Source organism: Solanum pennellii, chromosome 1 (assembly GCF_001406875.1).
Source record: "Solanum pennellii chromosome 1, SPENNV200".
NCBI classification, from domain to species: Eukaryota; Viridiplantae; Streptophyta; class Magnoliopsida; order Solanales; family Solanaceae; genus Solanum; species Solanum pennellii.
Genome location: NC_028637.1, coordinates 85,795,546 through 85,858,630, shown reverse-complemented (window position 1 = coordinate 85,858,630; position 63,085 = coordinate 85,795,546). Strand labels below are relative to the sequence as shown.

Here is a 63,085-nt window from a genome sequence, read left to right as displayed (position 1 = left end):
TTTCTCAATATATATATATATATATATATATATATTACTACAACAAAAATGATCATTAGCGGCAATTATTAATTGCCGCCGAATATGTATTCTTAGCGGCAATTGTCACTCTTTGTATAGATCCCTAAAGCCTTTAGCGACATTGATTATAATGGCACTTAATTAATGACGGTAAAGACTTTTTAACACTCTTTATTAATGTCAATATTTAATGCCGCTAAAAATTATTTTTATTGTAGTGTATATAGCTAGCTCAACGAATTTTTATCGAATTTAATTAAAAAAAAGGCATTTTATTATTTGTGATAGTAACTATATAAAGGTAGTTCAATCGATGGTCAAGTAGTTCATCTATAGAAAGTTAGATCTGTATGTACAATTTTTCTATAATTTTAGTTTTTATGTCTTTAAAATCCTTAATATCAGTGCAATGCTTATAGGAGCTTTGCGTTTAACCTATGCTCTCTTATATATGTCACACAATAAGTGTTGCAATTATGTTGTTTCCCTTTTGTTACTTGGTTGTTAGTGGCATCATGACAATTGCATTTGCTAGAATCTAAATAATGTTATTACTAGTTAACTTTATCAAAGAAACAAAAATTATACAGAGAATATAATAAAACTTTATTTGTGTGTAAGCTTGCATCAAGTTCTAATATTTTCATTTTTTTTATATTATTAAAAAAAAAACTATGTATATGCATACAATTTACCTGAAAATTGAGTTTAGTTAAACTTGATTTCACAAGTAAAGATTTTTAAGCATAATTTTACTACATAAGCGAATTATTGTCTTGAAACATCATTTAGTAACTTTAACCATGTTTTTAAAGCTTGAGAAATGATTGATGCACCTCTATTTATGAGATGGTGATTTTTAGAAAATTTCAACTAATACCTAGCTAGCGCGCTGTCGGTGACGTGTCACATGAGGATGACATGAAAGTGAAACTAAATACACATATCATCCCTAAGAGATACAATTTTAGTATCTCTAATATTCAAGGCAATGAGGATGTGTGCAAGATTGGCCATGATGGATTTTAGGAGAGATAGAGATAGACCGAAGAAGTATTGCATTTGGAGAGGTGATTAAACTAGACTGTACATAATGCAACTTCAACTTTCCAAGTTCCCAATTATTTTTTTCCAGTAGTAGACATAGCATCTATCTCGAAGTTGTCCTATCATACAACTTTTGTTATTCTTCGTTATTTATATTGGGCTTCAGTTATCACATTAGTTGATTATGGTTGTTGCTCCTTTTTGAAATATTATGTTATGTTTTACTTATTACTTTATATACCTCATTACTTTTGTTGCTTTGTTGCTCATTACTTGAGTTAAGGGTCTTTCAGAAATAGTGTCTCTACCTCATCGATCGAGATAGTGATAAGAATTGTGTATACTCTACCCTCCCAAATTAATTTTTAGGACTATATTGGTTTGTTGTTGTTGTTTCAACTAATAAGTCGTGATTGAAATTATGTAAGCCTTTTAAAAAAATGTAGTATTCGAGAAATGAATTGGTGACCCTAATGAATTGCTCTTAGACCGTTTCGCACAACCTTAAATACGCCTCGTATAGCCTTAAATCTGTCCCACCTCACATCTGCCCCGCCCCATTGACATCTCTACTTTTGGGGGCGGCCTTGCAATTCAAAAGGAAAAATAGTCTTTGAGAATTGGTAAACCCCATGAATTTCTCTTGGATCTATGATTCACCTAATAAATCAGCATGATGGATTTGAAATTACCTTAAAATATGACACACAAAATTTTTATTTGACCATGAGTTAGCTTGATTTATTTATATCGCCTATGAGTTGGCAAGAATTAACTTGACTTGTATCTATTAAATGTCATCATCAACCATAGTAAACAAATATTGATTATTTCTCTTTAAGTGTGGCTTTGCGGTATATTATTGCTCATAGGACTCATTATTTTATTGTTCGATTAAAATTTTCAATTGTATTCGATTTACCTATGGTTTCTTGGAGGTTATGTAGATAGAGATACTATATCATAAATTATTATATATAGTTCTTATAGACTTATTAATTAGGACACACTGACACCGCTATGTATAGTTGAATTTGTATTATTTATATATCATCTTTATTATTATTTCATTTAATTAAGTTGTCTTAACTTATATATTTGTAATAACTATTACAATAAGTGATAGGACAATTTTGTAAACTATCATATAATATTTATAAAAACTATATTTATAAAAAATAAAACAAATTTACATATACAAAAAAATTTTTTTTTTTTTATGAATTACAGAATACCTTTAATATCTAAAACTTCTAGACTCTGGTCAATAAAAGTTTTCTGTGTCTTGTTTAATATTAGTAAATGTCATCATTTATAAAGAATAAGGTAAAAAAAAAAGTTTGGTAGCCTCCTTTTGTTTTTATAAAGTCAATATAATTTTGGAATTATATGGTTTTGGAGAAATCAAGATTCATGGATCATGAGACTATTCTTTTTAGTTAAATTATTTATTCTTTTTTTTAAAAAAAAAAGTGCAAAAGGGTGTCGGTAACTTATTATTTATTTATTTTTCATTTTTTATAATAAAAATAAAGTGAAATAAAACTGATTATTAATTAAGGTAATGTTGGAAAATAACTTTATCCATTTTTCACGGCAGGATCCATTATTGACTGATTATTTAGATTTTGCAAGGCTGTAATTATTATACTTTCTATTGGTTTCCACCCATGTCCAATATCCATTTTGTGGTTCTTAAAAGTGAAAATTTTCAAATGTGAATTTGGATCAGTTTACTATTTTTATCGTTAATTTATATGACATTTTTTATTAGTTCATTAGAAAATAACACGCGTCAATTATAATTATTTAATTATAAATTTTTTTCTAATAAGAAACTTTATAGCTATAGTAAATTTAAAAGCATATCCAAAATCACAAGATACATATAAATTGTATAGCATGTTTAACACCATAAATTCATAAAAATTATACACAATATTGTAACATGTTTAATATTATAATTCAAGTCTTGTTTTCGTATTAAACTCTGCATTGAATCTAATTATTTAACAAAAATTAAAATAAAAGTGCTAATATATATGTATGTAACTCTAAACGAGAAAAAGAAAGGATAATGAAAAGAAAAAAAAATGAAGTAAATTATACTTTTGACTGGATATATTTTTCAACTTATTTTTGACTCTTTTCGTTTGGTTCACGTTCAATTTACGTTAAAATTATAATATAGAGATAATTTATGCAGTAAATAATACTTTTGAAATGTTTATTATACTGTGAATTATAATGGATAAAATTATAGATGGAAATTAATAACTTAATTAAAAGGGTGTTTATCACTTTATATATTTTATCTCAATATTATTGATATAATAGATACAAGTGCTAGTCCAATATCTATTATTTTTTGTCTCACTTTATGTGATATAGATAAAATTTTGAGAGTCAATTAAATTTCGATATAATTTTAAAATATTTTAAATTGTTAATTGTTGTAAATTTTAATACTTTTTACGTAATTTTTAAATAATTTATGTCACTTCCCTTGTCCCAATATATGTAGCACAAATAGAATTTTAATTATTAATATGTTGTTAAGAATTGAGATTTATAATACTTTGTACGTAGTTTTCAAATTAAAATAATAAATATTACTTCTTTTGTCTCATTTTATGTGACAAAAATAGATTAATTTTATAAATTAATCGTTTTTTTTACAAGCAATCTATTTTTTGTGTAAATTTTAAGTTGTCAATTAGCATGATTTATAGTATTTTTAAACACAATTTTTGGATGTATAAGAAAATTTTAAAATAAGACAAACAATTAATTCGAAAAAATAAAATAAAAAAAAACATATATGTAAGTGTGAAACCACATTGGTGAAGCATGCATGTCGATTTATATCTTCGTTACTTTGAAATGATTATTATTGTTTGTGATGAGATTTGATCCGATGGAGAATTCATGTGTTTTGACATTGCAACTCATGCATAAGGACATTGAAAATTGAGAAAGTAAAAAAAGGTAAATACCTATAAAGGATTACTTTGAATATTCACATGATGTAGGATTTGTTCTACATAGGGTAGTACTATATATTTAAAAGTGACTTTGCTACTCTTTATCTTAATTTTGAGTGTGATGTTGAAGTATATGTACTTGATTTATATATATTGTTGTTGACATTAGCTTAATAATGAGTAGTGCATGTGATAATTATCGAATCGGAGCACTTTAACATGATCCTTGTCATCGTTTAGAAATTGGATCAAACAACAATGATGTTGTGTATATGTTTCTTACTCATTCTTGTTTTTTTTTTTGGTCACTTCTATTGTGCATGTTTTGAGTTAAGAACGAGCAATTGATATTTGCAGTGGATCAATCATTTCCGTAAGGTTGTGAGGTAGTTATTTGGTCGATTTTGTTAGAAAAATACTTAACTATTGATATTAGATTGGAATTATAACGTAGTAAAAAGCTTATCACAAAAATTGTGTTGTGGCAAACTATTGCCTTAAAAGCGATTTTGGCTCGACTTCGGTGTAAATAGCTACAGCCTCGCTGCCCAAGGTTCCACAGTTACTCTCAAACACGTGCACTCGTGGCTAAGAGTTTGGAGGTTGCTCAAACCAATTGCCCAAAAAATATTCTAAGGATAAGAAGAGGGAGGAAAATGTTTTTCTCTTCTTTTTATTTATATTGGTAGTGTATTTAATATGTTCCCCAAAGCCTCTTCTTATATAGGATTGCAAGAGAGGGAGTTGAAAAATATAAGAGTTTAATTTTCAGAAACGTACTGCCAAAGTTAATGACATTAAAGGTCATTACATCACTTTGGTTTTTGGAAGGATGTATCTTCTCATTTGAAACGTAATTTGCATTTGTCTTGTTGCATTACATTTATTTAATAAAGTTAGAGTAATTAACTCAATATTAATTAACTCAACAATCCCCCACTAATGCAAAGACAAATTAAAGGGTAAGAACAAATTTTGAACAAAAGGAAGGAACATGTACTTAAGTGTCAATATCTTTCAATTTGAATTGACATGTAGTGTTATGAGGCAACAACTTATTATCCACAAAGTGAAGTACTCTTGAACTGAGCGGATATGAATTGAGACCCTCATAACACATACCATATCCTTAAATTTTAAGTAACCTTCGCGATACAAACAAAGTACTTTTATGGTCATGCACACACACCTTGGGTCTTATGAGTGCTCTAGAAAGACGACCCAAGTCTTTCATAAAAGGCGACCACACCTTTACACTCACGTTGATGACTCCATCAACTCTATCTCGAATAGACCACCTTACGGCTATAGAATCATTAAGAGCAAAATAAGCTCAACCTTATAAAACACTGCCTCATGCAACAGGGATGAAAAATATGGTGTATATTGAGGCCCAACAAGTCCACCACATTACCTCAATCAATGGGCTTTAGCCCTATCACCCTCGACGTTTCAAGGATTATTTTCCTTGTCAAACCCTTGGTCATAGGATCCGCCAAATTTCTTTCGGACCTTACATATTCCAAGGAAATAACACTCTGTTTCAACAACTGTTTAACTGCACCATGTTTGATGCGAATGTGTCTCTTTTTTCCATTGTACACACTATTTTTAGCGATTCCAATTATTGCCTGTGAGTCACAATGAAGAGAAACTGGTGAAGTTTGTCTTTCCTACAAAGGTATATCTGCCAAAAGATTTCTCAGCCACTCAGCTTCTTGTGCTGCCAACTCGAGAGCAATGAATTCTTATTCCGTGGTAGAATGTGCTATACAAGTCTGTTTGGAAGACTTCCACGAAATAGCACCTGCCCCCCAAAGTAAACACATAGCCACTGGTGGAGCTAACTTCATCATTGTCAGTTACCCAGTTTGCATCACAAAAACCTTTTAAAATAGCAGGAAATTTGTTAAAATGCAAACACTAATTCATAGTACCTCTCAAATACCGTACCAACCGATGAAGAGCATTCCAGTGTTCACTACTGGGATTATGAGTATATCTACTCAATCTACTAACAACATAAGCTATATCAGGCCGAGTATAATTCATGAGAAACATTATACTCTCAATTATTTTAGCATATTCAGTTTGAGAAATACTAGATTCTTTATTCTTCTTCAAGTGTATGCTAGGATCATAAGGAGTTCTAACTGGAACTATATCAAAACATCAAACTTTTTCAACATCTTTTCAATGTAATGAGACTGATACAAAGAGAAACCATTAGGACTTCTTTTGATTTTAACTCCCAAAATCACATCAACTTCACCAAGGTCTTTCTTTTCAATTAGAAGACAAAAAATTCTTAGTCTCATTAATAACATTCACATTAGGACCAAAGATTAACATGTCATCTACATATAAACCTATAATTACACAATCTGAACCTATCATCTTAGAATAAACACATGTATCAGATGAATTTACAACAAAGTCATTATCCACCAATGTGATATTAAATTTTTCATACCATTACTTAGGTGTTTGTTTTAGTCCATACAAGGACTTTCTCAGTTTACATACTTTATCCTCTTGTCCTGAAACCACAAAACCCTCAGGTTGAGTCATATAGATCTCTTCCTCAAAATCACCATTTAGAAATGTCGTTTAAACATCCATTTGATGTACCACTAAATCATGAATAGCGGCTAAAGTAATAAGAGTTCTAATGGTCGCTATTTTAGTCACAGGAGAATAAGTATCAAAGTAATCAACGCCTTTCTTTTGGTTAAAACCCCTAATCACAAGTCTAGCCTTATATTTATCAATTGTACCATCAGGTCTCAATTTTTTCTTAAATATCCACTTGCTACTTATAGGCTTACAACCTTCAGGTAAATCATACAAGTCCCAAGTGTGATTAGAAACTATAGAGTCTAATTCGCTTTTAATAGCCTCTTTCCAAAATATAACATCTATTGATCTCATTGCTTCATCATAAGTCTTAGGATCTTCTTCTATTAAATAGATAGACACTAATTCGTCATTGAAAATATTAATATCAAAATTTTCAGTTAAGAAAGTAGTGATAAAATCAGAACCAAAACTTGTCCCAATTCTACGTCTCTTACTCCTTCTAAGTTCATTTTCATGCTCATTAGAAATAACTCTAGAAGAAGGTACAACATGAGAATTAATAGACATAGACGTAGAAGAATTATTTTGCACTAGATTCACAAATAGAATGATCATTTAGAGACATAAATCTATATGCAACACTATTTTGAGCATAACCAATAAAGACAAAATCAAAAGTCTTAGAACCAACATTTACTCGTTTAAAATCAGGTATACCAACCTTAGCCAAACACCCGCACACTTTCAGAAATTTCAAGTTAGGAGCAAACCTTTTCCACAACTCATATGAGGTCTTGTCTAACTTCTTATGCAGGGCTCTATTAAGAATATAACATGCAGACAAGATTGCTTCTCCCAACATATTGTCAGAGAGACCAGAGCTTAAAAGCATAGAGTTCATCATTTCTTTAAGGGTACTATTTTTCCGATCGGCTACACCATTTTGTTGGGGAGTATATGGAGCACTAACCTCATGTATAATACCATTTTTCTCACAAAAGTCTTCTAGAGTTTTACTACTATATTCACCACCCCTATCAGATCTAAACCTCTTGATTTTCCTGTCTAATTGATTTTTCACTTCTGTTTTGAATTTCAATAATATGCTTTCAGCCTCATCTTTAAACTTAAGAAGATATACCTTAGTGTATCTAGAAAAGTCATCAACAAAAGTAATGTAATACTTTTTTCCACCTTTGCTAACAGTGTTCTTGAAATCTGTTAAATCTGAATGTATTAGTTCAAGTAATTCAGTCTTTCTACTAATAACAGATTTTAAAGGTTTCTTGGCATGCTTTGCTTCTACACACACATCATATTTAGAAAAATCATCAGTTTTTATCATAGGAATTAAATTTCACTTTTCTGAGTTTTTTAATAGAAGCAGTATTGACATGACCTAGTCTACCATGCCACAAATTGATAGACTCAACAATATAAGCATAATTTGAAATACTTTCATTATTGACAATCTCTTGAACAATGTTCAGTACAAATAATCCTCCACTAAGATATCCCTTCCAACAAAGTCTCCTCCGCGAGAAATAATTATTTTATCAGCTTCAAAAACAAGCTTAAGGCCTACTTTGTTGAGAAGTGCTCCGAAAATTAAGTTTCTACGGAGGGAGGGAACATACAAAACATTCTTCAAGGATAATGTCTTTCCAGAAGTTAATTTAAGTAAAGCTTTTCCTTTACCCATCACTACAGCAGTAATGGAGTTACCCATATATACACACTCTTCATCAGTAGACTCCTCAAAGTCATGGAATAACTCTTTATTTGCCACCAGATATGCCTCAACGACTACAGCAGCAATCACTTCATTACCCTCAGCAAAATTGGCTTGGACATCACTTTGTCCTTCCTTCTTTGAGTCTTGCCCTTTTCTTTGATAGCACCTGGCAGCTCTGTGACCAACTTTTTCACAAACAAAACAAGAGCCCTTAAATTTTTGAATTTGACTCTCCAGCTTGTTGAATTAATTTTTCTTCTTCATAAGTTCCTTTTTCGGGACTTTCTTTTGTTTGCCTTTGAACCTGTCTTTCAGAACAGTACCAGAAGATTCAACAAGATTATCTTTAGAGAATTAAGAGAAAGTTCTTCCATCTTATCTTTGAGAGAGTTCGCCTCTTCAGTCCTCGGATTAATAAGTTTTCGGAGGGTTAAATTCTTTTTCTTATGTTTTAATTGATTTCTATAATCACTCCAAGATGGTGAAAATTTTTCAAGCAGAACATTAGCCTGAAATATCTCACATATCTTCATGTCCTCGTTGAGAACATCAGCAGTCAAGTTCTCATATTCGTGAACTTGTTTCATTATTGGCTTATTATCAATGATTTAAAATTTAATCCATTGACTGACAACATATTTTTTCTTTCCTGCATCATCAGCACCATATTTCTTTTCCAAACTATCTCATATTTCTTTGGCAGATTTATAGGTAACAAATAAATCAAATAAAGGATTAGTCATGTGATTTAATAAATGTCCTCTCACAGTTTAGTAATCCTTTTCAAACTTCTTTTTAACAACATCGCCAATAGTGATAACATTGCTAGAATCAGTAGTAGTGTTAGAACCATTTATAGAAGGTTCTTTAAATAAAATATAATCAACTTCTAATTGTTCAAAGAAAATTAAAAGTTTTTGTGACCATCGCTTAAAATTATTTCCATCCAAAGGCTCAAGTTTTGACAAATCATTAAAAGTTTTTTTCAAAAAAATAGTCATTATCAATATTGTATGTTAGAAAACCGCTTTCAAGTTGTTAGAAAAAATACTAAAATATGGGAAGAGAGGTAGAAGCTGTCGGGAATCATCTTCATCTTCTCTTAAGCAACATCACTGATACTGCAACTAGATTATGTCAAGTGGCATAGAAAGAATAGTATTAGTAAACACAATACATATCATCGATTTATTCAAATTCACCAAAAAATATCAGAAAAATAATCAAATAAATATGAAACTTAGAGATACACTTATAACCCCGATGTCCTCACCCACAACCCTTAGTGTCACATAATGCTACCTTTGAACTCATCGGAACCTCTATATCAAGACACACAACCTCAATTCGCTGCCAACTTCACCATCTAGGTCATTTCACCCTCAGACCATATCATAACCTAACCATTATGTTATATAAAGACATTATAAATTACTCAGTCTACCAATACTAGTCTTTTTCTATTTTTTGTTCATTCCTAAATACAAGTCCACCACTAAATTTATTAACTGGTATGCTACTCTCTTAAAGCTACCATGCCAACACCCTAGTCCCTAACTTACCTAGTGAACCACCTACAATGGCTTTTACTAAAACAATTTGATCAACAACCATATTGGACATGTCAACCACAACAACAACCCACAAATGATCTCATCACACATTTCTAGTAACCCTGACCACCCAAGGATTGATCCCCAAGACATCAACTTCGTTGTTTAACTTGTACTCTCGATATTTTACAAGAACCTCTTTAACACCTAAGCACAAATTTTGGTTGCTCATGGATTAATATGAAACAATTACATTACAAAGGAGTAACCCGGTTCACTCATGAAAACACAAACAAACAATCACTTATATCAAGTGTGGTACCAAGTCAAACATTGGTAACAAGTACTACGTCGTATCTAAGTCAACCATATATATATCATGTACTATGTGTGGTATTTGAGTCAATGAAATATGTATCAAGTGTGGTACTCAAATCGAACAAGACATATTTTGTACCAAGCAAGGTATTCGAGTATTTTGTTAGTATATATCAAGCATGGTGCCTGAGCCAACCGACAATCACACATCACATTCGCGTTGAATATAATCACACTTCCATACCTAAATAAACACATTTATTACATGAGATTGACATTAAGTTAACTTTTAAATTTTCACCTTTTTTCATCTCCCTAGCCCAACATTAAGTAGGTAACACTAATGAATCATTTAACAACCACCAATAACATAAACAGGATAACAAAACCACGATCACCTACTCCAAATGATTTTTCCTAGACAGTCTTTTCACTTAGTACTTGACTACCCACATATTACCACCCTTAGGATAATACCCAGAAATAATTACAAGGTCAATATCAACAATAAAATACCCTAAAATCTTAAACAATCATAATCACACGTTCTGTTGAAAGACTCCATTAATGGAAGCAAGAAGCAGAACTAAGAAAGTTGTAGAGAGAAAATGGAAATCATGTGAACCCTCACTTATAAAAAATTATTTATATATATCCTTTACATTTTTTTGTAAACGTATATATATATATATATATATATAGAGTTACATATCTAACTACTCTAAAAGATTCCATCTAACTAACTAACAATTCTGCTGATGTGTACAATTAGTTAGTCATGGCATATAGGTTCTCAACACTCCCCCTCAAGCTGAGAATCGGAAAATATTTAGCTTGCCAACCAAAGCTTCATGTTGAGGTTTACACAACCCTTTACTGAGTAAATCTGCTTCCTGATATTTGGTCCCTATATGCTGAGTCTGAATCAGTCCCATTAAGATTTTCTCCCTTACAAAGTGACAGGCCATATCAAAGTGCTTAGTTCTTTCACGGAAAGTTGGATGAACTACTATTTGAATGGTAGCTTTACTATCACAGAACAGTTTCACAGGCATTCTGATTTCTATTCCCAACTCTTTGAACAACCTTTTTAACCAAACTATTTCAGCAACTATGGTGGCCATACTTCTAAACTCTGATTCAGCAGAACTACTTGATACAGTGCTTTGCTTATTTTATTTCTAGGAAATCACAGCATCTTCAAACTTTATTATGTATCCAATAACTGCTTTTCTAGTCTCTACACAAACCCCCAGTCAAAGTCACAAAAACTACAAGTTTAGACTCCTTTTTATTTGGCATAAACAGCCCAAGCCCTGTTGTTCCTTTTACATATCTTACCACTCTTAATGCTGCTTCCATGTGGGATTGTTTTGGTGCATCCATATATTGACTCAGAACTTGCACCACAAATGATATATCAGGTCTGGTCATAGTCGAATATAACAGCCTCCCTATTAACCTTTGATACTTACTATAGTCCTTAAGTAGTTTGTCTTCAGGATTGCTTTTAATGCATGTGCACTCATTAAACACATTAGAAGTCAAATTGTGATTAAATTCTAATGGAGTAGCCATAGGTTTGCACCCTGCTAGTCCTAGTTCAGAAACAAGTCCTAGTGCATACTTTCTTTGATTCATGAGAATACCATCAGCAGTCCTGGAAAACTCTATACCAAGAAAATACTTCAAATTTTCTAAGATCTTTCATCTTGAATCTATTTTGCATATCTTTCCTGGTTTGTTGGATAAGACTAAGACTGCTTCCAGTGATCAAAAGATCATCAACGTATACAAGAATAAAATAAGCTCTTGTCCTACTTTTTTTTGTGAACAATGAATAGTCATAATGAGATTGACAAAAACCCATCTTAATCAGTGCTTCAATCAGTTTCAAGTTCCACTGTCTTGGAGCTTGTTTTAGACCATATAAGGATTTTTGAAGTTTGAAAACCATATGTTACTCCACCTAGTTGGCAAACCCATCAGCAACTTGCATGTAAACTTCTTCAAAAAGATCACCTCGAAAAAACGCATTGTGCACATCCATTGGAAACAAGAGCCAACCATATGAAGCAAAAAGAGCTACCACAGACCTTACTGTGACCATTTTTGCCACAGGTGAAAAGGTCTCAAAATAATACAATCCTTGTTGTTGATTGTACCCTTTCGCAACCAGCCTGGCTTTGTACCTCTCAACCTCACCTGAGGCTTTATATTTGATTTTAAAAACCTGCTTACACCCAATAGTTACTTTACAAGGAGGAAGACGCAAATAGACAAAGTACAATTATCCTCAAGGGCAGTAATCCCAGCCTTCATGGCATCCACCCAATGAGAATCCTTACATGTCTCTACATAAGAATTAGGTTCAAATAATGCAGAAAAAGCAGCAAGGGAAGCTCTGTATGAAGGAGACAATCTATAGTATGAAACATAGTGAGATATAGGATATAGACAAGCATACTTGGCACTGGGAGTAATATAATTGTCTAACCAAACAAGAGGCTTTGTGACTCTTGTAGACCTTCTTAGTGCAGTATCTAGGACACATTCACTAACTTGGCTTTGTTCATGAGGACCAGAAGTAATTGTAGGAACATCTAATGCAATAGAAGAAGACTGATGGACAGAATCATCAGTAATAGTAAGAACTGGAAAAGAAGCAGTAGGAGAGGACTTGAGATCTTTGAAAGAAAATACATCTTCCTTAAAAATTGTATCTCTGTTGACAAAGAAAGTTTTGAGACTCAAATCATACAATATATATCCTTTTTGAGATGAAGAATATCTCATATGTACAGCAGGAACAACTCTAGGAGCAAATTTATCTAGATGTCTTGGATTAGTAGCATAGCATAGAGAGCCAAACACTCTCATATGGTGAAGTGTAGGAGGTTGACCATAAAGTTTTTCAAAGGGAGAGAAACCTTGTAAAACCACAGTACCTGTGTTTTCGCTCAACAACACACCGAAACCCCAAAATTTCAAAGGAACAGATGCATGAAACCTCAATGATTGAGCCATGTCAAGAATAGACCTGTGTTTTCGCTCAACAACACCATTCTGTTGAGGAGAGTAAACACAAGAACTTTGCTGTAATATTCCATACTCCTTGAACATATCAGCTACTTGAGAAATTAATAAATTCTGAACCATTATCTGACCTCACACATTCTATACTTACCCCAAACTGAGTTTTTATCATACACACAAAATTCTTCAATATAACAGTGGAATCAGCCTTATTGTGCATTAAAAAAATCCAAGTGTATCTGGATAAATCATCTACCAAAGTTAGGAAATACCTCTTGCCATCATAATTTTGAACTCTGTAAGAACCCTATACATCAGCATGTACAATATCAAATATAGACTCAGATGTAGACAAACTATGAAGAAATGGTAACATTGGTTGTTTAGCAAGTGGACATACAATACAACTAAAATCTTTCAAAGAGATATTATGAGTACACTTTATTCTATTAAGAACTTTCATAGGGGCATGTCCCAGTCTCTTATGCCAAAGTCCAGTCGAACATACACTTGTAAACAAAGAGAAAGTAAAACTAGTGGAACTATAGGCATTATGAAGATTGCTATTTTGACTATTACATAAGAAAGAGCATGCAGCAGTAGATACTGATCTTGGTTTGATGTCTGAAGTAAGCAAATATAGACCTTGATCTTCTTTACCAATCCTCAGGACCCTCCCATTGAAAAGATCTTGAAATACACAAAAGTCAGGGAAAAATACCACAGCGCAGTTGAGTTGCTTTGTCAATTGTGATACTGACAAAAGATTGTATTTGAACTCTGGAATAAACAGAACATCATCTACTACTTTATCCTTGAGAACTAATGATGTACCAATATGACTTATTAAAGCTTGACCACCAGTAGGTAAGTTAACTTTGTTTTGAATTTTACTACCAGAACTTGTACACTTAGTCAATAAATCTAGATGATCAAACATGTGATTTGATGCGCCAGTATCAATAATCCAATTACAACTACTCATAGAAAACATGAAGGTTGTGAGTGTACCTGATGTGCAAGTAGTAGCAACATTGGCTACATTATCCACGTCTTTGCCCTTGTTAAGCATCTGAAGAATTTGGGAATATTATTCAGGGGTGAACAATGACTGGCTATGTACACCTGAAGCATTACCCATGTTACCAGAAGATTCAGATGAACCAGTATTAGGAATCTGAGTTCCACCATCAGCATCAACATTATGAGCTTAAGAAGATGGTCCTCCTCCTTTCCTCTTGGGATAACCATGCAGTTTATAACATGTTTCTCTAGTATGACCTCTGATATGACAAAAATCACATCAAACAATAGATCTTCCATTATTTTGACCAGGCCTTCCATCAACATACCTCTGCCTGAGTCCTCCATTATTACCATTACCAGAAGAGAAACTCTAACTACTTCCTAGTCCAGTTGAGTGGCCATTATTACTACCAGCATAAGATTGCATTCTATTGCTCATAAGAGCAGTTTCTGATGATGTGTCATTAGAGGAAGAACCCATGCCACCACCATTTAGTCTTTGACTTTCCACATTCAATATCATTGCATAAGCCTGATTCACATTTGGCACCGGAACTGTCATTAACACTTGAGACTTAGTATGTGCATAAGACTCATTTAATCCCATTAGGAACTGTCATAATTTTTGTAATTGAAAATGTTCACTAAATTGTTTAGACTCAGGGAAAGAACAAGATGCAGGAGGAATGAGAGTCTCGAGTACATCCCATAGCTCTCTTAACCGAGAGAAATAGCTAGATATAGACATAGTCCCTTGGCACAGAGTAACAATCTCTTTGTGCTGATAAAAGTATCTAGAGGCATTAATCTTATCAAACCTTTCACGCAGATCTTCCCAAACACTGTAAGCATCTGACCCGTAGATTACAGTGCTAACTAAGTCCTTAGACGCAGAATTCATGATCAGACCAAGACCAATTGCATTACATCTTTCCCACAGATCATGCATAGGCGCAGGATATTTATCCTTTATACATGTTCCTAGTAGAAAACGTAGCTTATTCTTTCTAAGTAAAACCAGTTTCAAGAACTTGCTTCATAGAGAATAATTTTCAGAACCTGCAAGTTGGATCGAGATAAGAGATGAACCTTGAGTATATGATGGATGAATGTAAAGGGGATTATTGTGATCTACTGTTTGTACTACAGCTGGTTGATTCTTAGTAACCTCTGCGATTCCATTCATGATGAACCCACACTTCAAGATACATAAACCACCCAAGATCCACACATCAAGTAATGAGCAAGATTGAGATCTGTGATGACCTTATCAATATATACACTTGAAAGTTCCTAAAGCTCTGATACCATGTTGAAAGACTCCATTAATGGAAGCAAGAAGCATAATTATGAAAGTTGTAGAGAGAAAATAGAAAACATGTGAACCCTCTCTTATCAAAAAGTATTTCTATATATCCTTTACATCTCTTTGTAACGTATATATATAGTTACATATCTAACTACTCTAAAAGATTTCATCTAACTAACTAACAATTCTGCTGATGTGTACAATTAGTTAGTTATGGCATATAGGTTCTCAACACGTTTGTTCGCCCAGTATCTATGTCAAAGGCCAATGCATGCAATCTTCTGACAATATATACAAGGTATTATGCAATTAAATACAAGTCTAACTATTCTGTTAAGCCTAGTCTAAAATTTTTAACTCTTCAATTTGGTAATTTTGTTACCTAATTTCTTTTACAAATAGTTCTCCCTTAATGATTGAAAGGGTTGTTACAATAGATATAAATTTATCCATCATTCATCCAGGAATGATCTAACATAAAAAGGGAGATAAATCAAGAAAAGGTTAGTATCTGAATCCTCAAGAAGGTGATGGTACTTGTTCAGCATGTCCTTCTCGATTTCTCAAATAGCTTCTTTAACTAGACAATGCTTCAATTGAACTTTGATAGACATTGTATGTCTTCAACATGGATATGTGGAAAAGTAAATGGATCCAGATAAATTGGACGAAAATGCTAATTTATAAGCTATCCACCCCACACTATCAAGAAGCTCCAAATGGATTAATACACCGAGGACTAAGTTCACCCTTTTTATCAAATCTCATCACACCTTACATTGGTGACACTTTCAATACAACATGTTCACCAACCTAAAATATCATGTACTTTACCTAGTGATCTGTATACTCTTTTCACAGCTTGGTTTGGATAACCCCCACCTTTTCCTGGGCTTTCCTTACCAAGTCGACGCCTAGGGGATTCGCATATCCTACCTTAAACCATCATATGGGAAATCTATATCCCCTCTCCAAAAGTGTCTGGAATGGTGTCATGTCTATGTTGGACTGATAATTGTTGTTGTATGATAAATTCACACAACAATAACAATTAATCCCAATAACCCTAATTGAATAGTACTTCCACAAAGTCTTAGGAAGACCCAGTACAAAGTTCATGGCTAACCTTTACTAGTCCACTCAGGTATAGGCATCCCTGGAGTAATAATATTGTCCTCTAATGCTCATATTTTACTTGCTGACAATTTCTGACACTTAAACACATATTTCGCCATGTCCCTCTTCATCCCACGCCACCAACAAATTTGTCTCAAGTTCTGGTACATTTTGCTTATACCTAGATAACTCGAGTACTACAAACCATGGATTTCTTCCAACACATTCTACATAATTATCGACTTGTATGACAAAAATCTTCCCCCCAAAATAGAACAACCCACATGCATTGAGTGTGGTGTTAGGGGCCTCCCTAGACACCACCTTGTTCCGCAGCTCGTTCAATTGCTCATCTTGAAATTGTTTGGCTTTGATTTCTTCCGTAAGTTTTCATAATATCATTTTATCCCCATCTTACCTGAATTTCATTTTCCCATGGTTCTTAATCAATCTTGACTTGACTGAAATTGGAATTTTCACACAGTCGCAATCTATTTTGTCCGTTTACCGGTGGTAAATACATGCACGCAATTTGACACAACCTTTTTAGTTTAAATCTTAAGCATTTTATCACTAACCTATCATATATAACCAAGTTACAATCGTACCTTAACCACCACTTCACAATAATACAGTCAAATTATACATCATACATTTGCGCTTATTCAGACAATACCACACACTAATCATAATCATCAAGCTTTGTCACCAAATCAAATCATATTCATTACATTTATTTGTAGCATAGGTTAATAGTACCTGATAATCCATGTATTTACATGACCTTTAAGGCTAGGTAAACATTGGAACCTACGGTTCCAACTTTCATTACTTTGCCCTTTTAGTCGTGACTACGACATCCAATTTACTTTGTTTGAGATAACAATTAGAATCTAGAGATATCAAATGCACTTAATCCATATCACAAGTGATAGGTTGTAAAAAAGTAGCGAAGAAGTGATACAACTTTCTAGAATGCTTAATATCTCCATGTAGATTGAATGAAGAAGTCAACAAACCAATTCTCAAGATTGCATTTGTCATTTCCTCTTGTACTAAAAGACTGGTAATTCAGGCTTTGATACCAAAATTGTAGTGACTCAAACCATTGGACCATTCGAGAGCCCTACACCCAATACGAAATAAGTAATGTGGAAGTGAACAATTATAAGCCAATCACCCTCCTTTAGATATATAAATACTCTTGAACTCGATTAAAACTAAGGTACTTTAGAGAAATATAAGAACCATTCAAAAAACTATTCTAATTAAGTACAAGAGCTTCCAAGAGAATACACAATTTAAAAATAATAAGATACAACTTCTACTATAACAGAAGAGAGCTAGAAAATGTCGAGATCATCTTCGTATTCATTTAAGAAAATCACTGATTCTACACTGAGATTATCATAAGTGGCATAAAAAAGAGCAGTATAAGTACAAACAACATGTACTAGTAACATTATCATTCGATCTGAATCCACCACATAATTTCATGCAAATAATCAAGGAAATATGAAACACGGATATACACTTATAACCCTGATTTTCTCACTCACCACCCCTATAATTACTTTTATGATCAAGTAATTCTACCTTTGAACTCATACCCTCTATCTCAAGACACCTCACCTCATTTCGCTACCAACTCCACCATTTAGGTCATTCCACCCTAAATTAGATCATATTATAACCCTTCTACCACATAAAGAATTTTTTAGACCACTTATTCTACCAACACCAGACTTTCTCTATTGTTTCCATTCTTAAATCCAAGTTTACCACTAAGTATGTTGAGCTGTTAGTACTCTCCCTGAAGCTATCATGCCAACACCTTGACCCTTGACCAACTTAGTTAACCACATACAATAAATCTTACTAAAACACATTGACTTGACAACCACATAAGATGTGCCAAACCCACAAATGATCTCAACACATTTTTCAAGTAACCAAGACTGCCCAAGAATCCCTAAAACATCACTTGCTATGTTTAATCTATACTCCGGTCTTTTACAAGAACCTCTTCAACACCTAAGAACAATTCCCTGTCATCATGGACCAACATGTAGGTATCACTTTATGAAGGAGTGATAGTTCACCCACGGAACCCACACATAAACAATCACATTATACCAGGCATGGTATCCGAGTCAACTATTAGTAACTTGTCTCAGCGTGGTATCCCAGTCAATCATATCGATATCACATATCAGGTAAGGTATCCAAGTCAATTAAATACATACATTGTGTGATACCCAAGCCAACTAAGAGATATTATGTGTCATACATGATATCCGAGTCAATTATTAGCAGGCATTAGGTGTGGTACCAGAGCTAATTGACAATCACACATCACAAGCACAATGAATAAAATTACACTTGCACACCCAAGTTAACACATCCATTGCATGAAATTGACACAAGCTAACCTTTCAATTTTCACCCGTTTTATCTCCCAAGCAAGCATTAAACATGTAATACTAATGAGTAAAGTATACTATATCTTCGATCTAGATATTATTTTCATTCTGAATACACGAGTTCTCATGAGACATAACTATAGTAGCAGTTAGATAATACAAACAAATGTAAATGCTTCTAGAAAATATCTACTCAGCTAAAATGATTACAAAACTATTGAATTCATAAGGAATCTGAGGAAAAACTTGCACAAACAAAGATCTTGTAACATATCACAATTCTAGATAGTGAGTAAGAAGATAAGAACTAGAAATAGAAGTAACAAAAAAATCTGGAAATTTGTTTAAGTTAGAAAAAAAGTTGAGTTTTGGTCAACTTCAAACGGCCATAACTTCTATCTCAGAATAAGTTAGATATACTACCAGATATAGTTGGAAAGCTCTGTGGATAATCATTCCAACACCACCAAGTTTGCGCGATTCCGAGTCGTATGAGTGAGTTATAACCTTTGGAAGTTGGGCTGTTGGAATAAGGAAAGTCTGAAAGCCGAATTTTAGAAGGGTAGTTTGGTCTTTTTTAACCCAACTTAATTAAGACAAAAAGGACAAATATACCCTCAAACTATCGTAAATGGTATTCAGATACCCTCCGTCATACTTTTGGGACATTGGTGCCCTTGTCGTCCATAAACTAGAGCATATATGTCATTCACTCTAATGGAAGACTAAATAGGGACATGTGGCACAATCTTATCCATCGATAACTATCAAGTCGGTGGATAAGATTATGACACGTGTACATCCACTAGTATAAAGGGTATATATGCTCTAGTTTTTGGACAGAAGGGGCACCAATGTCCCAAAAGTATGTCGGAGGGTATTTGCATACCATTTACGATAGTTCGGGGGTATATCTGTCCTTTATCTCCTTAATTAATTCATTTTTAGGAGTTTAATTGGGTTAAAGTAAGATTTTAGTCGGTTTGGAAAAGTGTATTTCACGCTAGGGCTTGGAGAGAAGAGAAAAGAGGAGAAAAGGGAAGAAAGTTCAAGATTCGTCAAGAACGTTCAAGAATCGCTTGTGGATTTTGTCAAGGGGTGATCCCTATGAGGTATGTGAGCTTCCGTAGTATTGAGTTCATTAATCCACACACCAATCATGATTTATTCAGCGTAATTTTATTCTTGAAATTTAAGGATTTAAGTTCTTGATAAGTGTTCTTGAAGTTTCCTCATCGATTAAGTTTTGATGTAAGATTCTACTTGGGTAAAATTAAAACGGTCATATCTCTTAGAATATAAGGAGTTACGTGAGTCATAACCTATCCAATGAAAGGTAATTTAATCTACTTTCTAACACCACCTATTTTGCATCAATCCAATTTCTAAGTAAAATGTTACGACTATTTTAGTAACCTATATAGTTTTGTTACGAATTAGCCGACGGGAAAACATGAAAAATGGTTATTTTTGTTTTCTTACCTGCAAGAAAATCCTAAACGAATTCCTTGACTAATAAAAGGTTCAAAACAATCATATTTTCATCTTTACTAATGAATATCATAATTCTTGGCCATAGAGATTTCAAGAAAGTAATTCAAGAATCTCAAGAATGGTTTCTTGATCATTTACCTTCAAACTAGGGTTTTCAAGGATTCTATTCAAGTTCTTATACAAGATTCTTCAAGAACTTTGTTCTTTCTGTCTAAAATAATTCCTAAATATCATGAGATCTTTCCTATCAGAAATCATAATCCTTGAATTCATAATTCAATTCAAGGATTAGTTAAGAGTCAAGTCAAGATCAGTTTAGAGTCAAGTTAAGATCACTTAAGTGTCAAGTCGAGATCAATTCAGAGTCAAGTGAGATCAGTTAAGAGTCAAGTCAAGATCAATTAAGAGTCAAGTCAAGATCAATTAAGAGTCAAGTCAAGAGCAGTTAAGATCAAAGTCAAGAGAAGTCACGAGTCAAGTAAGAGAGGTTCATTTCAAGTTTTCAGAAGTCTTTTACAAACGTTTTAACTTCGTTTTAAGACTTAAGTTTTGAGTTCAGTACAGGATAAAGTTGAAGACTTTTCTTCAAAGAAGTATATGAGGACTAAGTATTCCCAAAGAGGTATTAAAATATTTTCACATTAAATAAGAACGGAAACTGAGATTTCCAAAGAGCCTTCGGGCTAGTTTTCAGAAAAGAGTAATAGCTTTCTAAATGAAGCAAGCAGGAAACTGAGATTTCCAAGATTACCTTTGAGCTAAGTTTTGAGCACTAATCTCAAATCACAGAAGAAGTATATTTTAAAAACATAAGAGGCAATATATTTTTGGAGTAACTCACGTCTGAGGACGACATGAGTTCAAATAACTCACGTCTCCATAAAACCATGTAGCCACCATGGGTAGAAAAGTGTCATACTTTTTAAATGAATCCTTTTCACATTAGACAACTGATCCATTAGGCAATTCAGGTCCTATACCTTTGGCTGGGTATAGGATATGCTGGCAGCATGAGGTAGATCGATGTATCATCACTATTACTCTTATGTGATGGTTGTCGGTTAGAGAAACTCCCACAACAGTACTTTGTATATAAATTAGATGTATTTGTATTTTCATATACAAACAGAGCAAATTGTATTTTTGCATACATAGAGAGTTATTGTATTTTCTAAATACACAGAGTTGAAAATCATGTTTTTAAATTTTTCTTTATATTGCACTTTAAACTTCTTTATATTAACATGAGTTCAGTTATGTTGAGTTGATCCATGTAAGTTCTTCAATTTCTTTCATATTCTTTTGAAGCCTATGTTATGTTTAGCATTCTAACTTGCATACTCGTACATTCAATGTACTGATGCCAGTTGGCCTGCAACATCTTATGATGCAGACACATGTAACTTTTATCAGCATCTGGCGCATCGTTGATCCAGTGAGCAGTTCAGAGTATGTTGGTGAGCCTCTTTGCATTCCGGAGGACTCCATTTATTGCCTTCAGTCTTATTTTCAGTTCATTAGGATGTTGTGGGGTTTGTCCCAACATCCATCTTAGTTGTTTTAGAGACTTCATAGATAGTCAGTCAGTTAGTTATGAGTCTTTTAACCTTGTATTTCAGATCTTTTGCTATGAGACTTGTGTAGCCATTTTGGCCAGTTGAATGTTTCTTTTAAGACATTCTCAGTTTATTTCACAAGTTCTTTATTTAGACTATTCTTTATGCTTTAAATCTTCTGCTGAGTAAGTAAGTCAGGTCAAGAATTCGCTTGGGGCAACAATGATTTTCGAGTGCTAGTCTCACCCAGGGTATAGGCTCCTAGAAAGAAAATAATGAAGTTTTTCTAAATTTCCATTATTCAAACTGGAAATTCACATTTTGTCACAATGAGGATCTTAAATATTTTGTCACATAAAAAAAATAGGTAAAAAAGAAACATATTGACATTCTTATAGCCACAAGTTTCTAGACCATAAAAATTAAAAGTTCATAGCAAGTTTCAACAAAAATGTAAACCTTTTGCATAAGTCATTTACCTAAAATCTAAACACTAAGGTATAAACATGTATTTTACCAAGTAAGAAGACACAAAGATTTAACGTGGTTCGACCACGAGTAAGAAGACAACGAGAAATATACCAAAAGACACAAAGATTTAACGTGGTTCGGTCAATCGACCTACGTCCACAAAGGAGATGAGCAATCCACTATAAATATGAGAGTACAAAATACAGAGGGAAACAACCTCAACCAATTCACTCGGAATACATGGGAGGTTCACACAAGTGATAACGTATCAAGCTTGTGACCCATAAATTCTCCCCCTAACCAAAACTCTCAAAGCCCTTAAGACTACATTGTGAATGCTGACTAAGTTAGAAGGAACATACCTCTATTTATAGAGTCCTAAAACTTTTCCTACAAGAAAAGGATTAGTCAATCCAAAACCTTTTCCTAAAAGGAAAACCTATTTATGGTAAGAAATTTAGGGCAAATAAAACCCAACAAGTAAAAGGCGAGGCAATATATCATGCATGGTAACATATTTAATATTAAACTAAACTTCGATCAATGAGAAAGGGGTTCCAAACAGAGAAGTATAATCATAACAAATTTAAAAAATTGAGCATGTTTTGTCATATTGGAATCATAGAAATTGTTTTAAGTAGTTGATAGAAACAATACTTGAATATGATTTTAAGAAAACAATTAGCACAACTTTTCAAGTGTTCATAACATAACACACTATACATTGTAAGTTATTTTTATCACAGGGCTAAATCTCTAATGTAATTTTTAAGATATAAACGTGAAAAGAAATTACTTAAACTAATAAACATGAATGTTTTTCAGTGAACTTCAACACTTGGTTCCTATGATGTGATTATTATGTCAAACTAATTCAAAATTCAATAGAAAAGAGTCAGAAAATAATATTTTTGCTTGACACTAGTAAACTTGTAGTTATTAAGTAGCAAGAAAAAAAAAGAATTTGACACCAAGCTAATTCAAAGACTTAATCAAAACTTAATACATGAAAAGTATACATACTATAAAAGAAACAAACTTTATATGGTGTCTAACGTCGAGTTTTAAAAATACTGAATTTAAATTTGTGATATAAACAAGAAAAAGATTGTTTGGCATATAACAATAAGTAACTATAGTTATTAAAATTGTTTGGCATATAACAATAAGTAACTATAGTTAATAATAACTAAAGAAAAACAAGATAATATGAACACAGAAGTAATACGAGCAGTAAATATTAGACACATAATCAACAAGTTGAGTCAGTAGCTCTTTTTCTGATATAAAAATATAAGATGAAATTAATATTGTCAATAAATATTAAATTTTGTATGAAATATATTGTAATTTTATCGGAGAGTAGTTTTTTAAAAATAGTTGACTTAACTATGATTATGATATTTGTTAATATAATATAATCTTGACCTTTAAATTTTAAATAAGACATGTATCGCTTATCTAGGGGTGCACTTGACGAAATAAAGGAAAGGGGTAATGGAGGAAAGCCGGATCAGGAATAATATTGAATCCTTTAAATATACTTTCTAATAAATTATAAGAAACACTTAAAACACAATACTTGTAAGTATACCTATTATTTAGATGTTCAAGCATAAAAGATAAATGTAATCATCGTGAAAGGCAATAACCAAAAAGGAAAAAAGGTGGCTAACTCCAACTTAATTATAAACTTATGTGTGTGTATATATAATTCGGTTTTTTGGTTTTTATTTTTTTAAATTCGAAATCAAACCGAAAAATCAAACAAAGTAATTTACTAATCCAAAATCAATCCGAAAAAAAACAAAAACCGATCCAAATAAAATTTTGGTTTGATTTGATTTTGTTTTTCGATTAACCTGAATGTTGCACACCCCTAAGCTCAAGATTGATTTAATAAAAGAGTTTTTTTTCGAATATAAGAGTTAGTGATTTTAAATAATATTTGATTATAGTAGCCGGAAAATAAAATTAATTTTAAACTAAAAACTATTGTAATATTTCAAAAAATCATTCCAACTACTGCAATCGGTAACTGGTCAACTATTTTTTTAATTTTATTTCAAAAAAATATACACTTCCGTAGTCAAAATCATAATCGAGTAACATTATAAAAATTTAGAAAAATGTAAATTTTAATTCGCAGATTACAGTATTCAAAAAAATATCTAATATATTAATTGCACATTTATAATCGACAATTGTAATCGAAAAATTGCTTATTTCTACTGGTGAGCCTATAACATAAACAAGGAAACAAAACCACCATCACCTACTCCAAATGATTCTTCTCATACAATTTTAATTACCCACAAATAACCACCCCTCGAATAACACTTAGAAACGATCATAAGTTCAACATCAACAATCACATACTTTACCATCGTAAACAATCATAAATACACGTTTGTTCGTTCAGACTCTATATGAAGGCTTATACATACAATCATTCCATAATTTATAAGGTATTATGTAATTAAAAATAGGTTTAACTACTCAGTTAAGTTTAGCCTAAATTTTCAACTATTCAACTCGAAAGTTTTTTCTTCCAATTTTTTTTACAAATAGTTTGTTCATAACGATCAAAAGGATCGTCACGCTATGTTGTTTTATTTTTTTTAATATTATAAAGTTTAAGACTGTATTTTTAGATTTATAGAGGATTGTACTAGTGAAACCTACTTTAGGGGAGCCTTATCTATTTATGCATTTTCATCTATGTTTTTTATTTAAAAAAAATGTTAAGTTATTTCTTATTTTTATTTTGAGTATTATATTTGTATATTTGACAATTCATTGTTCTTTTATATATTTTGTTCATCTTATAAATTGGTGGATGAAATAGGTGTCATCATTTCCCCAATTTTTGTGTCACGATAGAGATTGATCTCTGCAACTCATCTAAACAGTATGGGTTACAAATCAAACATACATACAAATAGAAACTCATCATATAAATTTGTAAAAAAGACCCTTTAAATCATGAATATGAATTCATTTAACGATATATTCGATCTCGATAAATTACCATCTCTTAAATTACTAGTTTTGATTTTCAAGTGTTTCAAAATGCACTCGAGCTCATCGAAATTCATGTCACTCATACCCCCAAATTATATAACATCAAACAAACCATCAAAAGTTATAGACATAAAAAAATTTTCTAAAACTCAAAATAATCGAACAAGCGTTACATATGTCAAACTTAAACCATCTCACGAGCCACAAATAATTATACCAACTTGCAAACAAGCGCAAGTAAAACTTAATTATCCAAATTGACGAGTCGTCCTTTTTTTTTCATATATTTATTTCGTTTAAAAAAAGACTTTTAAAAAAATTATTTATTTATGTTTCTCTATTTTATTTCTTTTTTTGTTTTTCTCTTCTTTTTCTTCTTTTGTTATCAACAATCTCTATTTCTTGTTCATAATTCATTATTTCTGGTTATTCGTCTTTTCCTGTTTAGTTATCTTTCTTTTTCTAGTTTGAAACTTATTATAATTATTATTTACTACTTATTGTAATTTTATTTATCTTGATTTCTTGTTTAAGTATGTGAATAAAATAATATATTTCTCTTTATTTTATTTTTCTGAATTATGTGAACTCATATCAGTCCATTCGCTCTTATTAATATTTAATATCATATTTCAACTTCTTTTTTTTTTATACTGAATGTCGATTGGCCATTTCATTGGAAATTTTCTATTTTGATATTATTAAAATTTGTAACCTTTACTCATCATCTACATATTTATAATCTACATATTTATAAGATAAGAGTTGAGGTAACAAGGTTTATTATGTCTTTTTTCATTTCAATCTTGATATATGAGACAAGAATTGTAGAGGTTATCCCCCACCCCTTTTTCTCAAACTATAATTTAATCAATAATTTATTCCTTCATCAAAGTTTGATGTTAGAAGTCGTTAATAATTTTTTCACTTATCTACTCTTAAGCTAAAGTTATGATCTGATTTTTAATTTTATTTAAATAGAAAATAAAATTTTTAAGATAATTGTAATGGTGACTATAGATATGAAGTTGATGATATGGCGGTCGGCGGAGAAAATGATGAAAAAGCAAAAGAAAAGGAAAGAAATAAGAGTAAAAGAAATATTGTTAAAAAATAAGGAAAAAGGTCAAATATATTTCTAAACAATTTAAAATAAATCAGTTTTGTTCTTTGTAATGTTTTGATTAAAAATATATTCGCTGCTATATTTTTGACTCAAAATTTCTGTAAATTACTAATAATTTAAAAATATCTTTCTTATAAACGGATATTTCAAAATAAAGAAAAATAAATCGCCCTTCAATTATTTAAAATAGGGCAGTATTGTCCTCCAATTAGATTTTGGAACATGTGCACTTAATTGTAAATACTAGAGTAAAAATTTATATCGAAAATTACGAGATTAGTTTGACTATTTTAAATGGTAACTTTTATATAATGTCAATTTAATATTTTATATAAAATTTAGTTACTTGCATTAATTTTTACATTATTCTATTATTTTCTTTAATATTATTATATTAACGATGAAACTTAACTAAAAGTTATAAGATTGAATATAATGTATCAAGGTATATTTGAATTTGATTCTTTTTACCATATTATTCTTAGAGTTAGTAAAATGAATCCATTATTATTTACGTAATAAAATAGTTTTAAAATATTTATGTAAAAAAAAGCTTTTGTGGTATCACGTTTAGAAACATAAATTCATACCTGCTGTAAAAGGAAGAGGAAGAAAAAAATTGTGTAAATCATTTTTATTTTGTTAAAATGAGAAGTGCATTTTTCACACATTACCACCCCCTTCCAAAAAAATTAAAAAAATTAGAACGGCAAGGGCAAATTATCGTATTTTGGATTGTTCAAAAATAAAATTGACCATATTTTTTAAAGCAATTGTTTGGTAAATAATATTTTTTAACTATTTAACTAGATGGAGGATATTTTTATATCATAAATATAATAATAGTGATATTTTCAAAAAATAATAAAACAAAGAATAAAATTTACTAATTTTAAATGATTAAGAATATTATTTGATAAATAACCTCATAAATAAGGTAATAAAAGTGGTATTAATGCCCTTGTGAACAAATTTAAGAGATAATAAGACTAGAAAACTTAAATTATCTTTTTTTTAAAAAAAATCAGGGCTCATTTAGTTCTTTATTATTTAAATACTCCTTCCGTCCTGTAATGTATTGGTTAATCACTTTTCATCTTGCGTAACGCTTAAGAAATTATACATAAAGAGATAATTTTACTAATTCATTCCTTGAAAAACTTCTTGAAAATTTTATAAACAAAGGTGAATACTTTAAATAAATATTAATTACAAGAATAATGTAGAAAAAATTAATTAATATTTTTTTAATTTAGTAAAGTGAATAACTAATATTAAATAATTATATTAATATAATGATCAACTAATATGAGACGTATGAAGTATTTTTTTAAGAAAAAAATATATGAATTTTTTTTTTGATATATATAAGAGGAAAGAAAATATATTAAATACAACCACAACAAAGACAAAAATATCAAATATTAAAGCAAGTATTTCCAAAAGTTACGTCAACTTTTTCTTACCTAACAAAAGCAATTAACTCTATACTTATATGTATAAAATATAAAATAAGTAATTTATAATTCACTTTTGCCCCTAAATTTCCTCCATTATCCTAGTTATGCCCATAGAAGATCATTTTTAAACAAGATAAAGATTCACCTAATCAATTTTTTTTTTTACTGTATCAACAATAAATTAATTTTATTTTATTTCCTTACATATATATATATATAACCATAAAATCCAATTTATATTATTTTATTTATAAAATAATAAAGCCAAAGATTTTGCCTTTGTTTCAGCTTTTCTTTAAGCTTCAATTTTCTTGGATTTGTTGATCTACTTTGTCTGAAGTTGGAAGGTGTTGATCTTTGTTGTTGTTAAGTTCTCATTTGGGTCACTAATGAGTGGCTCATGGATGAAGAATATCTACTGGAAAATTCTAGTGAAATGGTGAAGATAACAACAAGTAGTAGAAAGTTTGGTTGTATATAGAATTTTGTGAAGTGGGTTTTGTTTGATTTCTGTAGATTTGATATGGGTGGGTGTTTTCCTTGCTTTGGATCATCAAACAAGGAAACTGGAAAAGATGAGGTAAAAAAAGAGTCTTTCAAGGATGCTTCTTCTGCTGCTCAATCTATCCATTTAACTAAAGTTAATTCAGGTGTGAACTCTATTTTTTTTGCTTTGGTTATGTTGAATTGAGTGTGGGTTCTCTGTTATAGACTTGATCTGAGTTTTTTGTGGTGTTTTAGCTAATGGGTTGTTGTAGATTTGGTTGATTCTTCATGAAATGAATTTAGTTCTTTTTATATGTTTCTTTCTTGTTTATTGTTTCAGTAATGCTGATGTAGATCTGTCACTTGTTCTAATTGTTTAAAAATTTGTTTCCCTATTAAATTGTTTGAATTAGTCAGAAATATTGTGAACTATGAAAAAATGGACTCTAATTGACACATTTTGACTGCAAAAGTAGACATTTTTGCTTCCTTTTTAGGGTCTATCGGAACCGCCTCTCTACCTTAACAAAGGAAGGGGTAAGGTCTGTGTAGATCCTACCATCCCTGGACTTGACTTCACTTGTGTGATTATACACGGTATGTTGTGGTTGTGGGTGGGGGTGGGGTGGGGGAGAGGGCTTTCGAGCAGATGAAACTTGTGTTAACTTCACACACAATTTTAACTTGGAGAACTCTTGGATTGCTTCTTGGGAGGAGAAGTTCAATCTTAAACCACGGTATGTCAAATTTTTTATGGTCCATCTCTTATCAACAATGAGGATTATGTGTCAATTAGAATGCTACGAAATGACTTGTTTATTTTTCTTCTTTATTGGTATTGGCTTTATGTTTGTTTCTTATATACAGATAAATCAAAGTCTCGTGGAAGTCATGATCCTAAGAAAGATCCAGCCATTGCAAAGGATGGACCAACAGCACATATTGCTGCGCAGACATTCACATTTCGTGAGCTTGCTGCTGCAACAAAGAACTTTAGGCCTGAGTCTTTGCTTGGTGAAGGTGGATTTGGGCGTGTTTATAAGGGTCGGCTGGAAAGTACCGGACAGGTAGGTGTTTTTATATAACAATGTGATTCTGTAATGCAGAAGCAAATCGTAAGCCAAATTTTAGCAAAGGTCTAGCAAATGTTAGAATAGGATTACTATTTAGAGAGAAATATGTTAGCTTAGGAAAGAGAATGTTAAATGTTAGAATATTCAATTGGACACCGATTTGCAATTTCACTCTTGGTTGCGTCGGAACGGTCTCTTTGCAGGTGGTTGCTGTTAAACAGCTTGATCGCAATGGTCTTCAAGGGAATAGGGAGTTTCTGGTGGAGGTTCTGATGCTTAGCCTACTACATCATCCAAATCTCGTCAATCTGATTGGTTATTGTGCAGATGGGGACCAACGCCTCCTTGTTTACGAGTTTATGCCATTGGGTTCTTTAGAGGATCATTTACATGGTTAGTCCATTTACGGCAATTTATATAATGATTTGCACAATGCAATTATAATTTGGTTCATCATGAATATTTATTTATGCACTAGAATCTTGCCCTTTTGCCCTATAAGAAAAGTGTAGCCAAATGTACTTGTTAAATAGACCTGGGGCCTAACTCAACCCCAAAGCTAGCTGATGAAGGGAGGATTTCCCAAGACAATATAGAGAGTCCCAATTCTTCTCATCTCACTGATGTGGGACTCACAGTACTGAAGACCCTCTATTCGTGGGGTTGGGGAAAGGGTCGGAGCACATTGCGTCTATTATATGCAGTCTTACCTTGCATTCTGCAAGAGGTTGTTTCCACGGCTTTAACCTGTGAGATAGCTCTTACTGTTCACCAAGGCTCCTCTTCTCCCTATAGAAATGTTTAAAGAGAGGGGGGTTCAAATGAATACATGATGCCTTGGATTGGGTTAGACTATTACAGTTCATATACAGAGCGCTTATGAAAGTCTTATATCTGAATATAGCTTTTTAGTAACACTACTACCAAGTTCTAACTTAGCTGAATGATGAATGGACTAAGCATGGTCTGAACATACCAATGGGGCTTTTCAAGATTAACTGACCAAATCAAAACAACTGCAACATTCTACAACATAAGAAATTAGATGAGACGGTGCTTGCTGATTTGTGTTACATTGGTGCTTTTTTTTTTTAATTTTATTTTACCATTCCTTTTGATACCCTTGGTTTTGTGGCACCTCACTTGGGTCTTCTATTTATTTGTGAACATTCCAATGAAGAGGTTTTAATATGGATAAAGCTGGTGACAGTGGAAAAATTTACACAGAAATATGGTAGATATTGCAATCTAATTTGAGCAACATTAGAGTATTACATGAATTACCGATGCCGTCTCAACAAGAGTTGGCTATTGTACGAACGTTCGATTATGGTTGGTTACTGGAATAATCTGTGTAAGACACTGCATAAGTGATTATCAATAAATATATGGCGTTTGAACGTCTACAAGCAGTGATTAGTCTTTACTGTGGAAAGGGAATATTTCCTTTGGTTGAAGAGTTGTTCTTGCTGGAGAAGAAATTATAATGCAAGTTAATGAAATAAACGTAGAAATTTATTTGGCATCTGGCTGCTATATTAACAAGCATTAGCATGACAATGACTGGCACCAGCATAGTATTCATCATTGTAATTGTATTCAGCAATTTTCTGTTGCATATAGTTGTTTCAGTTAACATTGCCCTGACATTGAAGGGTATTATATTTCTGAACTTATTTGCTCTAAATCATCCTATACACAGTGAATTCCATGTTCTTTTCACTGTTGTGTGGTTAGTAGGTGTTATTGTTGGAGATTGATAAATTATATATTATTTTTTAAAGAAGTTAAATTTTGATAACCGGTGTCCTGTTAACCATTTGAAAAATTGAATTTACATAAGTAGATTCATATAAGATCTAACTATTAAGGGACCTAAACGACCTTTGGCCCCCATTTTCCAGCTCTAATGTGGGACCGTTCAAGTGAATGATATCACTATTGTTCTGTAACATTTTGGTACTCATGCTTGATAATGCGTCTGCTACCGGTGCTGGAAATTTCACTTGGGAACCCAAAGAAAGCGTGCAAAATTATCTCACCAATGTTGTTGGTTTAGGAGACAGTGAGAGAGCCAAGGAATCATGCAAATATTCAGCAAAGACTTTGCCATATGACAGCAGCCTACTGCCACTAGCAAGTCTTTAACACTACTTATATTTATATCTTGATGCTCTGAGACCTAAGGAACAGCAGAATAATGAAAAGGGCATGGAGGATATGATTGAGGTTTCAGTAAGCAGCTCAGGCAAGCTAGGGCTAGAGGTCAAGGACTATGGATCTACCATGTATGTGCAATAGAAAAAGGATGTTATGAACATGGGCTAGCTGGAGTTGTTGATTGTATTACTGAGAGAGAAAAGGAATAACTGATTAAGAAACCTCTTCCTACCCCCTCCCATTCAGATATGAGCATTACATGCCAAAATCAATAGGAAAGAAGGGTAAAATTTTGTGATTTAGCTTTTATATTTATGAACTTTCTAATGGTCAGATCTTTGATCGAATTGGCAAGGATAAGAGCCCGTTTGGATTGGCTTACAAGTAGCTTTTAATTCAAAAATAAAAAGTCAAACTTAAATGACTTTTAAGTCAAAAAATATAATGTAGGGGAGACCTACTTTTGGTTTTTAATTTATTTCAAGTCATTTTTAACATATTTCTAGTTATTTTTAATTTTGTCAAACACTTCCTAACTTATTTTAAGTCATTTGACTTATTTTAAGTTATTTTTATATTTGTCAAACACATTAAGAAGTCAAAAACTGTCTTAAAAGTAGGTTTGACAAACTTTTAAGTCAATCCAAACACCCTCTAAATGTGTCTGATGTAAATTTCTCTCTATAAAAATATTAACCGATAATTTTCCAAATATATATATGATTAAAAATAGACCACCTAACATGTCATGGTTAGTGAAGGTTGGGGTTAGCATTGGGAGAGTAATTTGGGAGTTGTAAGTAACTTGAATAGAAATAATATGTCTTATTCTCTGAAGTTCCCAGACTTAAGTTCTTTGCATACTTTACATTAATGTGTGCATTTAGCATGTCTAGGATACAAGACTTGCCTACCTTTAGCTCATTTCTCCTCTCCTTGTTGTCGATCTAAGCAAACAGGAATAGGAAATATCCCTCTTACCAGTGGGAGGCTGTGTAGAGATTTTTCAAGTATTTGGTACTGAAATCTGATATAGCCACATAATAGAATTGCTCTTTTTGAAGATTGATGTCTTTCCAGCACTCATCAAGAGAATTGAGTGAAAAAGATCATGATTTGAGTTCTCTTAAACCAGGGAAGAGAGTGGAAGAACTGTGGTTTCCGGCTAGGTTCTTTTCCATATTTGCCGTTTTCCACTTACGTACAGACGAGCCAATGTATAATGTATCAAGCTGTTTTTGTTTAAACATTTAGTGTATGTATCTGAATATTCAATGTCTTTTTAATTCCTAATGTCACAAATTCTATAGTGGCAAGTCTTGGTCACTGTCCTAGATATATCAAGCAATAGTGATAGCTGAACAAAAATTAATTTAACCACATTGATATTGGGGAATAAAAAATACTCCATGCACCAGATATACCTGTGACAGTGTCTGGGTGATATGCTTTACCTTTGCATTTTTTTACGTCATAAGTAAACAGTTCTATTAATATGAAAAATCTCTGGTATACCAAGCAATTACCTAAAAAGTAGAGAATCTACCACAAAAATTGATTGTCTATCTACGACACTCATTCTTCTAAACAAACTAGCACCTCATGGGTGTACCGAAAAGAAACTAGGAATGAGATGCTATCTCTTTTTTTAATGACGGTGGTGTCCATGCCAACTTGAATGCTCTCTTTTTTTTTCCTCCCACGGAATCCATGTTAGTGCTAGTAGTGCAACAACCTAGGATTTTCAACCTTTCGTCCTTCTAGGTTCTTGGTTGGAGAATGCTTTTTTCATAGTGAAAGGCATTGCCAAATCATCCCAGACCATCTCAAGATTTCACACCACAAGCAAGTTGAAATGGACAATGTAAAAGGAGGTGTTCCACATCTTCACCTAGAGATTTGCACATGAAGCACACATGTATAGTTTACTTTTTCGTCAAATTCTCAATTGTCAATATTGTTTTCGTTGCTACCAACCAAATGAAACGACACATTTTTTATGGTGTCATGTGAATCTAACTGCACAAATGTGGAAAATTCTACTACCCCCTTAAGAAGAGCTTATGATAACGTGAATTTTATTGAAAACACGGCATCTCTTATCCCCTCCCTCTGTCCCACCTCCATAAATCTTGTCTAGCATGTGATGTACTTTACTAGTGAAGTAATTCAATTAGACCTTCAACCACAACATACCTAGTGAAATTCCACAAAGTGGGATCCTGGGAGAGTAGAGTGCAAGCACACCACTTATACCTCTTTGGGGTAGACAATCTGTTTTTGAAACACCTTTTGCTCAAGCGAAGCAAATGAAACCATAACATCAACAACAAGGTGTGATCACCTAAACATAGTAAACAACAAATGATAATAGACACCAAAAGTCAAAAGACTACATGATTAGGCTAGTACTTCAAAATGCATGGTGCTAAGACTACCACCAAGCCAAAGACTCCATGAATTGGCTAATACCAAGACAATGCTCGACTACCAACTAACTTTCGACCCTTATCTGCAACCTCCACACCCTCTTACCTTCGACCCTCATCTGAAGATGCATTATATCTTGTGTAATCATCTCTTTCCAATACTTCATCAGCCTATCTCGGCCTTTCTTCATCCCTACTATCTCCAGCCTCTCACACCTCGTCATTACAACCTCCACACAACTCTACTTCACATGCCCAAACTATCTCATTTCCTCTTCCTTCATCTTGGTCACAACAAGGGCACTCCCATTGTTTCAGATATCCTCATTCCTAATCCTTTTGCTCCTATATGCCAATGCATCCATCTTAACATCCTCATTTCTGCCACTTGCATTTTATTAATTGGCTAGCACTTCACACCATGCAACAAAGTCGGGTAACCATCACTCTATCTTGAAGTTCTGGTGATACTTTTTTGTCGCACCAATATATCTCCTGGGACAATTTCTCACTTCCATGCCTGCCTCATGTGTCACATCACTGAATTTACACTCCAAATACTCTATTTTGGTCCGGCTTAACTTGAATCCTTAAGACTCTAACCTATTGTTAACTCCACATCGAGTCTCCTCAATCAAAACAATTCAATTAGACCTTGAATCAATTATTCCCCCATTCCAAAGGTTCCTCCTCAAAAGGCTCCTCTGGACCTTTACGTCCCAATTAATTCACCTTATTGTAACTTTTGAATCTGTTGTATTATCATCTTCTACTATGAGTATTTGGGAATGTGAGTCACAATTTCTCTTCACACTACAATGTAACTTCAAAATATTATTACTCTTCTATCCCCTTATGTTAGCGGTTATGCTTAAACATAAAGAGGGTTGCTCAAATGGATTACCAAGGGATGTCAATGAACTTCTTGAGGGAAGGAAACTTGAGGAGGTAAATCAATGGTGGAAAAAATCAAGGGTGTGGCTTAGTAGTCAACAAAATTGATCGAGAACCATGAGGTCACTTAATGCTTTTTCCTCTACTCGGATTTGAACTACTCGAGTTGCAATGCAAGTTGGCCTGAACACTGCCATTTAAAAGAAACGTGGAATATCATCCTTTTTGCATATGGTGGACAATGTGGAGAGAAGAAAGGAAGTTGTTTTGAAGATAGTTGGTTTCCTTACAAAGATCAAGTTCAATTGCGTACTTGCTTTCCGCTTTTTCTGTAAAAAGGATACTTTAGATGGTGCATTATTGAATCTTTAATAGCTATCATAGATCCCCTGTAAGTATATAAATGGGACAATTTTTTTGCTTTTTGCTTATAATACCTGTAAAGAACAAAAAACTCTTAGGGGCTGCTTGGTTGTTGGTTAGAGTTACACAAGTATTAGTAATGCAAGGAATAGTTATGCCATCTTCTATACTGCATAAAATAAAAGGTATATTCCCTTGTAACCTATGCATGTGTTAGTCTTGCAGAAAATGTAAACATGAACCAAACATTGTATGAACAATGTTAGGTTAGAGTTACACAAGTATTAGTAATGCAAGGAATAGTTATGCCATCTTCTATACTGCATAAAATAAAAGGTATATTCCCTTGTAACCTATGCATGTGTTAGTCTTGCAGAAAATGTAAACATGAACCAAACATTGTATGAACAATGTTAGGTTAGAGTTACACAAGTATTAGTAATGCAAGGAATAGTTATGCCATCTTCTATACTGCATAAAATAAAAGGTATATTCCCTTGTAACCTATGCATGTGTTAGTCTTGCAGAAAATGTAAACATGAACCAAACATTGTATGAACAATGTTAGGTTAGAGTTACACAAGTATTAGTAATGCAAGGAATAGTTATGCCATCTTCTATACTGCATAAAATAAAAGGTATATTCCCTTGTAACCTATGCATGTGTTAGTCTTGCAGAAAATGTAAACATGAACCAAACATTGTATGAACAATGTTAGGTTAGAGTTACACAAGTATTAGTAATGCAAGGAATAGTTATGCCATCTTCTATACTGCATAAAATAAAAGGTATATTCCCTTGTAACCTATGCATGTGTTAGTCTTGCAGAAAATGTAAACATGAACCAAACATTGTATGAACAATGTTAGGTTAGAGTTACACAAGTATTAGTAATGCAAGGAATAGTTATGCCATCTTCTATACTGCATAAAATAAAAGGTATATTCCCTTGTAACCTATGCATGTGTTAGTCTTGCAGAAAATGTAAACATGAACCAAACATTGTATGAACAATGTTATGTTTTATGTGAACAAGAACCAAACATTGTATAAAGTTAATACATGGATAACTCTGCAGTCCTCTCTAACCAGCAACCAAACAACCCAATAGGGTTGTAGTAGTAAACTCTTCATTATTCAAGAATATTTTCTTCAGAATCTGCAGAAAAGGAAAGTGTGATATCTTTAGTCTTGCAGAAAATGTAAACATGAACCAAACATTGTATGAACAATGTTATGTTTTATGTGAAAAAAGAGAGTCAATCAAAACATTGTACAACTTATACTAGATTCTATATGGAGATATTTTTCTGTATTTTTTGAAACCAAAAATTGTATAAAGTTAATACATGGATAACTCTGCAGTCCTCTCTAACCAGCAACCAAACAACCCAATAGTGTTGTAGTAGTAAACTCTTCATTATTCAAGAATATTTTCTTCAGAATCTGCAGCCAAAAGGAAAGTGTGATATCTTTAGTCCTCGACTTCTCCAATAATTCAACTTTTCGCTCTAACTTCCCTCTGTTGATCTTTCTCCTTTTTTTTTTTTGAGAAGGTAACAACTTGTATTCTATTCCAAAACCTGCCACTAGGTTCCTAATTACAATTGTGGAGAGTAGCAGGAAGATCTTTAATCCTATGGCAAAATTTTGAAGGACCCTAAAACATTTGTAACTGATTCTAGATCTACCATGTACTCCTGTTTACACCAAATAAGAAACAAAACTAAACAGTTCATCTTAATCTTCTGGGTGGAATAACTCTTGTTTTGGGAGCATCTGAGATTTCTTTCTTTCCACACAGACCACCAGATGCAAGCTGGAATGATTTTCTATCTTTCTTTATGCCCGGTAATGCTTGTATGACTGCTCCATAACTTCAGAGTCTGCGTAACTATCCTAGGCATAACCCATTTCATGCCCTTCTGATTGATAAAAATATTCCACAAAATGTTGGTTATTCCCATTTTCCGAATCACATGAGAATGATGTAGGTTCTTTTGTAGATTTCATTGGCTCTCTGAGCCTGGCTCAATATCCCTCTTTTGCTTTTGATTCGCTCCCTTTGCTTTAAGGCCTACTGTTATTGGAGCTGACATATCTTTTGCAACTTTGCATCTTCTTGATGCCAGCTATACATAGCCTTACTTCATCAGTGAAAAAGAGTTCCCTTAGCGCCTTTCCAATTTATCGGCAACACTTGATGGTGTGTAAAGCAATGACATAATCTATGTAAAGATGCTCGATTATATTTATATCCCTCCATTTGATTAGTTTCTCTCTACATTATTCTGGTACGATTAAATGAAAGTTTCCATTAGCTGATAGATCTGTAATGTTGATTGTTTTGTGTTGTGTTGATACTTCTGTAATAGAAACAATGCAGATTACACAGTGGGACCTAATCCTTCTCTTTGGAGTATGTATGCAGATCTTCCACCTGATAAAGAACCATTGGACTGGAATACAAGGATGAAGATTGCAGCTGGTGCAGCAAAAGGCTTAGAATATCTGCATGACAAAGCCAACCCTCCTGTAATATATCGAGACTTAAAATCTTCCAACATACTTCTTGATGAAGGGTATCACCCTAAATTATCAGATTTTGGGCTTGCTAAACTGGGCCCTGTTGGTGACAAGACTCATGTGTCTACACGTGTGATGGGCACATATGGTTACTGTGCTCCTGAATATGCAATGACAGGTCAACTCACATTGAAATCTGATGTGTACAGTTTTGGGGTTGTCTTCCTTGAGCTGATAACAGGCCGCAAAGCAATTGATAATACTCGGAGTCATGGGGAGCATAATCTTGTTGCCTGGGTATGTCCTCCTCTCTGCTATTGTATTTGATCATTATGATGTATCTCCTCTGTTTCTTAGATTTCTTTGACATTTTTGACACTAGTAACATTAGATTTATTTGACATTTGATGTGCAGAAGATCTGTTTTTCCTTTAGTTCATTTTTACACCTTCTAAAGGTAGGGTATATCTTATGCCATGTTTTATACATTGAGAAATGTGTTTGCAGGCTCGACCACTTTTCAAGGATCGGAGAAAGTTCCCAAAAATGGCAGATCCACTATTGCAAGGTCGTTACCCAATGCGAGGACTTTACCAAGCACTGGCTGTGGCAGCAATGTGCTTGCAAGAACAAGCATCTACTAGACCTTTAATTGGGGATGTTGTGACAGCTTTAACATATTTAGCCTCTCAAACTTATGACCCTAATGCAGTTGGTGCACAAAGTATCCGTGTTGGTTCATCCACTCCAAGGAGCAGAGAGGATAGACTGCACTCGGTGGATGGAGTAGATAGCCCTGAATATAGCAGTGCTCACCATGGTTCTCCTTCCATCCAGAGGAGTTCTCCTGATTCCAGGAAAAGAGATTCCGCTAGGGATTTCAATACTGGGATAGAGTTGAGGAAAATTGCAACTAGTGGTGGATCTGGCCGTAAGTGGGGTGTGGATGAATCAGAACGTCCTGATTCTCAAAAGAACAGCCCTGTCAGTGCAGGTGGAACTAGAGAAACCCCAAGGAATCGAGATCTAGACAGGGAACGTGCAGTTGCTGAAGCAAAGGTATGGGGCGAAAATTGGAGAGAGAAAAAGAAGACAAATGCAAGGGGTAGCAGTTTTGATGGGATAAATGATTGATTTACGCAACAATATATGTTGCAAGGATTTCTAGGTATATAGGTGTTGATCGTCATGATGCAGACACAACATACTGCCATTGCATAATCGTTGAGTTCTTGGTTTTCCATTCTCAGCTTGAAAGTAATAGTCCTGTCCTACTTTCTGTGTTTACTCATTGAAGGTTATTCACTGCTGTTCAATGTAAACTTAGATGTTTCAGCTGTTGTGGCCCAAGGAAACCACTGTTAAAATGAAAAGGAAATGAGGTTTTGATGGTGCAATGTGGGACTAGAGTTGGGGGGTGGGGGGAGGGGTAAATGGTAGCTGCATTGTGGGAACATGTTAATCCTATGTGTTATGGGGTTTGTTGTAGACTGTAGAGTTTATGGTACAGGAGAAGTGGGGAACCTATCTAACTTTCTCTTCTTATGTGTTCTTTGTATGAAGGATCTTGGTGGATATGGTTTCGGATGTCCATTGTTGCACCTTGTATTCTGTTGTAGTTTCCATCTGTAAGGATTTTCCGAGTCTTGCGTCTTGGCTGTTATAGAAAAGGGGTTTGAGTATAATCATATCATGTCTCATGAGATAAACGGTTGTATATTTTGTATAACCAGTCCAGCTTAGAGTTGATCTGCTGATTTATGAACTCAAGACCCAACAGCAGCCCATTCCAGTTGATGCTCAACCAATTTAATTGTCAACTATAAATTCAAAAATCTCAGCAGCCAAATTTGAATGTCATCAAATAGTCCATTAGTTTTCCCTAAATGTGTGGTAAGCATAAATCAAATGCACATATCAAGTTTCAATATCAACATACTTTAATACACAACAATTAGTATAACTCTGCATTGCCACATTAAAGGGGTTTTAATCAAACTAGAATTTTGACAATGCAAAATGATGAACATGTTTCCATGCAGTGTTAACACATTTTAAAGATGATCAAGAAATTTTAAAAGTTCAAAACACACAAAAAGAATGTCGTATTAGGCTAATTATCTTTAAAATGTGGCACTAGAAATAAAAGGATACTAAGAGGTGTAGAAGAAGTAAAAAAAAATTGGCAAAATTGGTCAGGTCTCCAATCTCCATCGAGGATGAGCCAAAGGACTAGTGATCAAAGAAAAAGGACAATGGATAACATACAAGACTTGTGTGATTAACCATTTATAATACAAACTAACATTAATTATTTATTCAATTTATTAAATCTCAAGATGAGTTAACTAAACCAAAACTAACAAGAAACTAATGTTTAATTAACCACACAATAAAAAAAATCATGTAATCAATGAAATAGAATTCATATCATATTCATTTTCATTATCAAACAAATATTTATCAAGTTGCTGATTCACAGAATTGGTATTACGATCATGAACTTTTCCATCTTTAATCTTCTATATCTATATAGTAAACTGATAATATATATTAACAGAAACACAATTTATCTTTTAAACAACCTGTTAAATTGTGCGCAGCCTAATGTAAGCTTGGGATAATCTTGAAGGCTATCCATGACATTAGCATGGCTCACTGATCAAACTCACTTTTTCCATTCAATGTGCTAAGGCTTACTCAATGTTCCGTGTAGCACTTAACAACTTACTCATAATTCTTTTGCAATCTTGCAAGTTCAAATAAACCTTTTAAAGCTAAATCACTACGAAAATACAAAGAAAAACTTAAAATTTTAAAAGATAATTTTATATTACTTGAAAAATTGCTTACGACTGAGGACTAAATTACAAAAAAAATTTATTTTACAAATTCCTCTAATAATTACACCTTGATTCCTCTCTAGAACTCTCTACATGTTCTAGGATATTCCAAAGTATCAAGGGTTTCTAGCGACTTCTAAGGAAAGTTACAGGAAAATTTAGATTGTTCCACTAACCACTCTACAACTCTAGGTGCTTCCTCCCTTCTTCCCGTGCAAAATTTGACTGTGAAGTGGCGGGACATGACACTAGCGTTATTAAACAAGCAAGGTTCTTTTTCTTTTCATATGAAAAATGCATATGCGTTATAAATGTGCACCAAACAAGAGCATAGTAGCGAGCTGGCAAAATCATAAATTTGGCAAGTTGATCTATTAAGTTACATATTAGTGTCGCACCACATTGTTAAAGACTACTAGCCTAAATAGAATTCTATTGTGATTATGTACAATAAACCTACACATCATATCTGAATACATTGGTGGGGTTTTCCTCTGTAGCACTTGACAGAATTGCAATTTGCAATGCCCAACACATTGCATAGTTAGTGTCCTGGATGACCAACCTGGTTAAACGAAAAAACAAGAGGATCTAAACCACAAAAAGAAAAGCCTGTCTAGGTTGTACCATCACTTCTTCTCTTGGCCTGTAAACAGAGGAAATAGTCATGCACAATATAAAGTCACAACTCACAAGTGAGCTGAAACCAAAACAAACATAAAATCATTGCACAAATATTTACCGAGCTCACAAAATCATCCATTGATGACTGCTTCCGTTTCTTTGAGGTGGGAGGGCTTTTGGCTGCTTGTCTTGCCACAGCGCGCTTTGATGGTGTCGCATTCTGTCAATACAAAACACTTTCAGCACTAAATATCTTTTTACGCTACAAACAGCACACAGAAGACCCAGGTATACCTTTGCAAGTTTCTTTTCTTTGCGTGCCTGTCTCTCCCTCTCATCAAATTCTTGGTTTTCCCTCTCCACCAAACGAATAAGTGTATCACATCTTCTGGCAAGTTCTTGAGTTGTCCGAGACTTCACAAACCAATCAAACCGAAACAAAGGAGCTGTTCGGAATGCAGCCTTTAGCTCATCCCAGTTTCCATAGCCAAGCTTGTGAACCATACATATCTACAAAAGAGAAGATCCCCATATACATGAATCACAAAGATAAAAAGTAAAAGATTAAAACCCCGAGAGTTAAGTCTGCTTACCATGAAACGATCACACTCCTCATTATACAATTTTCCTTTGTTCTGACCATACTGAATCTTCAACTCCAACCATGGATTCTTGTAGCGGTCCAACTTCTTCCCAATTGCTTTCATGATCTCATCTTTTCGTGAAATTCTAGCCTCTCCTCTTTCAATATTCTTTATAATCCTATCATAATCTGCAAGACTCCATCCATTAGAAATTAAGTGCTCAAATGTCAAGCATGCCAAACGCTATCTAGTGCAAAAAATTAGCCACAAGAGGGAACTATTTCTGCCTGAACATCCAGAACTTATTTGTCTGCTCATCTTTTTCTAGTTTTCCAATGTTAACAAGTATGGCCCAAGGGATTTAACATAGTGCTGAAGACACAACATATTATGTAAAAGTTAGGTGCATGTCACAAGTTCGAATCTGTCGTAGACAAAAACTAGGCATTTAAGTAGAGATAGAGGTGTAGGCCTATTATCAACCATCCAGCAACACAATGTATGCTCCCGCAATCTCAATTTATATAATACCAGTTGGCTATGCACATAGATTATGATGCCAATTTGACTTCTATATATCACTAGCAAGTTGAAAATTATGTTCAATAGCAGTAACATCATTGGGTTTAACTGTGAATAGTTACATATCAAAAACAATAACTTTGAATAGTTCAATAGGTTTTAACCCTGTGAAAGTTGTTTAATGGAATTATTAGCTGGAGAATATTTATAACATGGATGAAATGTGATATAAATCTTAGTTTACAAAATTTGTGTAGAACATGAGCATTACAAGAACAATCACATAATAAACTAAATGATGATGTATAGTGAAGATGAGAACCATAACTAGATGAAGAAAGAACCTTTATTACCATATGTGGTAGCACTAGCATAGTGCAAATTTACCATTTATGAAATCTTACACCAACTTCCCAAAGAAAAGGAACCTTCAGATTACCATCATGGGTGGCTTTTTGCAACAAAGAAATAACAGGGAAATCAAACATTCTATTTTTGCTTTTTGATGGGCCTAATCCCTCTGCCTCTCAAACAAAACAAGCATATACACTAGGACGACGAAAGAACGTCATACACACAATCCCCTCCCAAAAATAGACCTTCTTATAATAACATTCCAAATCCTTAAAGGGAATTTCACTCAATACAATAGTGTTCAACAGTTGCATAGGATCCAATTTGCTCATTGGAGTACACTTGTTTTTCAACAACATAATACCCAATGTAATCTCACAAGTGTTTAGGGGGTTGATGTGCAACCTTACCCCTACCTTAAGAAGATAGAGAGGTGGTTTTCAATCAACCCTTCGGCTCAAGTAACACATAAAAAATGAAGTACGTAAATAAATACAATAGTCAAAAATCCAGAGAAAAGATAATGGAGTAGAGAATCACAACACTAACAATAAATGATATGACAAATGAATCCAAGGGGACAATAAGAGCATAGAATTAGATAATAGGAGAGTAACAAAAACAATATTAACAAGAAAAATAGACAACGTTCAACTACCTATTAATCTTATCCTAAACCTCAACCACCAAATCTTTTTATCTAGGGTTATGTCCTCAATAAGTTGCAGGCTGTCATGTCCTATCTAATCACCTCTCCTGAGTCCCAATCTTTTTTTATCCACCTTTACATCTCCTCATACCTACTATAGTTAACCTCTTGCACCTCCTACCTACTATAGTTAACCTCTTGCACCTCCTTGTTGGGGCGTCTATACATCTCCTCTTCACATGCTCACTTCTTTTCCATTTCATCCACCCTATTCTAAGCACACTTCATTACCATTTCAATTAATCTTTATTGAGAAGTAACAGCATCACCTCTTCTTGCCGGTACTTCGACACAAATAGAAGGAAGCCTGTGCACCATTCTTTATCCCACTTGAACTTTAATGGTATTTACCACTCTCGTTGGTTGATTGTATCATATAATAATTGGATGTTCAATGTGGATTGGAGATTGGGACATATAGTTCTTTCTGTATTTGCAAATTAACCAGCACTTACCATTTAGCTCTTTGTATCTTTCTTTGAAAACATTTGCGTATCTTTCAACCTCTTCCTCTGTCTTTCCTTCCATTTCAGCAGCAATACTTTCTATGTCACTCCGACCATACTTCTCACATGCCCTGATAAAAGTATTGAAATCTCTCCTACTCCATGTTGAAAATCCCTGCACGTACAAATCATTAATTCTGATACATAAAACTACTCCCTTTGTCCTAATTTATGAGGTACAGTTCGAATTTCAAGAGTCGGTTTGAGTTTGACCATGTGTTTTGAAATAAAATTCATATATTGAGAAACTACGTAGAATGTACAAGTCATAATAATTCACAATTCAAAATTTTGAGAAAGATATATGAAAATACAATCAAAGATGAACTAGTCTGAATCTTGAAATTCGAATCGTGTCATATAAATTGAACCAGAGGGAGTAGATATAACATACAATGACGAGTTATTAATCCACTTACTTCCTCTAATAGTTTGTCCTTTTCTTCCTGCTCATCGGCAGTTAAAGGATCTCCCACATCTACAATGCACCTATTGTTAGCATATATTCACAAAGCAAATTGCATCCTGGTTTGTCCCTATATCCAATTCTATAAATAAAAAAAGAACAGACAGCTACTTCAAAAGGAAAAGAGGTTATACCTTCAGGCTCTTCCACTTCTATGCTATCTTTTAATTGATTTTTCTGGTGAGCTTGCTGGAATGAATAAGAAAATTAAGATATCAAACAAAAAAAAACATATGAAGGTGGCAATAGAAGAAATCTGGCACATCCGAAGGCATAACTCACCATGAGAAAACGAACTTCCTTCTCGTACAGCTCACTTAGCCTCTGGGTATTAAAGAACTGAAAGTCGTGCCTATGAATGGCAAGACATGTCAATACACAGAATTTGACAAATGAAAAAAAGACCAACTTGCAAAAAGTAACTCAGAGAAATCAGTTTTGCTTATGGCACAACAAAACTGGGAGGAGAAAATTTAAGAATGGTTTGCAATGCCGACTTACAGCTGAGGCATCCTAGGAATCCTGGGCTCTTTAGGTCTTGCAGGACCACTTGGTCGCATGGTTTGCTTGAAATATTCAGACTCCGAGTAACTGACACAAAGAAAAGTCATTTAAAATGGTGATAATTAGACTGTCAATACATTAAAGGTGAACTGAGCAACTTAAGAATCATACTTGCGCTTTCTCTCCCTTCTTGGAGGTTCTATCCAATTGTCACCAGCAATTTTCTTGAAATCTGCCTTGTTTTCATCCTTCATCAACAAAAATGTATAGCATAAAAAGGAAGATAAGCACACCAAAGATGTGAAACAAGGAATTGTTAAGACAACTAAAATAAAAAAATTGCACTTACCTTCTCGTCTTCAAAGTCATACAAATCAGCAGCTGTAAAAAGCAGTTCCATAGTTAAAGCCCATATCTTTCAAAAACAGCAGAAGAGCAAAACAAGATATATAGAGCCAAAAGATACAATGCACAAGCCAAAAGGAAGAGGAGCAGAGTGCATACTATCATCCATTTTAAATTTGATAGCATCTTCTGTAAACTTCTTCATCTTGGCATCAAGTGCTGCTGTTGCCTCTTCTCCTTTGGCAATGATTCTATCGATATCCTCATCTGTTATAGTGCTATCTTTGGAACTGAAAACCATTTCAGCACCAAACCGCACCATCTGCAGCAGTTCATCCTTATTAACAGCTGCATGAACAACCAACCAATGATCAAATTCATGTATACCCTAATATCTAAAATATAATCAAGGCAATAAAAGAAAATAAAAGCTAACCTTTTTGCTCAGCCAGTCGTCCCTGTTGGATGACCAGCGCATCAAGTGCCAGCTTCTTATAAGCCCTTTCAATCACTTTCTCCTCAATTGTATACTGTTGGAATTAATTAATATAAGAACTTTCTCAACAAAAAAGTGAAACTAAAATAACCTATGTGCCGACCATCAAATGAGAGACCAGAGTGGCATATTTTCAGTACAGTAACACAGTTAGAAAGGAAACAAACCTCAGTGCAGAAACGGAATACTTGGACTTCCTTCTTCTGTCCAATCCTATGGGCACGGTCCTGAGCCTGCAAATCAACCTGTGGATTCCTGTAATACAATGAGAAGAAACCCAAGAGAATCAGATATCACTTTATTCTCCGGACTCTGTAAACTAGACTTAGAAGATCCTCACCAGTCACTGTCATAAAGAATAACAATATCTGCTGTAGCAAGATTGATACCAAGACCACCAGCTCTGGTTGACAATAAGAAGGCAAATTTTTCACTCCCTGGTCTGTTATATGCTTCAATAGAAGCATCGCGATCTTCTCCACCAGTGTTTCCATCAATCCGACAATACTGGTGACCTCGATACATTAGGTAATCTTCAAGGATGTCCAGTAGCCGTGTCATCTAATGACAACATTGATATGAAGCGTTTAGCCCGAAAAATCATACATTAGCTAATTAGACAAGGCATAGTAGGACATAAGATCAAAAACAAAAGAGAAAAAACCTGTGAAAATATTAAAACCCTTGAGCCTCGTTCCTTCAGCTTAGGAAGCAACTTATCAAGAAGAACCATTTTGCCTGCAGAGAGAACGTGCTTTATATTTTTTTTAAAAAAAAATTACAAACACAATAGATTAGAAATTCCTATTCATTCATAGAAGTCAAAACAATACCAGCATTTTCTATGAGATGCTCTCCGGTTGTATATGGAGGTCCTGGCTCAGCTCCTTGGAAAAGATATGGATGATTACAACATTTTCGGAGCTGCATTGCTATATTAAGAAGACGCTTGCGCTCTCCTCCAGAATTAACAACCTCAAAATCTTTCTGCAACAAAGCCCGATAGTAGTTTTTCTGCATCTGAGACATACCAACCTTGAGAATTGTTTCCTTCTTTGGAGGCAGACCTTTCTCAACATCAGACTTCAGTCTCCTAAGAAGGAATGGACGAAGGACCTGATTCAGAGCAGAAACTAGAATATCAGTGTATTTTTTCTCAATGAGGTGTCGAAGTTTTAGAATATGAGAATCATGTCTACTGGAAGCTCTCGCACATGTAGTTGGTCTTATCTTTGTCACTTCAACCTGAACATTGTATCCTATGGCATAGCTTAAGTATTAATGATACAAACTACAAGACAATTTTACCTTATGAAGCTGTTGGACCACCTCCTGCTGGTCATTCTCACCGGATATTTGAAACCACTCATCAAATGTCTCAGCCGAGCTAAAAATCTCTGGTAGCAAAAAGTTCAGAAGCGCCCAGAGCTCATGAAGATTATTCTGTGCAATTCGGATAGAACCCAGCACATCAATTGACAACAGTCTGAGACTATAGAGGTTCATACAAGAGAACAGTACAAGATGCCAAAACATAACAAAGGTAAAGACATAACAACTAGCATTTTTCAGTCACAAAATAGAAGATAAGGTTTAACCAACAGAAAAAATAAGAGAAGGTTTAAAAGCTGTGATATGGGAGATCTAATATAATGAAGCATCTAAAATGTTAAAAGGAAAAATAAATCAATTTGCTATAGAGATACCCCACACAAATTATTAAATATAACATCATACCATATTCAATTATAGAATTTTGGGATAGGTAAATATGCATTTCATGAAAGGGTCAGGTTATTTGGTACATAGGTTATAAGAGGTCAGATATACTTTCCGATAAAAGGATTACTTGCTAAACAAAAAGGAAATCATCAAAGAGAATTATTCACCTGAAGTGGCGTCCCTGTGATCAACAGCCTATAATTAGTGCTGTAGAGCCTCATGGTTTTGGAAAGAAGAGAATTTTCATTCTTGATTCTATGAGCCTCATCAATGATGATGTAACGCCAATTAAAGCGTCGTAAAGCAGACTTCTCTTTGATAGCCATCTCAAAACTTGTGACACACACATCAAACTTCCCAGCAACTAGCAAATCCTCTCGAATGTATCTCTATAAAAGGAAATGCCAGCAGAGTCAGAAGCGATGAGCTATGTACATAAGGGGACGAAAGAGAATCCCTTATCTGCTTACCCTTTCTTCAGGGTTCCCAAGGAACTTTACAGCACGTATGATAGGACAAAAACGTTTGATTTCATTCATCCAATTGCCTAGTGTGGATTTTGGGGCAACAACCATGTGAGGACCAGTAATCCCTCTAAATTCATGCAGGTACGCCAGCAAAGAGATGGTTTGTAAGGTCTTACCAAGACCCTGTGCAAATACAGGAATAATTTAGTAAAGCTGCTTCTCTCAAAAACACGAATCACATAATGAAAAGGAATGTCTAAAAAATTTCAAGTGACAAAACTGACCATTTCATCAGCAAGTATCCCATTTATGCCGTTCTCATATAGCCGTATCATCCAGTTCAAACCAGCAAGTTGATAATCCCTCATCTTTCCCTGAATACCTGACAAACACGCATGTGTGATTCTTACATCCTTAAAGAGACAAGGAAATGAGAGCATCAACATAAACATTTTTTCCAACATCGAAGCACTATTAATCACAATACAATTCACACTTCCACTATTCAATTAGAATTCTTCCACCAGAGAGCACGCCCACAAGGCCAAGGCTACCAGTAATTAGCATCTTCATGTAAATGTTAGTAGTGGAAGACTTTAGTATTTTATGAACCAGAATATCACAAAATTTAAAAGTATTGCAGATCAGACACATTAATTTAATAATTTTAGATCTACTCACACCCTTTCTACATAGGCCAGGTTTTTTTTCTAGGCTAAGAACACAGGAAAAAAGTTGATAGATGGCAGCAGACTAAAATTCAGGATGAATTCCCTGCATGTTCCAATACTAGGTTGAACTGTGTGAAGCACTAAACTACAAGCTTGAGCTATTCAAGAAGAGACAAATTTAATTATTTATTTTAGGTTGGTTGTAATGTGCTTTTACATCGAGATATTTTCTATACTCAGTGTACCTAAGTAAACTCGTTGTCCCTAATGCTTCATCAATTTCAAAAATGACTTCTTAAAAAGTAAAGACTACACAACTCAAAAGGTATTTATGAGATACAACTATAGAGAGGGAACTTAAGATCTTTGCAACTGTGCACACATTATCATATAAGCTTATAGTATCACCTTCAAGCATAGTGCATTTACAGGGCAAACGGAACTACGTATGCACCTCTAGGAACTTAACCTAGCACATTACATATGATACAGCAGGACCATTCAAAGTTCTAAGCCAATGTCATCTAACATCAAGGTTGCTTTAGTTGGTTGTATAGGAATTGCCTTGCAATTTTGATAAATAACCTATAACCAGAATCTCCTGTTTCACTTTGAAACTTTTCAAAACTGGAAGCCTTTCAACTCCTTCTCCAGATTTTGCTTTGAAACCTTTCAAAGTTGCAGTATAACTCGCGGAAAAACCAATGAAAACATCTCTGTAAACTATTTTTGTTGAATTGCCTTGAAAGGACTGAAACTTTCAATTAGAACAATACAAAAGCTAAAATTTGTGCAATCCAAATGGAATCTGAAGTGTTTCAACAACACCCAGAACATAGGAAACTCACAAAGCATACTCAATTTCCATTCACTTTAAACAAAGGTCCAAGCCCCACCTTGCCAAAAGAACTCATCACGGCATTCTTGTAAAGGTTCCAGTGAAATAACTCTTACAGTTCAAGTGTGTTCCAAAATTTTGTTTGCATTCATTTCTAGCCCTGAATTTGTCAAACCCATCCTAGTGTGTCCGCTAAGGACTACACCGACTATATATCTCTGTTACAGTTTGAGAGATTTTGGAAAGATTAGCTTTTACTCCAATAAAATTAGGTCCGAGTGGGTTTGAATAAAATGAAGGAATGATTTAACTGATCCAAGGGCAGCCCCAGTTGTCTTTTAGAAAAAAAAAACACACACACACACAGAGAGAGAGAGAGAGAAGATTCAGAAATTAAGAAAGAGAAAAACAGATTTTAATGGAAAAAAAATTAAATGCTTTAAAAGAATGTGAAGCACGTGTAATAGACACACAGAATATTCATTATGTTATCTATGTCATGATTAGCATTTAAGGTGGCATTCGTTCCATTTCAAAAGAGATCATGGGGTAAGAGGAACCCCCCCCCCCCGGTAAAGTTTAGATGTGTCTCTAAGATTGCGGGTATAATTGTGGGCGTACATGCGTCTTATCCCAAATATTTTCACCTATAAAAACTGTTGTAAAAGATAATATAAATAATTTTTAATAGCAGTGGTGTTGAGGCCAACTTGCATGCGCTTCAACTCATTCCACGAGATGCATGTCACCTCCTACCAACAATAGATACGACATACAAGAGTGTTGCTATAAGGTAACCAATTATGTTCAAGACTAAGCCAAACAAAAAGATGTCACCTAGGGATTGTGTCCCAGCAAAACTCATGGTTCACAACCCACAGAAGTGACCACTAAGTCATACCCTTGGGTGTTAACCAAAACCACGTCTCTCACAGTAGTATCTATTGTTTGAAGGCACTATTCAAGTAACATTTTTCTAGTTTGTTGCACTTAGAAACGTCAATAGTTAAATTGTAAAAGAGAAGATGATAAAGGCCAAAGGGAATCATTAAACAAAGAATATTGAATATCCAGAAAGGAGGGACAGATTTGATCAGCTAGGAGATCAACAATTCAGGATATATTTGTGTGTTGGGTTTGTGGGGGTGGGGTTGGGGATCTTACAAGAGGGTTGTGCCAATAGCCGTGTATTCCCGGACAGCCCACCATCTTCTTCTTTGAGATACTCCTCATCTTCTTCCTCTTCGGTTATCTTTGACGCATGACGGCCCCTGGGAAAAAAAGATTAATCATTTGTCTCAGACAAAAAAGTTCATACATATATGCAAATAATGCAATGAATCACAATAATGAAGCTTCTCCATATAACATAGTAACATCAACTGGACATAACACTCAATTCTAATATAAGCAATATACAATATTTTTTGGGAGGTAGTCCAGCCTGCCTGCCTGCCTACGATGGAGACAATAGTCCCTTGTCACCAATACAAGAAGAGGAAGGTACTTGAAACCCAACCTAACAAAGTGAATAGTCCCAATCAAGCTACACAAATAACATTACTAATATTTAGGATGTGTCTATTTCAATTTTCCAAATACACTTACCAAACATGAACAGATGCCTACAAATAATTCCCCTTAAAAAGGTTAAGAAAATTACTCTTCATGTCCTTTGTGTATGAGCAAAATTACTCTTTATGTTAAAAGGAGGAAAATAAGCATAGACCTCAAAGAGGTTAACGTTTTCATTCTTCCTTTGTGCCCATTCTATTTCATTATCACTAACACCCAAAGAGTACATGGTCCTATACTAGCTCTTTCAAACTGGAGGCCCTACATATCAGGGAAAGCAACAAAGACTACATTATGTGTACCTTCCTTTTGTCTTCTTCTCTGAAGTCGATTGATCGCCTTTTGCAAAATGTGCAAATAACTCTGTCTGCTCCAAAAGATACTTAAGACGCCCCTTCCCCTTGTTACTCTGTCAATGATAAAAATAGCCATAACGCACACCACCTTCACAAGGAACTAATGAAAAGAGGAGAGCCCAAAATCTCTCGGAAGATAGTCTAAGTAAGATACCATGTCAGCTTCTATTGCAGCATTCTGCGCATCCAACATTTCCTGTATCTTTTGCTTCTTACGCCTCTGCATATCTTTTAACCGTGCCTTTTCACGCTTGGAGATTTCATTAGCTGCAATGTCTTCCTACAGGTAGCATAGCGAAACAAACTTAAACAACTGAAGTAACGCTCATTAATACGTCAAATCAACTAAGAAGTCATCTTTTTCACTTCACAAATACTACATATTGAATAATTCACACTAATTGGCTATCAAAAATATGTTTTCTATCGAAGACGTGAACTTCTATATCAGTGGTGAAATAATCTTTCCTTTCCTTTATCCCACTAGAAATGCACTTGAAATATTAACTCTAAACTAAAAACCCTACTATGTCCACTAATTAGGTAAAAGCTGGGCCGTAATTGGTAATAATCACCCAAAAATATACTCTTGACCAGTAACAAGAGCTTCTATTTCAACAGAAAATTCATATTAATATTCCTTTCTGCCATTTCAACACCTCCTGGAACTTCACGTATACTAACACATAATAATGAGCTAGAAAAATGCGCTGAACAGCTGAATTACTCACATTTTTTCCTCCTACTCTGAAATTTCACCTAAAAAATCATTCTAAACTATAACACTGAAATATCCACTCATTATTCAGTCAAAACACCAATCAAAAAGGGATTTTATTATAAACTCAGATCTACCACTACCAATAGCAGCTAAAAGATAAAACAAAAACTAAACAGGACCTCCAATAAACACACCTCCTCATCTTCATCATCATCACCGTCATCTCTATCAGCAACAGCTTCGTCATCGCCGTCATCATCTGCTGACCTAGCGACAGCTTCAAGCTCCTCCTCATCTTCTTCGTCGTTGACTAGATCGTTGACTTGCTCCTCCTCTGAACCGTCCGATAATGGCTCCGACGACGAGGATTTCGCTCTCGTGTTTCTCGCCATCGCTATGATTCAGAAGGGGGAAAAAAAACGTAAGTTTGAGGGTTTCTCTGGTGAAGTAGTAGTACTGTAATATGGACCGACCGACTCTAAAGTCTAGACCGGTCTATTACATTAACGTATTTATAGCAACCCGTTTAGACTAACAAAATGGGAACCTTCTATTCCCGCCACTTATTGGATGATGAAACATGATTTCCCGCCTATGGATTGGGTTTCAGATTTGTTTGGGCCTCTGCCTCCTGATTTGGTTCTTGGGTCTGTGTTGTGTTCAAGCTCTAGTTGGTATTTGTTATAAAAGACATATTGGAGATGATAAGAGATCACATTTTGACTTTTTAGCGTTTTTATAACAAAAGTAGAAATTGTTTAGTGAGTAATTTCGTCTTTATTTTGACCTTGATAGAAAAATAACGACAAGTGAATCAGAATACTACTGAAAACGTAGCTGAATGTATAATCTGTTATATACCTTCCGGCGTATATTGATGAAAGTGGTTTAAACATTCATGCACATCAGAATGAGTTTATTACTAGTCGAGATCATCAAGACTTTAGAAGTTTGAAGCATGTTTCTGACAGTTTTATAAGATATTACATCGATTTAATTTTTTTTTTAAATTCAAAAAAAAATTCTAATATTAGAAAGTTAACTAACAAAGATTTTTCTTTTATAAAATTCAGCAACGTATCAAATGAGAGAAAAAAAATGATTCTTTTTGTATTTTCTGATGTCTAAGATTGGCATACATTTGTATAAAACCAAGGAAAACAATGTGAGTATCAATGTCATTCACATTTTCACATAGTAATAAAATTTATTAATAATAGTAAAATTGTTGTGGATTTTTTAATTTTTATTTTATTTTTGGAAAGAGGGAATGGGTATCACAAGTAGAAGATGTTAAGCATGTTAAAAAAAATTTGGATGAGTGTTATTGTGAGATACTTTTGTGTACCTTCAAGTACAAAAAAAGAATTATATATAGTTTAATGTAAATTGTTTCTTGATAAAATGGTGAAAAAGATAACCACATGAATTACTAGATTCTTGTTATATGCGGGTCATTTACGGCTAATAAAAATGTCTTGTTTTTAATTAAGAAATTTTAATCACAAGTTTTGATTATTTTCAAAAAGATTATGCATATAATTGAGGAAGTATGTAGAAAATTTATTTGGACATATAATATTGAAGCCTTCGAAAAGAATTTACGATCTTGAAAGGCTATATATGCTCACTTAAAATAATCAGAGAATTTGATGTGACACGAAGGTTCCTCTTGTATAAAATAACAATTAGCAACATAATTTTAAAAGAAATTATAAAAAAAAGGATAAAATGTATGAATCTTGGATTCTTAACTACCGTATAAAATAGGCATATCTGGATATTTATCCAACTTAAGCATCATGGTTGATTAAGAAAATCTTTAAAGCAAAGGTGACACCGAAGTGTGTCTACTTTAGTGATGAAAATATCATGAATATGAAAACATTCTCTATTAAGAAGATATACTAATAATCAAGGGGTCAATTTTAAAAAGTGGCCTACAGAGGATTGTGTTAATAATTATTGATGACATGAATGGGAAATCTTTTAGTTTGAAGAGTTAGAAGTTTCAGACTAAATTAGACTTTGAACGAAATCTGAGCAAGGTAAAATCTAGAGAACTTGGAGAAAAGGTTGGGAGAAACGTCTAGGTAGAGTTTATTTTTCTTGTTGTTAAAACGTTAATGTGTTTATATGACATTTCAGAAGTGATTCAAGGTGAGTAGAACTCTCATATCGAACTTGAGGTAGAGATCGATTTGACGTCAAGAGATTAAGTAGTATTTGCGAAAGAGGCTACTTTGAGAGGATTTTTTCAATTTTCATACCGTGTAAGACATTATAGCAAGTGACACATCGTTATAAAAAAAAACCACTACAGTGTTGCCGCTATAGTGAAATTGGACCGCTATAGAGGGGTTAGTCACAATTAGCTTAAAAACTTTCTCAAAATCACTTATTATTTGCAATTGAGTTTTATGGAAAATCTCAAGGACAACCTAGGGTGAATTTCACCTATGTTTTTTCATCAAATTCATTTGTAAAGGTAAGTAAATCACTCCTATAACTTCATAATTGATTATTAAGACTTAGAATCCATGACGACACTTAGGGGTAGTTTAGTTAGATTAATGCTGGAATAACCCTGATTTGAATAGAATTACATGAAACTTGCTTGGAATATGGAGTTATGACATAAGACAGATATGCTTAGGTAATTTGTGTATGATTTATGTTATTTTGATTGTTTATAGACTAAGAACAAGATAGACTTCATAATAAAGGTAAAACTCAAGTTTATTAAAGCTTTCAGACTTCACTCAATGTAGTTGGTGACTGAATTGTTTTCCGTTTACGTCATATGTATATGTAATTGTTTTGCTAGTAATACTTGTACACTATGTGGATAAGGAATTGAAAAAAAATGATGAATATGAAATGATAATTGTTATACATCCCATGCGATAAATGTGTTATATTTACTTGTGTTACAAATTAATGTGATGTTATTTATTGTGACTGTAATTAAATTTTGTGTTGTGTGATGTTCGGTTGGTCTGAGTACCACACGGATACATACCAATTAGTGACTCAAGTACCACACATAGTACATGATATCTCTTGGTTGACTCATGTACCACAGTTAGTACGAAATATCTTATTGGTTGACTCAGGTACCACAACAATAGAGGTTTACAAATAATTGGCTCGGGTACCACACTCGGTACATGTGATTGTTTTGTGTGTGGGTTTCGTCAATGAACCAAACTTGATTACTATATTGTTGTTGAATATAACTATTTTTGAACATAATTATTGTGGCTATATTTGGATATTATCTTGTTTTTACTAATTCTGTTTATATTTCATATATTTGGAGTTGGTCAATAATTCTACAAGTACATTGTGATTTGTGTACTGATATTATATATGCTTTTACTTTGTCTAGTGCAGGGCATATTCTGACGGTTGCTACGCGACTTCAGTTGGAATAGACCGAAACATCTGAATTAAAGGGTAAGTTGCTTCTTCTGAACTTCTATGAGTTCACCTTTTCTCCCTAGTCTATTTTCCGAACTTAGACTTTCGTTGTTTTGGGTTGTATCCCCACATTCTAAACTACGTAGATTTTTGATACACGACTTTCAGTTTCAAAGGGTTTATTTCCGCACTGCTTGATTTTTTATTTATAAAAACTATTTTAAATTATTAAAAACTACTTCATTTTATTGTTAAGTGTCTTGCATGTTGAGATATAGTTGGTTCTCATACTAGAAAATAGTGTGGGTGTCTTTCATAACAGATTGGCCCGTGACAACAAAATGTATATAAATACGTTTAGATTAATCTATCATATTTTTGTTCAATAATGTAGTTGTAAGCTAATTTAAATAAATAATTAGAGGTTCAGTAAATCATAATCATATTTTTAACCTTGTAAATCAATAGTTATATAAGTGAATTAAATCTATGAAATAAAATACTTTGTATAACTGCGAAACAAAGTCGTAACCTAATAACATCTCTTAAATTGTAACCAAAATTATCTACTTCTTTTTCAATCTTAGTAGATATAACTACAAAATCTATATGTGTTCATGTAACACTTGTTTAAAATTGTGTTACTAGATCTAACAAGATTTTATTAAATCACAAGTCCCTTCAAGTTTGAGATCTGACTCTTTGAGTTACTTTATTATTTGTACGATCGCATAAATTTGTGTGTGTTATTGGGAGCAACAATTAATATGTTAGTGCAATAAATCATTTTATTTATTTAGAATTCAAATTTTAATATAACATATCAATAAAAATATTTAATTTTTTATATAAATAAAAATAAATGATTCTTAAATGTTTGGTATGAAACATTTTTCTGAAAAATATTTTTCAATTTTCTTATGTTTTGGTTGGTTTAGATGTTTTGAAAAATGTTTTTGTCACCGAAAAGCATGAAAAATATTTTTCAGAACTCTCCTCCAACCTCAAATTACAATGTTTTTTACCCACAGCATACCCCAACCCTCCTCCCTCGATTTTTTTTTAAAAAAAAATTCTTCTTAAAAATTTTCAAATTTTTTACTCTCCAGTTCCGCTCCTTAACCCCAAATCAGCCGCCAGCCACCTCCAAACTAAAAATATTAAATTTTAAAATTCTATTTTTGAAAAATACTTTGAAGTTTAAATATTAAATTTTCTTTACCCTATCCTACCCTACCCCTACCCTCCCACCACCACACCCAACAAAAAAAATAATTCTAAAGATTGTTTTTTTAAAAAAAAAAATAATTAATTTCTAAAAAAAAAAATTGACCTCATCATTATCCCAACCACCCCTTTCCAGCCCCTCTCCTCTTAAAAAAAATAATTTGAATGTTTTTTTGATAACTATTTTAAAATTTTCATTTTTAACATCATCCTTACCCTTCCGTCCTTACCAACCCCCTTTTCCCACACAAACTATTTTTTCTATCAAATTTTTGTTTGAAAGTCAGGCTTCAAGTCGGGGTGGTTGAATCATATTTTGAAAGTCAAGACCGAGTCCTCGTTTAGAGTCAAATATTTGGTCAGAAGTTGACTCTTGCATCGAGTGTCATGTATCAAGGTCGGTGCAAGTTTGAATGTTGGGTCTCGAATCAAAAGTCAGGTCAAGCTCTAGATTAGAGTCGGGTCCTAGTTTGAATATTGGATCATAAGTTAGAGTCAAATCCTAGTTCGGATGTCGTTCTTGGGTCCAGGATCGCATGTCAAAATCGAATTTCAAATAAGAAGTCGGGTCCTAAATTGGGCTTTGAGTCGAGTCATGTCTTGGATACGGAGTCGAGGTCAGGTCTTGGGTATGGAGGCAGAGTAGGGTCTTGGTTCGAAAGTTGGGTACCGATTTTATTGTTGGAATCAAGTCCTGAGCAAAGTGTACGAATATGATCTCAGATTAGTCATTGGGTCTCACGCCTCAAATCCCATTAAGACGGACAGGCACCCGATGCCCTTAAGGCCCGAGAGAACCAACTTATAACATGTGCTTACTATGCATATAATAATAACAATCATGTGACAAGTTCGTATAGAATGTAGTGATATGAACCAACATAAGTAGACCCAAAAGTTATATATAAAACTTGATCGTTGAGGCCACAAACTCTTTAAGACGCAACTGAACCATATACAGAAGTCTACAAAGTCTCTAAAAGATGAAAAAACCTTAGAATAGGTCGGGACAGACCCCGCCTTATCCTTAACTATGATACATTACAAAAATGAATCTACCAAGGACTCAGTAAAGCTCTGAATCAACCTGGAGCTCACCAAATGTAGTTGAGCGTCGTGTGCTCCTATTGAGGAGGTCTAATAGCTGGAGTACATGTATCTGCAATATGAAACGTAGCGTCTCCCGCGAGATACGTCAGTACAAAAAATGTACTGAATATGTAAGGCCATAACATATATAGAATAAGAGTTCGAATGGAACTAAGTAGCAACATACATGTGCATAAATCAGATTAGAAGACCACCTTTGTTAACTCTTGTATGTTACATTCGTGTCTTTACATTTCAATTTGTTATGATCTTTAATAGACATGTGATACGAATGACCAACTCATCAATAGTAGAAGAGGATGACCTATGTTAGGCATTTAGCCCCTGGGATGCGGTCCTTATAAATACACAAATTAGGGTCGGCCCATGCTAGACTTTTGCCCCTGAGCTGCCACTCATCTGTACCAATTGAGATAGGTCCATGCTAGGCTTTTACCCCTGAGTTGCCACCCTTGTATACCAATTGCTTTACTTAGATTCTTTAATCTTTGAGATTGTCGTTTTGATAGTCATAATCATTTTTGAGATTTGGAAATATGGACCACTAGAAGAAGACATGAAAATAATATTTCAAGGCAGTAACAATGACATAAAAAGCTATGTAACATGAATGTATTACTTGTGAGCATAAATAACACAATTGACTTTAACTAACTAAGAGGAGGATCCACCAAACTTGCTTTTGCAAATATCATTTCCATACCAGCACATGGGAGGATAATTACACAAGTTTAAAGTAGTGAACATATAATGAAGTAATTCTATGCACTAAGGAGAGGGGGAAATATTGTTAGCTATTTGGAGATCGTACGCTGCCACTATGTTTCCTTTACTTGGAATAGAACTTAGGAAATTCATTTATTCGTATTAATCGCAAGTATCAGATTTCATGCCGAAGAATATTGAATCAAATAGCCTTATATACCTTATTTTCTGACCAATACAACTATCACGTTCAACCTTCCTCTTTGGGTGCTAATCTAGAACATAAGTCATGATTAAGCTAACGTTAGGAGCTAATCACATTAAGGCCCTTGAAAACAGTAGCTAAACATTTGACGGAAAGTAGGCTCATACAACCCTACATAAACGGTGAACCATCACACCCTTCCTATATACATTAATACAACTTCGTACATCCGTTGCTAAGATACCCAAGCTGCCCCAATAACAATATACATAAGGCAACCACTATTAATCTCAAAATCTTTCATCATAATAGGAGAATATTGACTCAAAGATTTATCACAATCCATGAGTTCTTGATAAATATATACAAAATTCTCCACCCTAACCTTAAAGAGAGGCAAAAATGGGCAGTAGTCTTACCTTAGTTTCTGAAAATTCGTCCTCTAAACTTCTACTTCAAGAAGTGAAACTCTCATTCAATTTTTTACTTGAAAAAGAGACAATACTCAAGAAACCTAAGGTGTTTTAGGACTGCTTGTTGAAGCCAAGAGAGACCAAGAGAGAAATTTAAGAAATCTGAAAATTTTGCAAGTTTAAAATGGAACAAAGGATTTGATCTTTATCCCTTTAAAAGGGAAGGTGTAATGGTCGACTTTCTTGCCAATTTTGGGCCATATATTGTCAAGTAGGTGACCCACCTACTTGGCCTTTTGACTTGCGCCTTTGGGTACTTCAACACTTGTTGGGCCTTACTATCAATTAATCATTTATTCTTGTCAATCAGGGCCATAATTAATTCAAGTAGGTGATCCACATATTTGGATTTTTTACTTGGGCCTTTCTTTTGGACTTAAGATTATTGGGCCTTGGTTGTCCGTTTTCCCCTTATTCTTCTACTCAACTTGGGCCAGATTAATGCAAGTAGGTCGTAGAGTACTTGGCGCATTACATAGTAAAAAAAAGTCTTAGTAGGTGATGCACCTACCTGTCACCTACTAGCTTAATTAAGTCAAGCAAACAACTCAATTATTTTATTCCATTTTCTAAATAGTTAGCTCTTTTTCTCCAACTTAGCTCTTAACTTTCAACTTTAAGCTCAATTACCACCTTACTATCTCTAGTTCAAACACTTCCGTCGGAGTTAACTAGCATACACATGCTGAAACGTACAAGACGTTACATCATCTTCCGAGCTAGTTTAAGCCAACACTAATCATATAAGAAACATGATCCCTTAGCTATACTATAAGGCTATGTCAAGTATCACATGAATAGAACAACATATACATAATACAGGCTGTTACATTGGAGTTGGATATCTGTATCAAGTGTTAGTGTTGGGGTCGTGTGTCACGATTGATTTTCGGGTCGGAAGTTGGGGTCAGATTCTTAATTTTGAATTGTTCACCAATATCATGTCCTAGTTCAGATGTTGGGGTGAGGTCTTCGAATTGATTTTTAAATCAGAAACTATTTTCTTAAAAATATTTTCAACTCTCTAGTAGAAAATAAAAGATATTTTCTAAAAAATATTTTTCATTAACCAATCAAACATTAAAAAACATATATGTTTTTTAACTCACCAACCAAAAAAGTAAACTAGAAATTAATTTATGAAAAACATTATCCTTCTACCAAACAAATAAATACCAAATCGTAGCTAAAAATAGGGGTGTCTAAAGAATATGAAAAGTTGACCGACTGAACTTAATCGAACCGATTTATGTTATTCTTTCAATAAAATCTTGGACTTTTATTAAGTGTATAATCGTCCCGAACAATAGGGATGATCTTTTTAATTTATGAAAAAATCGAAAAAATTCCAACCGAACTGAATAACTTTTCATGTATGTAAATATATGTTATATATTAACGTTATGTTAATTTAATATATTAATATATTTTATGACATTTTCAAATATAAATATAATCTAAGTCATAGGCCTCTCGTGACTAGACGATTTTGGCCGTTCGCATTTAAGTTAACCTTTACTTAATTAGTTTTAAAACTAAAAGATACTATAGTAGATACTCTATCAAACAATACCTCAAAATCTATGCAAACACTTAAAGATCAAACAATAGGGCAACAAATATTCACATTTTTGACTTTTTGGTGAAGAATTAAAGTGTTCATCAAGAATATATTTGCGAAATAAATATTTTAATAGTAGTATACTTTGAGCTGATATATTAAAAGTAAACCCCCCTCTATGCAAACACTTACACTATGTTTGGATCATTGTTATTCATTGTATTGTATTGTATTGTTACTATACCTACAATGTTTGTTTTGATTGTTACTTAAAATGTATTGTACTGTATTGTTAAATTTTGTTGTTACGTAACAATGGAAAAACCTATTTTATGGAACAACCAATTTGGTGTGTTCCCATTATTACTTAATTTCTTTTTTCAATTATATCGTTACATAATATTTTAAAATACTATTTTACCCTTTACCTTAATTATTTAAATCTAGTCAAACCTCCTACCCTAGAATAATTAAGGATATTTAAGTAAATTTATAAATTATAAGACAGTATGATACAATCAAACAAAACAATTAAAATGTTACTAAACAACAACAAATAATACAATCTAGCCAAACATTGTATCTACCATACAATACAGTACAATAGAATACAATATATTATGAAACAATGGGTAACAATGATCCAAACAAAGTGTTAAAGATCAAACAATAGGGAACAAATACACATTTTTATCTTTTTGGTGAAGAATTAAAGTGTTCATCAAGAATATATTTGTGAAATAAATATTTTAGTAGTAGTATACTTTGAGCTGATATATTAAAAGTAATCCCCCGCCCCCAAAATTTAACCGAACGATACCAAAAACAAACCATACGATTGAGATGATTTTAAAAAATCTAATTTTAATTACATATTATAAAAAAACTCAAAAAATTATAATGATATAATTTTTAAAAAACAACCAACATAACCGTACCATTAATACCTCTAACTAAAAGACGATCAAGTATTTAAAAATTTGGCATAATCCATTTGACTGACGTGTAGCGGACACATAAGTACCAAATGTAGCTAAAAGAGGATCAAATATTTGAAAATTTGGCATAATCCAATAAGTGATGTGTAAATTAACAGTGACGAGTTTGAAAATGGATATTCTAATATTCCAAAAAAATTTAAGAAGAAAAAAAACCTACTTAGGGGAACACTACATCATAATTGAGTTCCATTTTACAACAAATTACTTTTAGCCCTACCAATTTATTTTCTCATTTTATCAACATGGATTGTGACGCATGATTGAAAGTGCACCATTCTTAATTAGATATTTCGAATTAGACCCCTAAATATAATTTTTTTTATTGAAAGCGTTATTTCCAAATAAGCCAATATCTATTTTGTAGCTAGTTGAATTCAATATAAATTCCAAATAAAAAATATAAACTTATTTTTCAATTTTAACTCGACACAATTTTTTTTTTAATTAAAAGGAGGGATTACATAATGTAGCCTTTATAATGGGCAACTTTCACATATAGCAAACAAAAAATTCATATTTGTATGCTATAGCAAACTTTGCATAATTACGCTCCATAGCAAACATAAAACTGTATAATTCGCTATACATATACAAGTGTATAATTCGTTGGCCTAAATTGTATAATTCGCTGGCCTATTTCGCTGCAATTGTATAATTCGCTATCCTATTTCACTGCAATTGTATAATGCACAATTGTATAATTCACTGCCTATTTCGCTGCAATATTAAGTGTATAGCAAGAAGATATATGTTTTTCTCTCGTTTTATACAAAAACAGAAACACAATATATACACTTCTGTTGTATAAAGCTAGAGAAAATTGTATTTCACTGCAATTGTATAATTCGCAATTGTATAATTCGTTG

The 63,085-nt window shown here is 33.4% G+C and overlaps 3 protein-coding genes and 1 long non-coding RNA gene across 5 annotated transcripts; 1 reads left to right on the top strand and 3 right to left on the bottom strand.

The window, feature by feature from the left end:
- Window positions 1–14,670: 14,670 nt before the first annotated feature.
- LOC107024413 lies at window positions 14,671–15,249 on the bottom strand. The gene is made up of 2 exons (XM_015225395.1): window positions 15,004–15,249; window positions 14,671–14,913 (listed from the first exon to the last, which is right to left on the bottom strand). The coding sequence occupies exons 1-2, from the start codon at window positions 15,247–15,249 to the stop codon at window positions 14,671–14,673; spliced, it is 489 nt and encodes a 162-aa protein (XP_015080881.1).
- A 13,271-nt stretch (window positions 15,250–28,520) lies between these two features.
- LOC107001421 (serine/threonine-protein kinase PBL27) lies at window positions 28,521–39,976 on the top strand. Of its 2 annotated transcripts, none has more exons than XM_015199478.2 (5): window positions 28,521–28,929; window positions 29,633–29,832; window positions 30,042–30,231; window positions 38,117–38,508; window positions 38,719–39,976. In XM_015199478.2, the coding sequence occupies exons 1-5, from the start codon at window positions 28,803–28,805 to the stop codon at window positions 39,343–39,345; spliced, it is 1,536 nt and encodes a 511-aa protein (XP_015054964.1). In that variant the 5' UTR covers window positions 28,521–28,802; the 3' UTR covers window positions 39,346–39,976. The 2 variants fall into 2 exon arrangements, with proteins under 2 accessions (XP_015054964.1, XP_027769726.1); XM_027913925.1 differs by lacking the exon at window positions 28,521–28,929 and adding an exon at window positions 29,400–29,502.
- Window positions 39,977–41,385: 1,409 nt separating this feature from the next.
- Window positions 41,386–53,014, bottom strand: LOC107001413 (ISWI chromatin-remodeling complex ATPase CHR11). Its single transcript, XM_015199473.2, has 25 exons — window positions 52,709–53,014; window positions 51,948–52,073; window positions 51,740–51,846; window positions 51,027–51,133; window positions 48,638–48,735; window positions 48,357–48,536; window positions 48,054–48,275; window positions 47,473–47,607; window positions 46,998–47,280; window positions 46,829–46,902; window positions 46,505–46,725; window positions 46,332–46,419; window positions 46,105–46,198; window positions 45,828–46,016; window positions 45,673–45,704; window positions 45,495–45,571; window positions 45,321–45,410; window positions 45,102–45,171; window positions 44,954–45,008; window positions 44,773–44,831; window positions 44,303–44,468; window positions 42,272–42,450; window positions 41,973–42,188; window positions 41,797–41,898; window positions 41,386–41,700 (listed from the first exon to the last, which is right to left on the bottom strand). Exons 1-25 carry the CDS (start codon window positions 52,904–52,906, stop codon window positions 41,671–41,673), a joined length of 3,198 nt encoding a protein of 1,065 aa, XP_015054959.1. The 5' UTR covers window positions 52,907–53,014; the 3' UTR covers window positions 41,386–41,670.
- LOC114075567 lies at window positions 43,706–44,296 on the bottom strand. The gene is made up of 2 exons (XR_003575933.1): window positions 43,992–44,296; window positions 43,706–43,961 (listed from the first exon to the last, which is right to left on the bottom strand). It is a non-coding gene; the product is annotated as an uncharacterized LOC114075567 (long non-coding RNA).
- Window positions 53,015–63,085: the final 10,071 nt, after the last annotated feature.

What these genes read in the sequence shown, in the direction of transcription:
- LOC107001413 (XM_015199473.2), bottom strand. Translation starts at nt 52,906, where the DNA reads ATGGCGAGAAACACGAGAGCGAAATCCTCGTCGTCGGAGCCATTATCG. An exon ending in GGATACTTGCTGATGAAATG is followed by an intron (nt 48,537 to 48,637) that starts GTCAGTTTTGTC and finishes GTATTTGCACAG; the next exon opens with GGTCTTGGTAAGACCTTACA. An exon ending in AGAAGGGAGAGAAAGCGCAA is followed by an intron (nt 45,411 to 45,494) that starts GTATGATTCTTA and finishes TCTTTGTGTCAG; the next exon opens with TTACTCGGAGTCTGAATATT.
- LOC107001421 (XM_015199478.2), top strand. Translation starts at nt 28,803, where the DNA reads ATGGGTGGGTGTTTTCCTTGCTTTGGATCATCAAACAAGGAAACTGGA. An exon ending in TTTAGAGGATCATTTACATG is followed by an intron (nt 30,232 to 38,116) that starts GTTAGTCCATTT and finishes GTATGTATGCAG; the next exon opens with ATCTTCCACCTGATAAAGAA. An exon ending in AGCATAATCTTGTTGCCTGG is followed by an intron (nt 38,509 to 38,718) that starts GTATGTCCTCCT and finishes ATGTGTTTGCAG; the next exon opens with GCTCGACCACTTTTCAAGGA.
- LOC107024413 (XM_015225395.1), bottom strand. Translation starts at nt 15,249, where the DNA reads ATGCATGATCTGTGGGAAAGATGTAATGCAATTGGTCTTGGTCTGATC. An exon ending in GGTTAAGAGAGCTATGGGAT is followed by an intron (nt 14,914 to 15,003) that starts GTACTCGAGACT and finishes AAATTATGACAG; the next exon opens with TTCCTAATGGGATTAAATGA.